The sequence below is a fragment of the Phocoena phocoena genome, chromosome 3 (assembly GCF_963924675.1).
Source record: "Phocoena phocoena chromosome 3, mPhoPho1.1, whole genome shotgun sequence".
NCBI lineage: Eukaryota > Metazoa > Chordata > Mammalia > Artiodactyla > Phocoenidae > Phocoena > Phocoena phocoena.
The window spans coordinates 168,200,814-168,256,693 of record NC_089221.1 but is presented as its reverse complement, the minus strand read 5'-3'; the positions used below and the strand labels follow the sequence as shown (position 1 = coordinate 168,256,693).

Genomic DNA, 55,880 nt, shown 5'->3' with positions numbered 1-55,880 from the left:
ACGGGACGGGTTTGAAGTGAGGGAGGGGCACGATCTGGTCTGTGGTTTAAAAACACCGTTCAGGCAAAAGTGGAAGCAGGGAGGCTTTCCGTGTTGCACAGAAAACACGCTTGGAGGAGGACGCCCAGGTACACGGACACGCGTGATACACAGCGTCCCAGTCAGGCGACCCCTTTTACGTTCGCGGACGCATGTGGAGACACCCAGATCCTCTCTGAGAGCTGGTGGCCCCACCTGGAAAAGAGAACTCCCTGCCCCAGTAATCTCCCGGTCCTGGATCTGCCTGGGGCCCCTCACTCACCTGGGCCGGGACCCGCGGAGCTCCCAAGAACCTGGGGCCTGGCGGAAGCCTGAGGCTCTGCGGCTCCCGACCCCTCCCTCCCCGTCCCAGCCAGGTCCAGCCTTCAACCACCGCGCCCGAGGGGAACCGAGCCCCAACACCTGGTCCCTCCCATTTAAACCCCGCCCCTCCAGGCCCCGCCCCTTCTCCAACCATAACCTCCGGGCTCTCGCCCCGCCCCCTTGTTCTCGCCCCGCCCCCTTAGAAACTTTCTTTTCGCTATCCACGCCCCCTTCAGATAAAAACCTTCTTCCCGTAGACCACGCCCCCTTGGGAACTCCGTTCCTACTAGTGGACCCCGCCCCCTTAAATTTGCCCCCGCCCTTCTCGGGCTGACCACGCCCACTCATCTCCTCACTCCTCTTTTAGTTCCGCCCCTTAGAGCCAGGCCCCTCGATTCCGCTTAGGGCCTCCGGCTGGTCCTAAGCATCCCTGGCCCCTTGGGAAGGGGCAAGGCGGCGTCTCCTAGTCCCTCAGTGTTCCGGGCAGGGGCGGGGCGGTCCCTACGGGCTCTCTCGCCTGGCAGGGAGTGGTGGCGGCTGTGACGTGACCGGTGAGCTTCCTCCAGACCACCCCCCTCGGTTTCCGGGAAGGAACCCCATTGGGTGTCGGGTTTTGTGGAGAGAGATGCGGGAAAACACGACAGCCTCTCCTAGTAACAGAACGTTGGAGCTGATCTAGACTCTGGCAGGACTGGGGAGTAAACTTTCAGGTGGTTTCCTACGTGGAGGGAAGGAGGGGAGGGGGGCTTCCATCCTGTCTCCCGGAGACAAGGGTGAGAAAAGTGGGGGAGGGAGGGATCTGGAACCAGACAGAAGACGCTCTGGCCAAGTTTATTGAGGGCGCATAATAATAACAACAGAATTGAAAGCAGTAGCTGCAGCTAACATTCATTAAGCGCTTACTGTATGCCAGGACTGTTCTCTTTGCTTGCCCAGCTTCAACACATTGCATTTTTACGTAGACCTCTCAATGAGATGGGTACTGTTTTCATCACCCCATTTTCTAGATGCAGAAACTGAGGCATGGGACAGCTCAGCCCAAGTTTGCCCAAGTTTGACACGGCTTGTGATTGGTCAAGGTGGGATTCAAGCCCGGAGCCCTGGAGCGCTATCCTGTCTTCCTCTGATCTTTGCAGCCCCACCATCTCTGACCCCTACCGTAATTCTAAACGGTGAAGGTTACTGTCACTCACTTTACAGATGAGAAAATTGGCGCATAGAGAGCCACGGATGGTTGGGGAAGAAAGTTTTGGTGCCTGTAGGATCGTAAATCTGGGAATTTCCAGGCTGGGCTTCCCCATTTGCCAATGTGGAAGAGACTCCGGTCTCAGGACAGGCTGAGGGGTATCCCTTCCTTGACCCACTCCCCGCCTGGTTTTGATACAGTCAGAGGGTAGGGGGTATGTCCAGTGAAAGGTGTCTAGCGCCCCTTAGTGGTTACAATAATTAAAAAGGAAAATCCGGGGGGTGGCTCCGGTGGCGGGTGGAGTGGGTGGGTGCTTGTGAGACGGAGGGGGGAGACTACTCACAATCTAGTGGGATGGAGGTGGGTAGAGAGACCTCGTCGAGCACATGATTTCAGGTAATGATAAGGGCTACAAAGATAGTAAATATTTGCTAAACCAATGAACGACACTATCGAAGTCCAAAAAAAGATGATGGTGGCCAGGGCCATGGAAATAAATGAACGGATTTGGGATAAATGTCAGAGGTAGAGCCATAGAGCTTTCAATTATTCATTCATTCTTCATTCAACAAATATTTATGGAGCATGTATATGTGCCAGGTGCTGGGGGGAGTGGTTCCAACACCAGACACAAATTTCTCAATACACGATAAAGAAATAAGTATAATAAAATAACAGGTGGGGAAGTGGGATAGGGTGTGATGGGGTGAGAAAAAAGGCTGTGATCTGAAATGGAGAGGTTTGGGAAAACTTCATGAGAAGATGATCTAGAGCCAAGATTTGCAGGAAGTGAGGGAGCTGGCCGTGAAATTGCCTAAGGCAGAGGACTAGCATGTGCAAAGGCAGGATTCTAGGGCAAGCTTCTGGGGCTACCTAGTATGTTGGAAGAACACTGAGGAGGCCCATTTGGCTGGAACAGCACAAAGTGGGGGAGAGTGGGAGAAGTAGGGCAGGGAGGTGATGAGTTCTCATGCAGGCCCTTGTGGGCTGCAGGGATGACTTTCATCCCAGACGAGGGGGGCTGTGGGGCATCCCGACTTGACTTAGGTGTTCATAGGTGCCCTCTGATGTGGGGAGTAGAGATTGGGGGGGGGGAGGTGAGGACAGGAGCCCGGCCATGGGGCGGAGGACACTGTGCTGGTCCAGGCTGCCAAGGTTGGGGGCTGGATGAGGGTGGAGGCGGAGGAGGGAGGGGTGAGAACAGGGTGGATCTTGAGTATGTTTCCGAGGTTGTACCGCTCTTGGGTTGGACACAGAGGAAGGCGGCAGGCCTCCGCCTTGTTACCTTGAACCCACTCCCAGATGCCCCAGTGCTAGTTGGTGGGGGAAGGAGAGGCCAGGTCCTGCTTGAAAGGGGCTGGGCTGGGGCTGGGCTGCAGGTGCCCCCCCCCACCAACTCCCACGGCTCCCCCTCCGCCCCGTCTCAGGGCGACAGTTACAGGCAAAGAAGAGGAAGTGGTAGCTAGCTAGCGGAGGCAAGCGGGCGGGCGGCGAAGGAGGCCGCGAGGGTGCACAGGCCAGCCCGGGAAGCTAGCAGCCATGGAGCTGTGGCGCCAGTGCACCCACTGGCTGATCCAGTGCCGGGTGCTGCCGCCCAGCCACCGCGTGACCTGGGATGGGGCCCAGGTGTGCGAACTGGCGCAGGCCCTCCGGGATGGCGTCCTTCTGTGCCAGCTGCTCAACAACCTGCTGCCCCAAGCCATCAACCTGCGGGAGGTCAACCTGCGTCCCCAGATGTCCCAGGTGAGACGGCCACTGACGGACCTGCCCCAGGGTGGGTGGTGGGAGGCATCCCAGGCTGGTACCCAGGGGCTTGTTGCTCTGCACCTCTGGGCCAGCCGTGTAGAGCGGAGGATGCGCCCCCGCCGCGGGGTCTGGCACAGGGTACGGGGGATATGGGGGTTGTAACACTTGGGGATACAGGGGTGGCCCACCCAAGGTTAACGGGAATGGGCTCATAGGCTCACAGTTAGCCCACATCTAGGCTGAGAACTGGCAAACTTGGGGTTAAAGCTCCCAAAGCCCCAGGCTGGCTCCAGTGCTGATCAAGCCCCAAAAAGGGATTCTGTGGGGGTCTTGAGGGGGGCTAGGAACCCCCTGGGTGGCCAATAGGGTGTCTGAGGCTTTCAATTCCTTTGACCCCCCCACCCCCCAAGATTCTGGCTATGGGGGAGGGGCCTCCTCCGATTCCTTCCCCCACATGTGTCTCCTCCTCCCAGGCGCTGGGCCCCTTCCTTCCCCTCACATCTTCCCCTTGGCTTCCTGCCTGGGCCTGGGGCAGCATGGGGCGGGTGGGGTGCTATGGGCCTGGGGCTCTGGTCTTCCTAACTCCATCCATCCCAGGGGGTACATTGAGGCAGGACCTGGTCCAAAACCCTGAGAGTGGGTCCTGGGGTTTTGGGAACCTAGAAATAGCTGCTTTTTCTCTGTAGGGATTTCTGCCAGGGCCCCGGGGTCCAGGCGGGGGAGGATTTGACTGTGACCGCCCCCAGCTCAGGAAATCTATTCAAATCCCTATTTGAATGCGGTGGGGTGGGGGAGGTAACTGGACTGGATTCTCTTTCTGTTGTACCTTCTCTGGTTCCCTCTGGCCTCTTGAGTTCTGGGTGGAAAGTGATGGCTGGTGGTTGGGGCTGCCCTGCCTGCCCTGCGGGCCTGACACTTGCTATCCAGCCCTCAAGCCCTACCCTGGGAGGAAAGGCTTGTCTGGACGCGCTGTGGGCTAGAGGGGGACCTCTCTGGGGACGGATGGTGGGCAGGCTGGGGCATTGCCTCCTCTCTGGCCTGAGATGCCCTGTGCGGATGGGGGGAGGGGCAGTCAGTGATCAGGGAGTGGGCCTATGGGGGTCCCTGGGGATGTTTCCTGAGGATAGGGCCACACGTGGAAGAGGCCCACCCTCCCCTAGCCCAGGCAGGCTTCCTGAAAGAATGGCGGCGGGGGAACCCTAGAGATTCCCCTGCCACCCCCAGCCACCTGCTCTGGCCACAGGCCATCCCAAATTTTCCTCCATTTCCTTGCCTCCTGGCTTCCACACAGAAGGAAGTAGCTGTCAGACCAGTCAGGCCCCAGACTTGTGAGCAGTCGAGATCCAGTGAGGCTTCAACAGCAGCTAATGGGAAAGTGGTTAGACTTAAGGATGAACTTCTATCCTTCCCTGCATCTTCCCTGTAGCTGGTTTTCTGATAAAAGGCAAGGGGTTGTGGCATTATTCTCTAGGAGGGCAGCTGCAGGGACTAATGTGTCCTGATTTTCTGTGCTGGGCAACACCGAGGACCCAGGCCTGGGTCTGGCCCTCAAGGTGCTCCCAGACTGGGAGAGACAGACATCCCCCAGCCCTGTGTTGTCAGGACCAGGGCAGAGGAAGAAATCTCTGGGCTGGGGGCCCTGGAGCAAAGGCAAGACATTGCCTGGGAGAGTTGGGCTTGATGCAAGAGGGGACATTTGTGCTGGGTTTTGAAGGGTGAGTAGGAGTTTTCTAATTGCTCTGGGTTCCAGTGCCTAGCTGTGTCAGGCCCTGCACTGGGCAGGGGTGTATCCTCGATCCTCCCCATCTGGGAGCTCTGTGCCATCCTGCCCTGTGCATTTTGTCTCCCTTTGAAGCTCAGCCCTGTGCCCCATTCACAGTGGGGCCACGAGCAGGAAGCTAAAAGGTGGTCACATTAAGTCGGAGGGAGGTATCACAAGAACAGCCTCTCTAAGTTTTCAAGTCCCTGTCCATCAACAGATTTAAGCCCGGGCCATGAACTACCAGTGGGATATGGAAGGGCAGAGAGAGAAAAGGGAGGGTTCCTGATGGGGGTGGAATGGGGTGGGGGACACACAATGGCATAAAGTTGTGGAGCCTGGAATTAGGATGCCTCCTAGTTTCTCTCATTTCTTCCTCAGAGTTCCTCGGCTTTTGCTCCACTGTTCCCTGGGTAGAGAGTGGGAAGAGCATATTAATTCATTCATTCGTTCATTCATCAACAATTATCATGTACGCTGGGCCTCTTCTTGGTGCTGAGACAGTGGGAAAAAGACACACACAAACCCTTGTTGTCGAAGAGCCCACATTCTAGTGGGAGGCACTGACAGTGGGCAAATAAGGAAACATATACATTGTCAGAGGTGGTACATGGCCTGGAGAAGGGGGCTTGGGAATGTGGGGTTGCACTTTTGCGTAGGAGGTCTGGGAGGCCTCACTGAGGAGGCAACATTTGAGCAAAGACCTGGGCAAAGTGAGGGAACGAGTCATGTGAGTCTGAGGAAGCAACACTCCTGGCAGGAGGCACTGCCAGTGCAAAGGCTCTGAGGTGGGAGCAGCTCGGTTCCCACGTAGTTGCGCTGCAGGGCAGTGAGTGGGCCGGCTGGTGGGCATGATTCATGGGTGAGGTCAGATTGAAGTGAGTCTCCAGGCTGAGATCTGTGACCCAGAAAGACGATGACACCATCATAGGTGGCCACAGTGATGACCAGACACTCTTACTCTCTCTGGGAGCCCAAATTCCGGGTGGCAGAGATGAAACTTTAAAGCTGAGGAAGTGAAGAGGTAGAGACAAATGTGACAGCCATTGTGGGAAAGATCCACCAGGACGGGGGAGCTGATTAGACTCAGGATGGGAGTGGTCACTGGAGCCAAGATGATGAATCTTTTTTCAGTTCCTCCACTGTGTGACCTTGGGCATGTTACTTAACCTCTCTGTGCTTCGGTCCCCAGCCTGTAAATGCTGGTGCTGTTGGCAGAGGTAGGGAAGGGAGAGGGTAGGAGAGTTAGAATAGGAATTGTGGGCTCGGGTGGGGGTTGATGGTGGTGGCTTGGAGGAGACAGACCTGGGAGCCAGTCCTGACAGCATCACTTGCTGGCCTCGCCTCCCTGAGCCTCAGTTTCCCCATCTGTGAACTGTGGCTAAAAACGGCACCTTTTTGGGGGAAGACTGTTGTAGTATTTCAATACTTCTCAGCACTGTGTTGACACCTGATAAACCCTCTATAAAAAGTCTTTTTAGGGAAAATGAGGGATATGGGGAAGGTTGGCAGCATAGCACAGCCTGGAGGAGTTTGGGTTAGGGCAGTGGTTCTCAACTGGGGTGGTTTCTATCCACTATGTCTAGTGGATAGAGCCCAGGGATTCTGCTCAACGTCCGACAATGTCGCACACAACAGAGAGTTATCCGGCCCCAATGTCTACAGTGCTGAGGTTGCGACACCCTGTGCTGGGGGACAGACAGCCTGGTAGAATCTTTAAAATATTTGACACTTTGGTTAAATAATACATGTGTATCATTCAAAGATCAAAACACATAAAAAGGTGCACAGGGAAAAAAATGTAACCTCTAGCCATCTTCTTCAGATACCCAGGTGCTACCTTCCTCCATAAGTGACTCCTTTTTTCTTTAAGTTGACTATATAGCCTTCTAGAATTTCCTTATGCAAATAGGAATGCAGGTTTTTATTAACTACCCTCGTCTCTTACTACAAAAGATGGCACATACCACCCACTGCTTTATATCCTGCTTTTCTCACTTTAACCATCATCTTGAGAATCTTTCCAAATCAATACATAGAGATTGTTCTCATTCTTCTTTAAAAAATGACTGCATGATATTCTAGATTGTCCATTTACTTAACAAACCACTTATACTGGGCTAACTGTGTGCCAGGCATTCATCTAAACTGGGGGCTGGCAAACTACAATTGGAGGGCCAAATCTGAACCACAAGTGTGTTTTATAAATAAAGTTTTATTGGCATACAGCCACGTCCATTTGTTTATGTATTATCTATGGCTGATTTCCAGTTACAACTCTACAGTTGAGTAATTGATGAAGAGAGTGTCTGGCCTGTTGAGGTGAAGGTATTTACTATCCAGATGTTTGTAGAAAAAGTTTGCTGATCCCTGGTCGAAACACTTTCTATACACTGACTTGTTTAATCTCCATAACAATTTACGAGGTAGATATTATCATTATCTTCATATTGCACATGGGAAAACTGAGGCACAGAGAAGTTAAGTCACTTGCCTCAGGGCACCCAGCTTGAAAGTGACAGTCAGAAATTCAAACCCAGGCAGCCTGGTACCAGGATCCCTACTCTGTTTCTTTTTTGGCCACCCCGCAGGCATGTGGCCAGGGACAGTTTCTCTAAACTGTATTCCATTGCACGGTTTGGGGATCACTTAATTTACCATCACCCCTATTGATGGGCACTTGGATTGCACCAGGCTTTTGTTCTGACAAACTAACTGTGATGAATAACCTTGTCCATGAACTGTTTTTTGGCTCCTCTACTGTGTGACCTTGGGCATGTTACTTAACCTCTCTGTGCTTCCGTTTCCTCATCTGTAAAATGGAGATAATAAATACCCATCTGGAAGCATTGTTCTGAAGGATAAATGAGTTACTATCAAGAACCTAGAAAAGTATCTAGCTACATATAAATGTTATTATTGCAGCCAGATACATGAGCAAGTATATCCATGGGATAAATTCTCAGAAGGGTTTGCTGGCTCAAAGCGGGTGAGTCTGTGTTTTCAGTAGATCCTGCCAAATTGTTCTCTGTATGGGATTGTTCCCATATGCATTGTTCCAATTACATTACCTCTAGCAATGAGAATGCTGGTTTCTCCACTGCCTTGCCAACAGTTGTTAAGCTTTTGGAGTTTTGCCAACTTGGGTGATAAATGAAGCTCATTATGACTCAATATACATTTCTCTTATTCTGAGTGAGGTAGGGCCTCTGTTCTTATGTTTAAGAACTATTTATATTTTCTCTCTGCAAAATAATATTTGTTCATATCATTTGCCCATTATTTTTTTCCTTCTAGGACTGCTGGCATTTTTTTCTTATTGATTTTTAGGAACTCTTTATATATTGGGCTGCTTTGAATTTCAAGTCAGGTACTTACTAGCCTTGTGATCTTGGAGAAAAAAAATTACTTAACCTATTTCTGCCCAGGTTGTCTTATCTACAGATTGGGGGTGTGGACAGCACCTTTATCTCAGGGTTATGTGAGGGTTCAACATGATAAGGCAAGTTAAGTTCTTATAATGGTGATTGACGTACAATTAATGTATAGCAAGTGCTAAATTAATGGGAGTCATTCTTTTTTGCTAATTTGATTTCAGTGGATCTGAGCTTGCCTGTAGGATGTGGTATAGGTCTGGGTGCAAAATGTTAGCTGCTGTAATGAAATGCATTGCTTCAGTGAATTTAAAGAGTTTACTTCTAGCTTATATCACAATCCAGTTTGGGTCAACTGGGGGATTAAGAGGATAGCCCTTCTTTACAAAGTCCCTACAGGACTTGGGCTCTTTCCGTCTCATGGCCCCATCCTCCCTGAAGCCCTTGGAGTTCTCTATTCAGCCAGAGGACAAGGAGGGAGTTATGAGGAGGGAAACCCTGAGAGGTTTTCATGGGGCCAGGCCCAGAAGTGGCACCATCACCTCCATTCTTGTTCCACTGGTCACATGGTCCCATCCAACCGCAAGACAGGAATGGGAATGTAGCTTAGCTGGGTGCCAGGGAGGACGAGGAAATGAGTTGGGTGGATATAGAGAAGGCAGTGCCAGAGGACCTCAGGGTGATGCCTAGCTGGCTTCAGAGTTGCAGGTCTGGGGGGGCTAGTTTAGAGGAAACCTCTGTGGGATGAGGAACGAGGAAGACCTGGACCAGAGCCATGGGGGAAGGATGCAGCTGGGGACTTGGGGTGGGGCTTGGTGCAAGCAAATCTCAGCCAAGTGGGTTGGGTTGAGTTGGGTGGAAGATCGCATCTAAACATGTCCACTAGGCCTGACCAGGACAGAAGCCTGGGTGGGGGTGTCAACATTTGCGCTGTGCGTTCTTTCCCATTCCATTCTGTTCTGTTCACTGACTTCGTCTCTGGGCCCAATACTGGGAAATGTCACCCTTCAGGACTCTCACAGCGGATGCTGGAAACCCCTGTCCCTCCCCTTGCTCCCAGCCCTCCCACGCATGGCTCCCCTTGGAGTAAAAGTGAAAGTTCTCATCATGACCCAGAAGAACCTATGCATTTGGCCTCTGCCCACCTCTCAGCCCTCATCTCCTCCCTCTCTCCCCCTCCCTCACTCTACTCCAGCCATGTGGGCCTGCCCTCACTGTTCCTAGAACCCACCAGGTGCAACTCAGCTCCAGGGCCTTTGCACGTGCTGTTCTTTCTCTACAAATCGCTCTTCCCCCAGATATACACCCTGGTTGTTCTCTTATCTCCTGAAGGTTTCTTATCAGAGAGATTTCCCCTGGTTTCCATATGTAAAAATCACACCCCCTGCCCCTGCCTACGCCCCCCCTCCATTCTCTTCCTTCTTTTATTTTCCTCCATGGTACTTATTTATTTATTTGTTTGTTTTTGGCTGCATTGGGTCTTCGTTGCTGTGCGTGGGCTTTCTCCAGTTGCAGCGAGCGGGAGCTACTTTTTGTTGCAGTTGCACGGGCTTCTCGATGCGGTGGCTTCTCATGTTGTGGAGCATGAGCTCTAGGCGCGTGGGCTTCAGTAGCTGTGGCTCGAAGGCTCTAAAGCGCAGGCTCAGTAGTTGTGGAGCACGGGTTTAGTTGCTACGCAGCGTGTGGGATCTTCCCGGACCAGGGCTCAAACCCGTGTCCCCTGCATCGGCAGGCGGAGGCTTAACCACTGCGCCACGAGGGAAGCCCTCCTCCACAGTACTTAGCCCTCTCTGACTTACCATAATTTTTAACTTATTTGCTTATTATCTGCTTCCCCCAGTGGAGTGTCAGGGCAAAGCTTTTTGTCTGTTTGGTTCACAACTGTGTCCCCAGAACAGCACTTGGCATATAGTAGGTGCTCAATAAATGTTGATCAAATATTCACTTCATTTTTTCAGTCATTTAATACAGGGGTCAGCACACTATAACCCATGGGATGGCTGCCTCTTTTTGTAAACAAAGTTTAATTGATTGATACAAGGTCTTGTCTACTTGCTGACACATTGTTTGTGGCTGCTTTCTCTCTGCAAAGCCAAAAAAATTAAAAAATTACTGTTTGCCTCTTTACAGAGTTTGCTGATCCCTCCCTGATTTAGGAGGTATTTGTTGAGTGCTTACTTACTACTGGTTAGTGGTAGTTGGTTAGTGATGATTGAGGATGGATTGCCTGAGATTATCCTGCCTTTACTAGTTCCCAGTTATGTGGCTTCTCACCTTTTGTTTTCTTATCTGTAAAATGAGGCAAATGAAGACGGTGATAACAGCAATAATAACAACAATAGTAATGATGATACTACCACCCACCTCAGAGACATTTCTGAGACATTCTGTTGGAGAATCCCACAATGAATGAGACGCAGACCATCATAAAACTCATGGAAACAGATGAGGAAATAGGCAGTTACAACACAGATTAACACACTCAGTGATGGGTGAGTGAAGCCCAGGGTATTGTGAGAGCAGAGAGAAGAGAACCCCCAGAAACAATCAGGGTAGGCTTCCCGGAGGAGGTGACACGCCAATTTGCGGGTGGGAGTTTGGGAAATATTTGAGGGACCGAAAGACAAAGTTCTGTTTGTCTCCCTTGCTAACATTAATGGTGCCAGGGAGTGGGCAGGACCAGAGGGTGTGTTGGATGGGCATAGCTGGGCTTTTAAAGATCTCACTACACTGTAGAGATGGACTGTCCCCTTTGATCTCAGGGATGGTGTTCTGAGACCTGGGCTTTAAGAGGAACATGAGAGTCAGGTCCCTTAGTGGAAGAAATAAGGGACGTTCAGTTGGAGAAGTTTAATGTCTGAGGAAATTCTGAACTTAGTCTGCAGAAGTTTCAAGCAAGAGTCCTAGATCTTGTGACAGAAAACCCAACCGAAACTGGCTTAGTCAAAAATAATATTACCTCATATAACTGAAAAGCTTGGGAGGAAATGCCTTCAGGTCTGGCTGGATCCAGGAGCTCAGGAGCTATCTCAGGAACCCTCTCCTCTCTCCCCGTTGCACTCCATCTCTTAACTCTGCTTTCTTTGTGGTGTTTCCCTCCATTTTCAGTCATCCTTTCCCCTCATGGAGGCAAACGAGAGTGCCCAGATATACCAAATTTTTATTCCCACAATTGTGTGTCCCATGGAAAATGGGAGGGTCGCTTTAATGGCTTCTAAACCCCAGATCTCTCTTTCATTGGACATGAACGTTTGGTGGGGGGGTGTTACATGTTCAGTTCTGAATCAATTGCTGTGCCTGGGAGAATGTATGGTCTGATTGGTTAGGCCAGGTCACATGCCTATTTCTGGAGTTGGGGGCGGGGTCGACTCTACCCAAAGGAGCTAGGCTCGGGGAGGGGCTGTTTCACCTGGGAAACTGAGGGACTGTTACCAGAAGAACGGGGAAGAGATGTTAGGAGGCAATCGATCAATCGATGTTTATATTGGCATCAAGTACTATCAATAAATTGAGTCCAGAGTTTCTCTGCATCAGCAGTGCTGAAATTGGGGCTTCATTCTCTGTCTTGGGGGCTGCCCTGTGCATTGTAGGAAGTTGGGCAGCATCCCTGACCTTCACCCACTCTCCCCACACCCCAGTAGTGACCACAAAATGTCCCCAGGCATTGCCAAATGTCCCCTGGGGAGCAGAATTGCCCCCGAGAGAACCACTGTTTTGGAGGGAGTGAGTTTCCTGTGTCCAGGGAGGTGGGGGATGGGTAGGGGAGTGGGGAGGTGGGTGGGCGGGGTTGGGGGGATGGGGTGGAATCCAAAGAGAAGTGAACAATTACTGGCTGGGGTGAAGGTGAGATTGAGAGCTTCTTCAAGTTAGGCATTCATTTATTTTATCATCGGCAACAGGCGCTGTGCAGATGGCTGGGGTGATGGGAAAGAACACCACAGATTTCCTCTTTGCTCTCCTGAGCTCATGGCCTTGTGGGAGAGAAGGCTGCCTGTGTTTTGTTTCCTGTGGCCGCTGTACCAAAGTCTCAAAAACTGGGTGGCTTGAAGCAACAGCTATATTGTCTCACTCTTCTGGAGGGCAGAGGTTTGAAAACAAGGTGTCGGCAGCATCTTGCTCCATCTCCAGGCTATAGGAGAGAATCCGATCTTTGCTTCTTCCGGCTTCTGCTGGCTCCAGGCGTTCCTTGGCTTGTGGCTGCGTTATTCCAGCTTCTGCTTCCATCTTCACGTGGCTGTTTCCTCTGTGTCTGTCTGTCTCATAATCCAGAAAGATCTCCACACCTTGACGTCCTTAATGCTGTCTTGCAAAGTCCTTTTTTTTTTTCTTCAAATAACATCACACTCACCAAGGTGCCAGGGATCAGATGTGGATGTATCTATTTGGGGTCTGCCATTTAACCCGCAACAGACAGTAAACAGGCAAATCAATGAAACACAGTAGTAAACGCTGCAGACAGAATAAGCCAGGGGTCAGGATGGAGAAGAACAAAGGGGGCAGGCTTCTGGAGGATGGTCAAGGAAAGCTGAGAGCTGAGGGATGAGGAACCAGCTCTGGGAAGCATGGGGGCAGGGAGGACAAAGGCTGTGCAAAGGCCCTGTGGCAGGAGGATGAGAATGAAGGATCTGCTGGCAGAAGGTGAGCAAGAGAAGGGAGAGCAGAGGGAAGTGATGTTTGGGAGGAAGGCACTTCACTGGAGGTGGCTGTGGGGATGTGTGTGGGATTTAAATATGATGGGAAGTCTTGGAGTGTTTTAAGCTGCTCTGTGGGTACTGGACTCTAAGGGCAATAGAGGTGACAGTAAGGGGACCTGGGAGGAGGAGGTTGATGAAGGTGTCCCAGGGAAAAGTGATGGGGGCTTGGACGAGGAGCTGGGGACAATAGATCTGACTCCCATTTTGGAGGTTGAGCTGATCAGACTTGCTAACAGATTGGATGGAGGGGGCCTGGGAGTGAATGAAAGGAGGTCAGATGATGTTGAAGTTTGTAGCTTAGGGACCCGCATGAGTGGGGGTATCATTTGCTGAGATGGGAAGCCTGGGGGAGGAACAGGTTTTGGGGAGTTCTGATTGGGCCATGTGACCCTGGAGATAGAAAGCAGCCCAGCGTGGTGGTTACTGCAGCGGCTTTTTTTTTTTTCCCTGAACGTGTGGCACGGCTTGTGGGAACTCAGTTCCCCGATCAGGGATTGAACCCGGGCCACAGCACAGTCGTTCTTAACTGGGGGTGGGGCAAGCGGCTCTGTCCTCCAAGGGGACATTTGGTAGTACCTGGAGATGTTTTTGGTTGTCACTACTGGATGGAGTGGTGTGGTCCTGGCATCGAGTGGGTAGAGACCAGGGATGCTGCTACATGTCGTCTTATGCCCAGGACAGCCGCCCAATTATCAATGGTGCTGAGACTGAGAAACCCTGTTTGAGGACCGTGGACTCCGGTTGCCTGGGGGTCCGGGTGCCAATCCTGACTTGGGGATCTTGGGTGAGTTGCTGAACCTCTCCGTGACTTGGTTTCCCCCTCTTTGAAAAGGGGGTAAGGATAGTCCCTAACTTATAGGGCTGTAGTGTCAAGTGGCCAGAAGGGCATAGTGTCAAGGGACCCAAAGAGCAAAGCGTATCCACATCCAGGTCTTGGGACTTTGAAAAGAATAGTTTTTTTTTAATTTTATTTATTTATTTATTTTAATTTTTATTGGGGTATAGTTGATTTTCAATGTTGTGTTAGTTTCGGGTGTACAGCAAAGCGAATCTGTTATACATATACATATATCCACTCTTGTTTTTTAAGATGAAAAGAACAGTTTTAATGAAGTGGATGGGAATAGGTTCAGAGAGTATAATGAATAACAACAGAAACAGTTCCCATTTACTGAGCACTTACTACGTGCAAGTGTTGTTCTACTTACTTACAACTTATGCACTCATTTGATTTTCACAGCAAACTCATGGAGAAAGTACCTCTGTGCTTCAGCTATCTGTTACTGTGAAACAAACCAACCCAAACTAAGTGATGTATGTCAATAACTATGTTATCCTTCTCACAGATTCAGTGAGTCCGGAATTCAGATGGGGCATGGTGATGATGGTTTGTCAGCTCTGTGATGAGAAACCTTGAATGTCTGGGGGCAGGAATCATCTGGAGGATTCTTCACTCCCCTGTTGAGTGCCTGGGCTGGGATGACTTGAAGCTCTGCTCAGCTGGGGCTGTTGCCTGGAAACCTGGTCTCTCCATGTGGCTTGGGCTTCCTCACAACATGGCGATTGGGGTTTTGAGAAGGAGCGTGGAGAGAGAGCAAGTGTTTCTCAAGGAACCAAGGCAGAAGCTGGAGGGTTTCTTCTAACCTACTTAGGAATCGTACGGTGCACTTGGCTGCATTCTCAGTGACGAGCAAGTCGCTAAGACCAGGCTAGATTCAACAGGAGGTGAATCAAACTCCATCTCTTGAGGGAAGTGTGACAAGTCACAGTGCAGAAGAGCACACTGGATCGGTGATATTTTTGTGGCCATCTTTGGAAAGCACAATTGGTTACCTGTTATTATCATAATTTCACAGATGAGGAAACAGAAACGTGGAAAGTTTAAGTAAGTTGCTCAGGTGAATAAGTAGCTATGCTTGGATTTGAATGCAAGTGGCCAGGTCCCCAAACCTGTGACCACAAGCACTATAAGAATACTGCCTCTTTTGGGGGGAGCATATGAGCCTTTCTAGTGGTTACGGAGATAGTCTTAGATTCAGATTTCTGGTTCTCCTGGTCAGGATTCAGCCAGGAAAGCAGAAGTCATCTCAGGTCTTTCAAACAGAGAGGATTTAATTCAGGGAATTGGCTAATGGACGATGGGATTGCTGAGAAGAGACGGGTGATACTAAGGTAACCCAGAGAGTAGCCACTAGGCTGGAGAAAAAATAGAAGGAGGTAGTGTGACCAGGAGCCAGGGGCCAGAACCATTTAACAAGAGCTAGAACTTTGGGCAAGAGCTGTCTTCAGGGAGCTGAGACCACGGAGGTGTGTATTTGCTGCTGGAGAGGCAGAATAAGAGAGGGAGAGATATCCTGGCTTCTCTCTTCGTCCCACCTTCTGGTCTGCTGCCTGGGCCTCCCATTGGCTGAAACTACCTGGAAGCCAGGGTGCAAAGGAACCTGGGAAATGTAGTTCCCTTCGATACAGAGCAAAGCAAAGGAAGGGCAGGTAGGATCTGAGAGCAAGCAGGCCTTGAGGAAGTGACTGCCTCTTTGAGCTCAGTGTATTATCTCAGTTAAAGAAAGCTGCTGTTCCTACTATTTGCCTGAGAATCAATGATAAGCAATGGTTTTACTTCCTGTGGCAGAGTCCTCCTAAGCTTTAATGGCTTTGCTTGTTCTGGAGTTTAGCTCAGTCTTAGATCAAACCCAGATCTCCTTTCTTAGGACTCTCCTGTCACAGGCCCCAAGCACACAGCTAATTGCCTTTCCTCCGGACAGCCCATCAGAGACCTGCCTCCCATGAGTCCATCCTCAGCTTCCCCCAAGTTCCCTCTGGTCCAGAAAGAACACCACAGTGACTTCATGACTCCTCAAAGGACGGGGTTTCCAGAACTACACCTTGGGGTGGCTGTCTTGTGCTTGTTTGCCTGGGGGACCCAGAATGACCCCAAGATGGGTGCAGCATCTGAGCACCCCAAGAAATGTGGGGCTGTTGCCTTCCGTCTGATCTGTGATTGAGTAGGGGAGTTGAAGAAAAAGCTTCCAAAGGCATCAATCATTTGTGCTTCCCTCTCTGGGACTCCGGGAGATATGGCAGGATGGTGGGATGCTCTCATGACAACCCTTGCCCCATTTTGATCACATGGCCCTGGTTTTGGTAAATCAGCATCTGATACCACTTTTGGTTCACTCCCTCCTACTCCCCCTTTCTCACTCTGCTCCAGCCACACTGGTCTCTAACCTTTTCCTCCAAAGCACCAGGCAGGGTCCAATCTCAGGGTCTTTGCATTGGCTGTTCCCTCTGCCTGGAATGCTTTTCCTCCAGACACCTACCCAGATCATTCCCTCCTTCAAGTCTTTACTCAAATGTCACTCTCTCCATGAGCCTTCCCTGGCCCTCTCATTTAGAATCGCGCCCCTTCCTGGCATGCCCCATCCCCTTATCTTATTTTTCTCGCTTAATATTTACCACCTTCTAACAAGCTATATATATATATATATATATATATATATATATATATATATATACATATATACATGTAACACACTTGTTGTTTGTCTCCTGCCAGAATGTCAGCCTCACACGGGCAGGGATGTGAATCTCTTTTGTTTACAGCTGTATTCCCAGCACTTAAACCAGTACCTGGAGTATAATAGATGCTCAATAAATATTTGCCAAATCAATGAAGGGGTGGCTAAATGAGCAGATACCCCTTGTATGCTGTTCTCTTCGCCTGGAACACTTTTTCCCCACCTCACACTCTAAAGTAAGATTTATTTGGACAGAAAAAGCATATATTTGTGTCTCACTTATTTTGTTTTATCAAGGGTAGGGACAAAAAATGGGACAGGAGAGTGTGTTTTGCATTATTGACCAATGGTGGCTTACAGTATTCCTTCTTCCCATCCTCTCATCCCTGAAAAGCTCCTCTAAAGCTCCTAGTTTTAGGGAAACACACACAGCAGGAATCTGGTCTCCTGCTGGCTTTTTAAAAACAGCCATATTAACATACAATCAGTGACATATTTAAAATACACAAGTTGATAAATGTTGACATACTGGACCTGTGAAACCAGCCCCACAATCAAGAGAGTGAACATATCTGTCACCTCAAAAGTTTCCTCCTGCCCTTTTGTAATCCCTCCTACCTAAGCCCCACCTGCCATTCCCAAGCAATCCCAGATCTGCTTTTGGTCACTATAGATTAGTTTGTATCTGTTACCAAGGCCAAACTCGATTGCTGCATGACAGGCCAATAAATCAAGAGATGGGTGGTTTGGGCAAGGAATAGCGGCTTTATTCAGAAAACCAGCAGAGTGAGAAGATGGACTTGTGTCCCAAAGAACCATCTTCCCTGAGCTAGATTTTTTTTTTTTTGCGGTACGCGGGCCTCTCACTGTTGTGGCCTCTCCCGTTGCGGAGCACAGGCTCCGGACGCGCAGGCTCAGCGGCCATGGCTCATGGGCCCAGCCGCTCCGCGGCATGTGGGATCTTCCCGGACCGGGGCACGAACCCATGTTCCCTGCATCGGCAGGCGGACTCTCAACCACTGCGCCACCAGGGAAGCCCTAGGCTTCTTTTATACTAAAAGGGGAGAGGGTGTGGTTGGTTGCTGCAAACTTCTTGGTGCCAGAATCCTTTGTTTTTGCAGCTGTCCACGTAGGTTAGGTCACAATGTTCCTAGAAACCTCCAACAAGATTAACATTATTCTCTGAACAACTTTTATCGCCATATGAATGGAAAAGTGTAATACCTTTAAAGGTCAGAGCCTTGAGAATGGGCTATCTTGTATATTTCAGGCTACAGACGACATTCTTAACTTGTAGCAAAGGCAATTATACAAGGGCTAGAGTAAAAGAAACAGATCCAATATGTAGTTAGTTTTGTTCTTCCTTATTACACATCTTCTAGAGTTTTATATCAAGGGGAGCATAGATATGTACTCTTTGAGGCTGATCCTTTCACTCAGCATAACTCTTTTGCCATTCACTGAACTGTTGTGTGTCTTAGTTGTTTATTCCTTATTGGCTGAGTAGTATTCCGTTGCATGGACTTACTAAGTTTGCTTATCTGTTCTCCCATCCATGGGTGTTTGGGTTGCCTCCACTTTTTGGCAAATAAAACTTCTCTGAACATTTGTATAAACACTTGCTTTCATTTCTGTCGGGTAAACGCCTGGGGACGGAATAGGTCATATAGGAGGTGCACACCTAGCTTGTTAACAGCCAAACCGCTTTTGCAAAGTGGTCGCACCATTTGACATTTCCCCACTGGCTGTGCGCAAGGCTTTCTTTCCTGGACTGCTTCTTCTCTTTGCTACGTCTCTGAGTTTTGGCTTTACCAGACTCATCTCCCCCTTAACCAGATCCCACAGGGCTCCGTGCTTTTTCACATGCAGTCTTACCACAGTGGTGATCAACCAGTGATCCATGTGCCTCTCTGCTCAGCATCTGTCTTGCCACTGGACTGTAAGCTCTGTGGGGACAGGGTTCTGTCTGGCTGCCGACAGGTCCCAGGGCTTGGTATTCAGTAGGCACTCGATACATGCTTGCTGGATGAATGTATGACCCTGAATGGTAGGCCGGGGGCTAGAGTGGAGATTCAGTGAGTATTTTTATCCCCATGGTGATGATGAGGAAACAGAGGCACCAGGAGGTACAGTGACCCATCCAAGGTCCCTCAGCTTGCAGTGGCTGGGCTCGGAGTCAAACTCTGTACGTCTGACCCCCTGGACTGGCAGTGAGATGTTGAGCGTGTGCTGGGGTGGGAGGGGAGGGGAGAGGAGAGAGACGGCGGGAGCAGGGTGGGTTTTGAAGGCCAGGAAGGGGCGTTTATACTCTGCACCTCTGTTTGCAGGCTTCGAAAAGGATGCACAGCACACCCACCCTCTCTGGTCTGCAGAACGAAGTTTTGCAACCTCGAGATTAAGGGGCTGCAAGGGCTGAACACAGAGGGCCCCTCTTTCTCGACTCCCCTGAGCAAACCCTGGTAACAGGCATTTCCTGTTTCCGGTAGGCTCCCTGGGGCTGGGGTGGGTGTGGGGAAGCTGGCTCCTGCACTCATGGGCTCAGCTCTGGGTTCCCTCTCCTGCTCCATGCCCCCCATCTCCTGTCCCCCCATCTCCACCACCCAAAGGGGCCTCTGTCCCTGCACACTGGTTCCCTGAAAGAGGGTGGTGAACTGGCCAAACTTTCCAGCTCTTTCTTTGTCTGGGGCAGGGGCTGTGATGTTGGGGGAACTGCAGGCAAAGGGGAAGTGTCTGGGTGCTGATTTGCATATGGGCAAGATGCCAGCCCGACTCTGAGGTTCTGAGCCAGCTGAGGGGGTTGCCCCCTCTCCCAACAGGGAGGAAATAGTCTCCCATGCCCCTCCTACATTTGTCCTTTGCCAACTTCACCCACACTTCAGGCTACCACTAGGCCTTCTAGTGGTCTAACCTCTGTCATTCCTGCTGTCGGAGGGAGCCCCTTGCTTTAGCTGGCCCTACTCCAGCCAGGGGGCTAATGAGTCATACCCCCTTTCCCCCTTTGAGGTGTCACATGACTGGGGGGAAGCAGTCTTAAGTCTCAGCTGATCTTCCTGAGGTCAACGGGGAACTTCCTCCCTAGGCCAGACAGGGCCATCTGTTCTGTTGTCCCTGGTGAACCTGGAGTCAGCCCATGACCTTGCAAAGGCTGCTGGACTGGAGAGTGGTACATATGGTTCCTGTTATGTGCTGAACCCCCCCCAAATGCCACCTGTGACGTGGCACCATGAGGCAGCCTGGCATGGTTTGAAGAGGTCGGGTGAGGAGTGTGACCTCTGGACGCAGAGAGCTGGTATCTGGCTCCCCATTTCTACTTGTGCATCCTTGGGAAGTGGATATCTCCTTTCTGAGCCTCAGTTGTCCCATCTGTCAAATGGGGTTTCATTCCTTCACCAACTTCTTTTGAGCACCTACTGTGTGCCAGGCATTGTACGAGGTGTTGAGGCTACAGCAGTGAACCAGCTACACAGAGAATCCTGCCCTCGTGGAGCTGATGTCCTAGTGTGTGTGGGAGGGGTGGGGTGGGGGGATACAGACAGACAATAACAAAATAAATAAGTGAAATACACGTGTGTTACAATTTTATTTTATTTTATTTTTTTGGCTGCGCCACTTGGCTTGCAGGATCTTAGTTCCCGGACCAGGGATTGAACCTGGGCCCACAGCAGTGAAAGCGCGGAGTCCTAACCACTGGACCGCCAGGGAATTCCCTACGATTTTAAATAGAGTGGTTGGGAAGTTCTCCCTGAGAAGTGACATTTCATCAAAAGCCCAAAAGAGACAAGGAAGGGAGGCACCAGGTTAATGGGGGGATGGACATTCTAAGAAGAAGAGAATAGTCCATGCAAAGGTCCTGGGGCTGAATCGTGTCTGACATGTTCTAGGCATAGTGACGATAGGGAGGAGGTGAGGGCAGGGAGGTGACAGGGAAAGGTTGTGCAGGTCTTGTGAGCTGCAGAGTAGACTTGGGTTTGTATCTGGGTGGATTGTCTTGGGAGGGTTCTGACAATATTACTCTGGCTGTTGGGTTGAAAATAAATTACAGGGGCCCAGGAACAGAAGAAAGGAGTCCTGGACTTCTCTGGTGGTCCAGTAGTTAAGACTCCGCTTCCACTGCATGGGGCGCGGGTTCGATCCCTGGTTGGGGAACTAAGATCCCGCATGCTGCGAGGCCAAAAAAAAATTTAACAAAAAGAGGAAGAAGCAAGGAGTCCACTGGGGAGGCCATCACAGTTATCCAGGGGAGTGATGATGGTGGCTTGGACCAGTAGAGGTGGACAGAAGTGGGTGGGATTCTGGGTATATTTTGAATATATACGGATAGGATTTTGGAATGGATTGGATTGGCAGTGGAGTAAGAGAGAAATAGTCAAGGCCACTCCAGTGTTTTGGGTTTGGATAACTGGAAGGGCAGACGTTATTAGAGCCTGCAACTAATAACATTATTAGTTATTAGATCTCAGTAGCAACTTTGTTGGGAGAATTAAACAAAACTGTGCATGTCGGGGACTTCCCTGGCGGTACAATGGTTAAGAATCCAGGGCTTCCCTGGTGGCACAGTGGTTGAGAGTCCGCCTGTCGATGCAGGGGACACGGGTTCGTGCCCCTGTCCGGGAGGATCCCACATGCTGTGGAGTGGCTGGGCCCGTGAGCCATGGCCGCTGAGCCTGCGCGTCCGGAGCCTGTGCTCCGCAACGGGAGAGGCCACAACGGTGAGAGGCCCGCTTACAGAAAAAAAAAAAAAAAAAGAACCCACTTCTACTGCAGGGGACGTGGGTTCAATCCCTGGTCGAGGAACTAAGATCCTGCATGCCATGCGGCCAACAAACAAACAAACAAAACTGTGCATGTCAGACTCCTAGTGTAAGATTTGGAAAAGGCTTAGTTCTCAATAAATGGTTCCTCCTACAAAGCGCTGGAGCCTCCGGAGGGCAGGGGTTGGCCCCTGCAGGCAGTTTTGATTCACCTAGCTACTCTTCAGAGACAACTTTGGGAAATGAGGCTGTAGAGAGGCAGGGAGAGGGCGGGGCAGAAAGACAAGGGGCATGGAACAGAACAGAACCACACCATATATTGTTTGTGGACACATGCATGTGTAGTAAAAGAACGCGGACACCGATGGGAACAACGCACACCCATTTCTGGATAGGAGTTACCGGTGGGGAGGGAAAGAAGGGCATGCGATTAGAGACTATTGCACATGGGTTTGAAATGTAATGATAATGTTTAATTCAAAAGAAAAGATGTTTACTCAAAGGAGTTGAAAATGTACGGCCCATACAGAACACGGACGTTTATAGCAACTTTATTCAAATTGCCAAAACTTGGGAGCCGACAAGATGCCCTTCAGTAGGTGAATGGATAGACTTTGGTACATTCAGACAATGGAATGTTATTTGGCGCTAAAAGAAATGAACTGTCAAGCCATGAAAAGACATGGAGGACCCTTAAACGTATATTACTAAGTGGAAGAAGCCAATGTGCAAGGCTAGGTACGGTACGATTCCAACTTTATGACATTCTGGAAAAGGCAAAACTATGGAGACAGTAAAAAGATCAGGGGTTGCCAGGGGTTAAAGTGAGGGAAGGTTGAATGCATAGAGCACAGAGGGTTTTTAGGGCAGTGAAAATATTCTGTATGATACTATAATGGTGGACACATGTCATTATTCGTTTGTCCAAATCCATAGAATGTACAACACCGAGAGTGAACCCTAATGTCGACTTCGGATTCTGCGTGATGATGTGTCCATGTAGGTTCATCGGTTGTAACAAATGTACCCTCTCTGGTGAGGGATGTGGGTAATGGGGGAGGCTACACATGCATTGGGGTAGAGGGGTGTATGAGAAGTCTCTACCTTCCATTCAGTTTTTCTGTGAGGCTAAAACCGCTCTAAAAAATAAAGTCTATTATAACAAAAATAAAGGAAAAGAGAGAAAGGAAGGGAGAGACCACTAGAGTCCCCCGACTGGACGGATGGAGGTGCCACGGACCCCAAAGGGAGCTGACCAGGTGTTTTCCTGCCTCCTTGCAGCCTCCGAAAGCCTGCTGGTCTCTGCTCCACCTTGCCACTCATCCTCCAGTAGTTTAGCCAGAGCTCTTTCCCTTGGCAACAGTGTTTCAAGAAAGAGAGAGCAGAGGTTGCCATGCGGTCTGGTTGCCTAAGCTCAAAACTCACACAATGTGAGTTCCGCTACTTTCTATTGGCCAAAGTCAGTCATGAGAGCAGCCCAGACACAGGAGATGGGGAAATAGACTCCACTTCTAGATGGTAGGGGCTGAAATCTACATGTAAAAGATCACAAGGGGCATTCAGGAAGAGGGAACAAGGCATAAGGCAAGAAAACATTAAATATATTGCATTTGGGGTGGGGAAACCATCTTTGCCAAGTTGGAGCTGAGGTAGGGGAGGTAGCATGAGAAAAAAGATAGTTCTTGCAGAATCCCACAGGGACCAAATCTTGCAGGCCACGGTGAAGTTGAACTTTATTTTGAGGTCGATGGGTGACCATGGCAAGGTTTCATGGTCAGATTTGCTGTGTGGAGGTGGGCTGGGAGGGGTGAAACATGAATTAGGGAGACCACTGAAGAGGCTAATACAGTCACAAAGGTGAGAGATGGTGGTGTCTGCTCTAGGATTTGACAATGGAAATGGTGAGAAGGGCTTGGATTGAGAGGTAGTTTGGATGGTGAATCTGAAGTACCTCTTGATTGACTTGAAGGGGAGGATAAAATGAATTAAAAAATTTTAAATTTTATGTTAGAGTACAGTTGATTTACAACGTTGTGCTAGTTTCAGGTGTACAGCAAAGGGATTCAGATTCTTTTCCCATATAGGTTATTACAAAGTATTGAGTAGAGTTCCCTGTGCTACACAGTAGGGTCTTGTTGATTATTTTATATATAGTAGTGTGTGTCTGTTAATCTGAAACTTCTAATTTATCCCTCTCCCCACCTTTCCCCTTTGGTAGCCATACATTTGTTTTCTAAGCCTGTGAGTCTGTTTCTGTTTTGGAAATAAGTTCATTTGTATCCTTTTCTTAGATTCCACGTATAAGCGATATCATGTGGTATTTGTCTTTCTCTGTCTGATTTACTTCACTTTGTATGACAATCTCTAGGTCCATCCATGTTGCTGCAAATGGCATTATTTCATTCTTTTTTACGGTGGAGTAATATTCCGTTGTATATATGTACCACATCTTCTTTATCCATTCATCTGTTGATGGACATTTAAGTTGCTTCCATGTCTTGGCTATTGTAAATAGTGCTGCTGTGAACATTGGGTGCATGTATCTTTTCGAACTGATTAAATGAACCGATACTTGCAAAACACTTAGATGCATTCCTGGTTTGGAGAAAATAATCCATAAACATAATCTAACTTGATTATGTTGCTTGGGGAGTGTTAAGAATCATCCTGGGGTCCACATCTGTGTGGAGATGGAGAGCCCGGGGTAGGAGTGGGTTTAAAGTAGCCACGATGTCCGCCTTGAACCTATTCAGTTTGAAGTGCCCACTGATGGATGAAGGAACCTGTTTCCGCAGCTGTAAATGAAGAAGTTGATGGTAATGAAAGGGCGGTGCGTTGTTCTGAAAACCTGACCCCGGGTGGGAAAAGAAGTCCAGACTCTCCTCTACTTATCCCCATGTTGTTTATTTATTCAATAAACACTAATTGGGCATTACTACATGCCACCACATCCAGGCTCCAGAGATGCCTCAACTCTGGGCCCTGCTTTCTTCTGGTGGAGGGAACAGAGCAGGTCACAGACCTTGTGGTCAGGCCTGGGGTGGGGAGAGACATTATACTAAGGGATCCTGGGGTAGGGGAATGAGGTTGAGGATTCCACTTGGGTGGAGAAATGGGGGAAGAGATGTTGGAGATGGGCCTCGAAGGATGAGTAGGAGTTCACCAGGCAGATATGAGAGGAGTCTTTAGCCCAGATTCCAGCCATTTGTTTATTTCCATGTGTGTAATTAGTGAAACAATTACAAGAAGAACTGGAGTGGGCAGTCATGGGGCCTCTGAGGATCCAACAGACCACAGCTGACTCTGGCCCTTAAGGCTACTGTATTAGGATAACACTAGCTGCTGTAACAAATAAGCTTTTTCAGTGACTTAATGTAATAGAAATGTATTTCTTGTTCACGTAGTAGTCCAATGTTCCTCCTGGTACCAGGTGGGAGGTTTTTCTCTCATGGGGTGATTCAGAGACTATTTTCATTTGTGACTTTACTATCCCTTAGAGTCGCAGCATCATTTCTGTCTGCCTGCAGACAACAGGGGAAAATAGGGTATGAAGAAGGCAATCTCGTATCCTTTTTTTTTTTTTGACTGCACTGCTGGGGCTTGAGGCATCTTAGCTCCCCGACCAGGGATTGAACCCAGGCCCTTGGCAGTGAGAGCGTGGAGTCCTAACCACTGGACCACCAGGGAATTCCCTTCTTGTATGCTTTGGGAATTTATTCTCCATCCTGTTCCCTACTTTACCATCCCAGGATATTCCTACTGGCTCCAGGGATTGAAGGTAGTAGGTTTGAGAGAAAGCCCTGGAGTTCAGTGATGGTCACATGAAAGATGTTCAGTGAAAAACCGTTCTGGGCTTTTAATAGAAATTGCATTGAATCTATAGCTCAATTTTGGAGAAGCCTGAAATTTTAAAAGTACTGAGTCTTTCTAGATAAGAATTAGTATATATTTCACCCTATTTAGATCTTCCTTCATATCTTTCCGTAAAATTTTATAATTTATTCCATATAGGATTTGTACTTCTTTTGTTAGATGTGTTAGATATTAATCAACTTTTTTGTTCGCTTGTTTGTTTTACATTTTTTAGGCGATGGCAAATGCTATCCATTTAAAGTTGAAGTCCAATTTTCATACACAAAAATACTCAGTTCTTCAAGTTACCATCCAATCAGTTCTAGCAAGCATGTGCCCTTGTGCAACCCATACCCTTATCAAGATACAGAACTTTTCTATCGCTTGTGGCCTTTCTGAGTCAATCTCTACCACCCTCCCCACCCCAGAAGCAACCACTGATTTGATTTCTATCACCATAGGTTTGTTTTGCTGATTCTAAAACTTTGCAAATGTAATCTTGAAAAAAAGACACATTTTCCGATTGATTGCTGCTGATGTGCCAGCATGCAATAAACCTTGTGTGTTGATTTTGTGTTCAGTGGCATTGCTATTTTATTAATTCCAGTTATTTACGTGTATATTCTTTCGGGCTTATCTATGTTGGCAATCGTAGTGTCTGCAAAACTGAGCATCGTACTGATACTTCTTTCTTTTCTGTCTTTCCTTTTATTTCTTTGTCTTGTCTTACAACGCAGGCTAAGATCTTTAGTATAGCTAATAGGAATGGTCAGCGGGCACCCTTGCCTTTGTTCTTATTTCAGAAAAAATCTCTGCAGCATTTCGCTCTGAAGTATAATGTTTTGCTTTCGACTTAAGACAAAGGTTGAAGGTTTTTTCAAGATGCTCTTTATCGGGTTACAGAAGTTCCTTTCCATTCCTACTTTGCCAAGAGTTCTTCTTCCTCTCTTTCTTTGAACATAAATGGATGTTGAATTGCTACTGTGTCTTTTATGCATCTGTCATAGCTGCTAATCTCTTTTTGACAGAACAGACCTTGGGCAAGCAACAGGATCCAGCTAATAAATGTGATGTATAACACTGTTTACATCATATTTGTTTTACACTGGCTTCTGCTTATAGCACTCAATCCTGGTTTCCTTTGAGAGTAGGATGTTCTCTCCTTGAATACGTTAATTTATGTTAAAGTTAATTTAAAGTCCATGCTCCACATAGAATGGCTTAGGTAGGCTGTGGATGTGGCAGTAATTGAGAAGAAGATACACTCTGAAGATGAAAGTGTGAGAGTCACAGATACAAAGAACAGTGTGTTTTGAATTGATTCATAAATGCAGCTGCCTGAGTTTGCACCCCAGCTGCCTGTCCCTGCCTCAGTTTCATATCTGTAAAACAAGGATAATGATCATAATTATTTTGCAGGATTGTTGCAAGGATTCCATGATACCTCTCATATAAATATGATATATGTATTTTTTTTAATTTAAAAATAAATTTCCTTTATTCACCATTTTAATCATTTCTGACCTGACTTAAATGTGGCCACATGCGTGCTAGCAAAAGCATCCACAAATATCGAGGCAGAATAGCCTCCAAAAATCTATAATTTTTAGATACAAAGGAATTAATGACACTGAGTAAAATTATAACCAGGGTCTTACACTTACATTTTAGAGCCCATAGATAACATGTGACTCATTTCTACCTTTTTCAAATGCAGAGAAAAATTTAGAGTCATTCAGAAAGAATCAAAGGTTTATGTTGGGGATTCGATTAATATAACTCACTACACTAATAGAAGCAAGAACAAAATACACATGATCGTCCTGTACAGATCTTTAAAATCACTTAAGGAAAGTCAACATCCGTTCCTGATTCAATAAAATGAGCAAATACAAAAACTTTTCAAGAAGCTAGGAACACAAAGAAACATTTAAATCGATAAAAACATTTCTATAAGTTAGGAGTTTGGGACTAACATATACACCCTGCTGTATATAAAATAGATAACTGGGACTTCCTTGGTGGCTCACTGGTTAAGGATCCACCTGCCAATGCAGGGGACGTGGGTTTGAGCCCTGGTCCGGGAAGATCCCACATGCTACGGAGCAACTAAGCCTGTGTGCCACAACTACTGAGCCTGTGCTCTAGAGCCCGTGAGCCACAACTACTGAGCCCGTGAGCCACAATTACTGAAGCCCACATGCCTAAGCCCGTGCTCCGCCACAAGAGGAGCCACTGCAATGAGAAGCCTGCGCACCGCAACGAAGAGTAGCCCCCGCTCGCCACAACTAGAGAAAGCCCGCGCAGCAACGAAGACCCATGCAGCCAAAATAAATAAATAAATAAAAATAAATAGATAACCAACAAGGACTTACTGTATAGCACAGGAAACTATATTCAATATCTTGTAATAACCTATAATGGAAAAGAATCTGAAAAAAAATATGTATCTGAATCACACACACCATAGAAGTCCTGTTTAATTTTTAAATTAATTTTGGTGAGCTGATCTCTCTATATAGAAAGAGTAAAACTCATAGAAGCAGAGAGTAGAAGGGCAGGTACCAGGGGCTGGGGTGGGGGTAGGGAAATGAATGGGCAGACGTCGGTTAAAGGGTATAAAGTTGAAGTTACATAGGATGAGTCAGTCTGGAGGTCTAGGGTACAGGCGTGGTGACTGTATTTAGTAACACCATAAATATGCTAAGAGAGTAGATTTCAACAGCATTCATCACACACAAAAACATGGCGACTATGGGAAGAGTTGATATGTTTATTAGCTTGACTGTAGTAGTAATTTCACTATAAATAAACATATCAAATCGTCCTGTTGCACACCTTAAATATATACAATTTTTATTTAAAAATACATAAATTTAAAACAATATATAGACAGTGCTGGGAAGGTAGCACGTGGCGGGAGCTCATGCTGGTTTCCACTGCATGCAAGGCAAAGCATTGAAGCTATAGTCAAGAAAACTGGCTCCAGATTCACACCATCCTGGAGTTAAATTTCAGCTCGTCTATGGACTTACTCATTTTGTTTTATTTGTTTGTTTATCTATCTATCTATTTGGATTTTTAAAAATTGAAGTACAGTTGATTTACAATGTTGTGTTAGTTTCAAGTGTACAGCAAGGTGATTCAGTTATACATACATACATACATACATATATATTGTAAATATATATTGTAAATCAACTATACTCCAGTAAAAATTAATTAAAAAATAAATAAAATGGTTAATGGTTAAACTTTTTTATTGTGGTAAACGATACATAATTTTTATCATTATATGTATATAAGTAAAATGATATAAATATATTTTATAATTATAAATAAAATTTTATATAAAGATATATGACTGATATGTTAATAAAATGATAATATTTGTCATTTTAACCATTTGTAAGTGTACAATTCAGTGGCGTTTGATACATTCACAATGTCGTGTAACTGTTACCACTACGTCCAAAACTTTTTCAGCTTCCCCAACAGAAACTCTGTCCCCATTAAACACGAACTCCCTATTCGTCTCCCTCAGCCCCTGTTACCCACCACCATACTTTCTGTCTCTATGGATGTGCCTATTCTAGGGACCTCATGTAGGTGGTATACAATATTCATCTTTCTGTGTCTGGCTTATTTCACTTAGCATAGTTTTCAAGGTTTATCTGTGTTGTAGTAGAAATCAAAATTTCATTCCTTTTTAATGGCTGAGTAACATTCCAAATGTATGTATACACCACATTTTGTTATCTGTTAATGGTTAACTTTATATCTTATGAATTTTACCTCAATAAAAAAAAGGATTCAGGGGTATAGTGGCTTCAGGTACAGCTTGATCTTTACTCGGTGGGGGGGGCTGTGCTTTCTTTTTCCTCTTCTGCGCCAGTCCCCAAGCCAGATGGCCAATGGTCAGCTTCTCCCCGGTCCCATTATGTTTTGTCCGTTCTCATTTATCTCTCCACAGTTCCTGTGTCTCAAGAATATTCGCACCTTCTTGTCTACCTGCTATGAGAAGTTTGGCCTCAAGCGGAGTGAGCTCTTTGAGGCCTTTGACCTCTTTGACGTGCAGGATTTCGGGAAGGTGAGCTGGGACTGAGCTGCCTGTGAGCTGGACACTGAGAACCCAAAGATTGGGTTTCAATTCATTTCCATGAACGTCTACACTGGGCAAGCCCAAGGCTACGGGGGAAGGACTGATGGGCCAGACCAAACTGTACACCAGGTGCAAAGAGCCTGGCTTAGGACATGTGGAACTGAGTTTGAGTCCTTGCTCCACCAATTGCTGTGTGACCTCAGACATGTGGCCACGCCTCTCTGAGCCTTAAGTCCCTTGTCTAACTTGGAAGTAATATCACTCTATCCTCTCTGAGTGATTATGAGGATTGAATAGAGCAAGGGGTTCAAGTGGTGGGTGCTCAGTTAAAGGAACGCTGACATGCTGACGTTGGGGAATGTGAAGGTGGGAAAATCCCAAATTAGGCTCCCAGGGGCATGGGGGTCTAACCTCAAGGTCAGGTGCTTGGAGGTTGTGTTCTGGCATGTGGGTGGGCAAGGGGATTGCTGAGCAGCCTTGGCCCTTGTCACAGGTCATCTACACTCTGTCCGCTCTGTCCTGGACCCCAATTGCCCAGAACAAGGGGATCATGTGAGTAACTATCTGAGCCGACAGCTCTGGACCCATTTGGCCCCAATACTCCTCCTCCCGGAAGCTCCCTCCCCACCTGGCCCTCTGGCCTCTGGCTCACACCCTCCTGGCTCCCCCAGGCCTTTCCCCACTGAGGAGGACAGTGTGGGTGATGAGGACATCTACAGTGGCCTGTCCGACCAGATCGAGTGAGTGTCTGGGACCACGACCCTGCCCCGGGGGGTCTGAGGGAACAGGACCTTGCCCTGGGGGGTCTGAGGGGACCAAGACCCTGCCCCAGGGGATCAGAAGGGTCCCTGGTCTGAGGGAAGCCCCTGGCCCTGCCTGACTCCACCTCCGCAGCGACACGGTGGAGGACGATGAGGACCTGTACGACTGCGTGGAGAACGAGGAGGCCGAGGGCGACGAGGTGTACGAGGACCTCATGCGCACAGAGCCGGTGCCCATGCCGGTGTGTGGGAGAGCAGGGCCGGGCGGGGCAGGAGCATGGGTGGGGCGCGGCCCTGGACACCCCAACACCGGCCTCCCCTCTCTGCTCTCAGCCCAAGATGACAGAGTATGACAAGCGGTGCTGCTGTCTGCGGGAGATCCAGCAGACGGAAGAGAAGTACACGGACACGCTGGGCTCCATCCAACAGGTGCGATGCTCAGTCCCCGCCCCTGCCATGCGCATGCGCGGAGCGGAGAGGCGTCATCCGTCCCTTGCGGGCCTGGGGCTCTTACCTGTCCCCACTGCTTTGTATTTCTCTGTCTCGCCTCGTCTCTGGTCCTTCTGTGTCTCTCCCTACTTCTTTCTCTGTTTACCTCTCTCTCTCTCCTTCTGTGTCTCTTTATCCCTGTCTCTATCTTTTCCCCATCTCTGTCCGTCTATCTCTGTTACTGTCTCTCACTCTGTAGTTCCTCTTTGTCCTTTGGCCATCTCTTTTTTTTAACCGTTTGATTGAGATTTAATCAATATACCATACATTTCACCCATTTAACATCTATAATTTAATGTTTTTTGGTATATTCACAAGGGTGTAAAACCGTCACCACAGTTTATTTTAACATTTTTATTGAAGTACAGTTGATTTACAATATTGTGTACCACTGCTTAATTTTAGAACATTTTTTTCTTTCTTTTTTTTTTTTGGTGGGGAGTGGGCCGGGGCCTGCCCTGCGCGGCTTGTGGGACTTTAGTTCCCAGACCAGGGATTGAACCCAGGCCCTCGGCAGTGAGAGTGCGGAGTCCTAACCACTGGACCGCCAAGGAATTCCCAACTTTAGAACATTTTCATCATCCCCCAAAGAAAACCCATATCCCTTAGCCATCACCCCTTAAATCCCCATTCTCCCCAGCCCCTGGCAACCACTAATCTACTTTCTGTCTCTATGGATTTACTTATTCTAGACATTTCATTTAAATGGACTCCTACACTATGTGGTGTTTTGTGTCTCGCTTCTCTCACTGAACAACATGTTTTCAAGGTTCATCCACATTGTAGCGTGTGTCAGTGCTTCCCTCCTTTTCATAGATGGACCACATTTTGTTATTCATTCATCCATTGACAGACATCTGGGTTGTGTCCACTTTGGGGCTATGATGACTAATTCTGCTCTGAACAATCTTGTACAGGTTTTCGTGTGGACTTTTTTCCCATCTCTGTTTTCTCTCCTTTTCTGTTTCCTTGCCTCTGTCTCTTTCTCTCTACACATTTCTCTCTCTCGCTCAGTCTCTGTGTTTCTGTTCGTCCCTTTCCGTCTCTGTCTCCTCCTCCCCGTCTCTCTGGGACTCCTTCATCCTTCATCCTTGTCTCCCCCCCACCACAGCATTTTATGAAGCCCTTGCAGCGGTTCCTTAAACCCCAAGACGTTGAGATCATCTTCATCAACATTGAGGTGAACTGACCAATTCCCGCCCTCCCGGACTTCTGTCTAGTGGAGATGGTCTACTGGCTTCGCCTGTCCCTGGAGTGTGGGGGGGTGGAAGATGAATGACATAGGGTGGGTGGATGACCCTTCTCCCACCTGGCATCCCGAGCCCCAGGCTCCCGCCGCAGCCCTTACGCCTCTCTCCGAGTAGGACCTGCTTCGCGTGCACACCCACTTCCTAAAGGAGATGAAGGAAGCCCTGGCCAACCCCAGTGCACCCACCCTCTACCAGGTCTTCATCAAATACAAGGAGAGGTGAGACCCAGCTGGCCAGCCCAGACCTCTGGAGGTCACCCTGCCCTGAGTGGGCATTTGGGAGGCCCTACCCTCATAGACCACTGGACAGAGAGGGCTTTTCCTTCTTTGCTCAGGGCAAGGGGCTGCCCATCTCTGGTTAAATTCCCAGCTCTTCCTCTTGAGAGCTGTGTGGCATTGGAAAGTCACTTAACCTCTCTGTGCTTCTACTTCCACATCTATAAAATCAGTGTGATCCAGGAACATATCTCCTGGGGTTGTGGTGAGGATTGAGTAAATTAATGCTTAAAGCGCTTAACATGGGGCTTGGCACACAGTAGGTGATCAATAAATGCTTATTAAATAAATGAACATTGAGCAGAGATGATACACCAGGTGCTCTGATAAGAGCTTCTTGTGCTTTATCTCATTTAATGCTATAATAACCCCACGTGTGTGTGTGTGTGTGTGTGTGTGTGTGTGTGTGGCGTGCCATTGTTATGACCATTTTACAGACAGGGAGACTGAGGCTCAGCGTCATGCAGCTGGGAAGAGGTGGGGCTGGGACTGACACCCAGATCGGCCTGACCTTGGTGCCAGCTGCCATTCTCCGGCCACCTGTCCTCTTCCCGCAGGTTCCTCATCTATGGCCGCTACTGCAGCCAGGTGGAGTCAGCCAGCAAGCACCTGGACCGTGTGGCTACAGCCCGGGAGGATGTGCAGATGAAGCTGGAGGTGGGGGGATGGGCTACATCTTTGTGTGTGTGTGTGTGTGTGTGTGTGTGTGTGTGTGTGTGTCTCCCACTCCTTCCCAGGCTCCAGGGGCAGTAGAGAGGAAACCGAGCTGGAGATGGCATCCCTTTCTGTTGCAGCCCAGCCAGAAGTTGGCCCGCTGAAGGTTTGGGGAGGGTGGTACTGACTAGCCAGCTGGGAGAAATGGACCAGGAGGAGATGGACCAGAATGTTGTGCCCTAACCCCAGCTAAACCCTAACTCTGGGCTGAGCCCTGATGCCAGGCTGAGGTCCTGACCCTGATCTGAACTCTGAGGGCACACTGAACCCCAGCCAGAGCTCCAACCCTGGCTGTGTCCCAAGTCTGGGCTGAACCCCAACTTCACACAGAACCCTGATCCCAGCCAAGTCCTCATCCCGGGCTGAGCACTGATCCTGGACTGAACCCCACCATGACCCGTGTGTCTAGTGGGAGCACAGATGGGGCAGGGATGCTGAGGAATGGCTTGTGTGTGCCGTCCATCAGCTTCTTTGGTCTCCACAGTGGGGACCCTCCAGACCTGTCAATCTCCCCCTCTCCAGCCCCCCTCAGCTGAGGAATCCTGGACCTCTTCCCCAGGCAGCCTTCCAGCTGGGTCTTAAACCACCCCTCACCTCGTGACATTCTTCCTTATTTCCTTGGGGGAAAGATGAAGCTTCAGGTTCTATAAAAATCCCCACCTGCCTCTACCTCTTCTCACTCACCTCTTTCTCCAATCTCCCAGGAATGTTCTCAGCGAGCGAACAACGGGAGGTTCACCTTACGGGACTTGCTAATGGTACCCATGCAGCGGGTCCTCAAATATCACCTCCTTCTCCAGGTGCCCAAGGGCGCGCCCAGGCATGGGTTTGGCACATCGACCTCGCTGCAAGGGCTCCTAGGGGCTGGGCTCCCCTCTCTGGGTGGGGTCATTGGGGCCATGCCTCTAGGGACAGCAGAAGGAGGAAGAAGGAGCTGGTGGGCCAGGCTTGTTTGGAAGGCTCCCAAACAAGCCCAGGATGAGAGGGCAGAGGCCCCGGGTGATATACGTCTCTGTGGGTCACGCAGGAGCTGGTGAAACACACACAGGACGCAACGGAGAAGGAGAACTTGCGGCTGGCCCTGGATGCCATGAGGGTGAGTGGTCACACACAGGGGTGACGGGGACACACAGACACATACGCATTCAAGTCAGTGAGTACCATCCAGGCACGGTCATACCCACGGGCCACCCCTGCCTCCACCGCACGGGGACACACCTCTCCGCCGAGTGAGTTATTCGCAGCGTCCCCCTTGGGGACAGTGACATCCTTCTGCCAGCCGCTGCTGGGGGCTGACCCCCTGTCTCCGGCCATGTGGTGGGGGGGCCCAGGCTCACCCCTCTTCCACCCCCAGGACCTGGCACAGTGCGTGAACGAGGTCAAGCGTGACAACGAGACGCTGAGGCAGATCACCAACTTCCAACTGTCCATCGAGAACCTGGTGAGGCGGGCATGGCCAGGGCCGTGGCCACGTGGGGAGGGGGTTTGGTCTCCTGCGTGGCCCCTTACCAGACACCCCGTTTGCTGTGTAGGACCAGTCTCTGGCCCACTATGGCCGACCCAAGATCGATGGCGAGCTCAAGATCACTTCTGTGGAGCGGCGCTCCAAGATGGACAGGTGGGCGGAGCCAGCACGTATCTAGGGTGGAGCCTGGACAGGGGCGGGGCCAGGCTACTAGTTAGGCAGGTGGACAGAGCCAACTCGGATCTGGAGTGAAGTCTGGGCAGGGGCTTGGCCCTATTTCTAGATAGACAGGTGGGTGAGGCCACACAGACCAGTGGGTGGAGCCTAGATGGAGAGGCGGGGCAGAGCCAGCATGGATGCGTGGGAGGAGCCAAGAACGACAGGTGGCAGGACCTGTAAGGATCACGTGGATGAGGTAGGCATGGCCAAGTTGGTCACGGAGGAGGAAAAGGGCAGGAATCCTAGATGGACAGCAGGGTGGGGGCCCAGAAGGTGGGAGGGGATCAGGCAGAGAGCTGGTGGGGACTTAAGGAGGAGCCCGACAGGGGCACCTGACCCAGCTGCTTCCAGGTACGCCTTCCTGCTCGACAAAGCTCTGCTCATCTGTAAGCGCCGAGGAGACACCTACGACCTCAAGGACTTTGTGAACCTGCACAGCTTCCAGGTTAGAGATGACTCCTCCGGAGAGCGGGACAACAAGAAGGTGAGGCTTGGAGGCTGTAACTGGGGAACCTCAGTGCTGGGGAGCCTCAATGCAGCTTGAGCTCTCCACTTGGCCTTTGGAATGCCAGTGCGTGTGTTGTGTGATTTTAGATTTGTGAATGTGTATTTGCTTCTCCTGGGCAGCCCTTTGCAATGGTAACCCATGCATGGCTCTCCTGGGAGCAGACAGGCTGTAGTTGGCTTGACCCTTTTCTCCCCACAGTGGTAGGGTCAATGGGCGTGTGGTCCCACCGTCTTCCGAGCAGGTGCCTTCATTTTCAACCCTGCTTCCCTGCAGTGGACTCACATGTTCCTCCTGATTGAGGACCAAGGTGCCCAGGGCTATGAGCTGTTCTTCAAGACACGAGAACTGAAGAAGAAGTGGTTGGAGCAGTTCGAGATGGCCATGTAAGACACCCTCCTCCTCCATCTTTCTATCCTCAGAGGACTGTAGCATTTGGGTGCAGGATCTGGGAGGCAATTCTGTGCTGTCGTCTCATCTCTGCCATGGGACCACTCTGAATCTCAGTTTCCTCATCTGGGAAACGAGAAGGACAGTCTTTGAAGGCTGTATGCATCACCAGAATGCCAAGTCTTCGTAAGCTTCAGTCACCAGCCTGAAAATCCTTCCTCCTCCTTCTTTTTCTTGAGGTGAAATTCACATAACAAAAACTTAGACTTTTTTTGGCTGTGCTGCGTGGCTTGTGGGATCTTAGTTCCCCCACAGGGATCGAACCCAGGCCCTTGGCAGTGAAAGCACGGACTCCTAACCACTGGACCAGCAGAGAGTTCCCCAAACATAGCCATTTTATTTTATTTTATTATTTTTTAGCCATTTTAAAGTGTACATTTCAATGGCATTTAGTACATTCATAATGTGCGACCATCACCTCTATCCAGTTCCAGAACATTTTCATCCACCCCAGAGGAGACCCTGCAACCATTAAGTGATCACTCCCCATTTCCCTTGCTCCCAGCCCCTGGCGACCACTAATCCGCTTTCTGTCTTCACCCATGTTCATTGCAGCACTATTCACAACAGCCAAAAGGTGGCAACAATGCAAACGTCCATCAATGGATGGATGGACAGACACAACAGGGCATATCCACGCAATGGAATAGTATTCAGCCACGAAAAAGAATGAAGTCTTCATCCATCCGCACTGCAGCGTGTGTTGGTACTCCATTCCCTTTTATGGCTGAATCCTGTTCCATCCATGTTCCGTTCCCTCACCAGCTCCAACATCTACCCCGAGAACGCCACTGCCAACGGGCATGACTTTCAGATGTTTTCCTTTGAGGACACCACGTCCTGCAAGGCTTGCCAGATGCTGCTGAGGTGGGAGTCTGGGAGGATGGACCCGGGTCCTGGGCTGGGTTGGCTCTTCCTCTTTGGCTGTCATGGCCCTGAGATGGGAGGGGGGAGGCCCTCCTTTGACCTTTAGCTTCTCCATCTCTGTCCTGCTCTAAAGAGAGCACAAAGGGGCCCTTTATGTTGTTGGTGAAAACGATTGGCTGTGTTCATTCAACATCACTGACTCTCTTCTTTACCTTCTCCCTGCATCCCAGAGGCACTTTCTATCAGGGCTACCGTTGCCAGCGGTGCCGTGTACCTGCACACAAGGAGTGTCTGGGGAGGGTCCCTCCATGTGGTCGACACGGGCAAGGTACCAGGAGACTGAAGTTGGGAGGTGGGCTTGCTTCTGCATGGAGGGTGGGGGGTTCCCATTCTAACTAGTATTTCCTTTACCCTCTCATAGATTTTGCAGGAACTATGAAGAAGGTAAGACCCCCATGCTCCTTTCTGTGCGTGGAAAATCAGGGGGGTGGGTAGGGAAGGCAGGACCCGGGAGCCCTTGGCAGTGGGCATGGCTCTTTGCTGGGTGCTCAGATAAGGGCTGAGGAGCCCTCAGGCTGGGCACAGGTAGCGATACTTGCTGTCTTGGTCTCTCCCTCCAGGATAAGCCACATCGGCGGGCTCAAGACAAAAAGAGGAATGAGCTGGGTGAGTCAGAAGGGGGCGCTGTGGGGGCAGAAATAAATCTAGTCTGCCTCAGTGATGCTGGCGCAGGGGCACATCTCAATTATATTAATGACCACATAATGCCCTGCTTATAAAGCATTTGTTCCAGTCCTAGAAACCCCAAAGGAATTTATAAATAACGAACTCAAATTCTTTACTAGCTTTGCTCAAACACTGTGAAGGGGATGCACGGAACACAGAAATCCTTGTTAAGATGCTCTTTCTCTCCCATTCACATTTTTATGTATATACGTACTTTTTAAACTGAAGTATAGTTGATTTACAATGATATAGGTGTACAGCAAAGTGATTCATTTATCTATCTATCTATCTATCTATATCTATATATATTCAGATTCTTTTCCATTATAGTTTATTACTATATTGATCCAGTAATATAAGATATTGAATATAGGTCCCTGTGCTATACAGTAGGTTCTTGTTGTTTATTTTATATATAGTAGTGTGTATCCATTAACCCCCAGTTCCCAATTTATCCCTCCACCCCCTCCCATTCACTTTTATTATTCACTGCCCCCCCCCCCTTTTTTTTTCTCACTGACAAACTCCATCTGTAGTCTTAGCTAGCTGGGCATACCTCATCCCTTCTCGTACTGATTCTGTATCACAAAATCTTATCATAATGGAGTAGTTTCAGCAAAGTGTAGTCCAACTGGATGGTTGCAGGGGATGCAGAGTTTGGCCAAGCCAGAATTCTTTTTATCCCAATGGCAGTGGGGAAAGGCTGGATTTTGGTGTATATTAATGATGTTTGTGGGATCACAGTCGTGATGGGTGATTTTTATTCAGCATCTACTGTATATATTGTCTGGGGCAAAGGGTGACTAAAAACAGTGTACTTCCTGTCCTTCCAAAGCTCCCAGGCTGGTAGCAGGAGACAGACTTTGGCTAAGTCATTGCGGTTGAGGTGGGTGAAGTAGAGGGTTTTCCAGAGCATTCAACCGGGGGACCTGATGAATCTGAGCCTTCGGGGAAGGCTTCTCAGAGGAGGTGGCATTAAAGTGGACACTTGAGGGATAAGGAGTAGTCAGACTGATGAGGAGGCAGGAGTGTTCCAGGCAGAGGGAACAGCATGTGCAAAGGCTAGGAAGCAGGACGACAAGGCATTGTTAAAGAACTTGGTGTGGCCAAGAAAAATAAACTCTTTGCTCACAGTCGTACAGAATCAGTGTAAAGATTCAGTTTCAGGTCGATCTATCTATCATCTATCTATCTATCTATCTATCTATCTATCTATCTATCTATCCTGATACATAGATATCTAGCTGTAGTTCTGTATCTACAGCTAGATATAGATACATCAGTCTTATTTGTAATAGTCAAAAATTAGAAACAACTCAAATGTCCTCAATAGGAGGAAATATATATGAGTGTATGTGAGTCTCTCTCTCTCTCTCTCTATATATATATATAGTTAAACATAGCCAATACATATATGTTCGTATATATGTACACATATATACACTTGCTCATATCCATTATATATATATATATATATAATTTTCTATTGAGATGGAAATATTTCTGTGTTTTGTTTTTTTGAAATATTTCTATTGAGATAGAAAATACATACCATAAGGTGTATAAAATGAATAAATCTTAAATGTATGGCTCACTGAATTTCCACCCATGTAACCACCATTCAGATTAATGTATAGAACATTTCCATCATCGCAGAAAGTTTTACTGGATGGTGTTGGTCATACTCACTGCTATAGTCCATCCTGCCTCCCAGAGGGAACCACTGTCTGACCTCTGTCATCATAGATTAGTTTTGCCTGCCCTTGAACTTCATCCATATGAACTTGTACAGCATGGACTCAGTTACTGCATATGAGTGCGGTTGCCTGAAGCAGTCATTTGTTCTTTTTCGTTGCTTATTGTATTTTGTGCTGTGTTTATCCATCTTCTTGAGGACATTGGGTTTGTTGCCAATTTTTCTGGCTCTTGTGAAGAGAGCTGCTGTAAACATTCTTGGCTATGACTCTCTGGGACCTATGTTTTCATTTCTCTTGGTGATATATCAGGAGTGGAATTAGCTTTAGTGGATACAGGCAAATAGTTTTCCAAAGTGGATTCCTACGGCCATGTAGGAATGGGCTATGGGGTGGTGGCCACCCTCCCTGTTTTTGCCAAAAAAAATTATTTAAAATATTTTCATATTAAAAACTTATTCAAGCAAAAAAAAAAATAGAATACAGAAATCCAGGTGACTTCCAGTTGCTCCATCCACATGCTTGCTGCTACTTGATATTGCCGTATTGTCTGTCTTTTTAATTTTCGCCATCTTGGTGAGTGGTGAGACTCAGGTTTGAAAGTCCCGGACTACCAGCCGTTCTGTATCACCACCTCCCCTCCCCTCCAGGCCTGCCCAAGATGGAGGTGTGCCAGGAGTACTATGGGCTGCCTCCACCCCCTGGAGCCATTGGACCTTTTCTACGCCTCAGCCCTGGAGACATTGTGGAACTCACCAAGGCCGAAGCCGAACAGAACTGGTGGGAGGTACAGGCTGGGGCTGTGGGAGTGATGGAGAAGGACCTGAGCTTCGGGTCAGGGTGTAGGTGACCTTGGGAATGGGATCATGGCACAACTGGACATCGCTGCTCTGGGGAGAGTGATGTCTATGGGGATTTCTGGGGCTGGCCTGGCCCTTCTGAGCTGGTGGTCTTCCCAGGAAGTTGATACTGACTGACACCTCTCTGGGCATCCAGGCCATGGAGAGATAGATGGCCAAGCAGAGTGGCCGTTGGGTGAAAGATGGACACACACACACACATGTTGGATGCCTGTAACTTCTCTGTCTGTCTTTCCCTCCCATCTTCTTAGGGCAGGAATACGTCTACCAATGAAGTTGGCTGGTTTCCCTGTAACAGGGTCAAGCCCTACGTGCATGTGAGTGTCTCAAGTCTGGTTGGAGAGAGGGCAGGGGAGTTCAGAGAGGGTCCCGCGACCCTCTGCAGCGTTGGGGAGACGCTCCTGAGATCAGGAGGGGGCCGCCCATCATGGCAGGTCACTCCCTACCTCAATGACTGAGCCCAGAGAGGGGGCCACCCTGGGAAAGATGACCAGTCCTTTTCTCTGTTTTTTCTTGTATGAAGATCCTCTCCATCATCAGGAGAAGAAGCAAGGGTCTAGAGGGTTGACCAACCCCTGCCCTCCTTCTGGGACACTGAATAGAGTCCTCTACAGGGTCACTCCCCACCCCGTGCCTCCTTGCCCAGCTTTTGGAAACAGACCTGCCCACAACCCTGCCCGGCCCCTGTCCTTCTTCACCTGTTCCCCACTCCCCTGATTCCCTCATCTTTCTTTAAAAAAATTAATTAATTTATTATTTATTTTTGGCTGCGTTGGGTGTTCATTGCTGCCCGCAGGCTTTCTCTAGTTGCAGCGAGCGGGGGCTACTCTTCGTTGCGGTGCGCGGGCTTCTCATTGTGGTGGCTTCTCTTGTTGCGGAGCACGGTCTCTAGGCGCACAGGCTTCAGTAGTTGTGGCACGAGGGCTTCAGTAGTTGTGGCTCACGGGCTCTAGAAGCGCAGGCTCAGTAGTTGTGGCTCACAGGCTTAGTTGCTCCGCGGCATGTGGGATCTTCCCAGATCAGGGCTCGAACCCGTGTCCCTGCATTGGCAGGAAGGTTCTTAACCACTGTGCCACCAGGGAAGCCCCTGATTCCCTCTTCCTGATGATGACTTAAGATCTTCCCCACTCTTCCCAAATCTTATCCTCCCTCATGACCCTGCTTCACAGACCTCATAGGAGCCTGCAGAGGGAAAGTCCTGTTTTTGTCCCTTTCATTTTATGTAATTTCAGACTTCCAGAAAAGTCCTGAGAATAATGCAAAGAACTGCCATACATCCTTTACTCAGATTCACTACCTGTTAACATTTTGTCCCATTTGCTCTATCATCTTTCTCTGCACAATTTATTTTAAAATGTCTATTATTTATTTTTCCTGAGATACTTCAAAGTAAGTTTACAGACGTATTTCTCCTTCATCTCTGAATATCTCCCAAGAACAGGAACCTTCTCTTGTATAATCATAGCATGATTTTTAAAGACATGAAATTCAACAAGGACATTATACTATTATATAAATTATTATATTTAATATAAATCATTATATATTATGTAATCCAGAGTATATGTTTATACTTTTCCCAAAAATATCTTTGACTTTTTTTTTTTTTGGCTTGGGGTCATTTCTCCACTGTGGAGTTACATTATGAATTTCCAACTCCATCCTTTCCTGCGAAGTTATTAGCAGATATTCTATTGTAAAGAAGAACTGTCTCTTCTAATCTATATATCTAGGTATTATATATGTATGCATCTATGTATCTATCAATCATCTTTGTATCTATGTATCTGTCAATCATCTGTGTACCTATGTATCTGTGTATCTATCAGTCATCTATCTATGTATCTATCTGTGTATCCATCTGTATCTGTGTATCTAGCAATCATCTATGTATCTATCTAATAATCATTTATGTATTTATCTGTGTATCTGTGTATCAGTCAATCATCTTTGTATCTATCAATCATCTGTGTATCTATGTATCTGTGTATCTATCAATCATCTGTCTATGTTATGTATCCATCTGTGTATCTATCAATCATCTATGTATCTATCTAATAATCATCTTTGTATTTATCTGTGTATCTATGTATCTATCAATCAATCTTCTATGTGTCTATCTATGTATCTGCGTGTTATCTATCTCAGGAAATGTTCCTGGATTTTTATTTTTAAATTGTCCCACCCTTGACCAATGGGAGCCCCTTCAGGCTGGCTCTTCCGTCCTTTCGACATGCCCCCATCATTCTTTGAGCCCTTCCTTGCTTTCTAGCACAATAGCAGACTTCTCTTGTACTTTTTCTGCCCCAATCTTGGAATCAACCATTTCCCCAAGGAGCCTGGGTCCTTTCATGGGAACGTGGCATTCGGAAGCCAAGATCTGAACGTCTCTCCAATTTCTGCCTACAAACGTAGCTGCCTCTTTAAAGCTGATTCCTTTGAGGGTGGACCGATTTCTCCCCCTGGATTCTGGGACTGTATTTCCACTGAAGCGCACAGTGCCTGGCACATAACAGGCCCCCAATAAATGATAGTGGAAAAAATGAATGAATGTAGTGCCCTGAAGCCTGTTGCGTGCTGGACTCTTTGCCCTGAGTCTTGGTCTTTGTGTCCCCAGGGTCCCCCTCAGGACCTGTCTCTTCATCTCTGGTAAGTAGAACCACTTTTTAAATTTTCAACTTGGGGTGCTTTGGGGTGGATGCCTGGGCTGGGCATTGGGGTGGGGATGGGGGCTACCAACCAATCAGTTATTCATTCTTCAAACCCTGGGCATTAACTGCTGGCTCCAGCCCTATGCTGGGGGCTGCTGAGGAGAGAACAAACAAAAGAAGGTCCCTGACTTTGGGACATTATGTTTTCACCGGAAGGAAAATGATGGTGATGATATGGTGGCAGTTCCCTCTCCCCACCCCCACCCCCAACCCTTTTTTTTAAGCACCTACTACTGATAGAGCAGTGAGGGATGGAGGTTTTCAGTGTTGCTTTGGAGCCCACTGACCTGGGTTCAAATCCTGACTACAATATTATCCAGTTCTGTGACCTTTGGCCAATAACTCAACTTCTCTGTGCTTCAGCTTTCCTCTCTGGAAAACAGATTAATAATATCTGCTTCATAAGGCTGTTAGGCGGTTTCCATGAGCCTATAAAGTGCTCAGCTCTGTCCCTGGCACACAAAAAGTACTTTATTATCTGTTATTATTAGCACTCGTTGTTACGACTGCATTTCATGCATTCTAAAATACACATTTTTCTCCCCCACGTTTTAACATCTCTGGCATTGGAACGGCTCTTACAATGAGTGGTGTCTGAGTCTTCTGCTTAATTTTATGGGTAGTTAATCTTTATTTCGTAATTGCCCACGAAACCACAGTGAAGTTTACAATCATTGGCATCTTAGATTCGGACATGCTATTGTATTGTTTTTATGACCGTGTGTCAGCACTTCAAGGACACATTCAATTCCGGTAGTAACGCTTTGAAGTACGTGTTATTCTTACTCTCTTTCTGCAAAGGAGGAAACCGAGGCTCAGAGAGGACAAGTGATTTGTTCAGTATCACAAAGTGAGGAGGTGAAGGAGGTCGGATTCGAACCCAAGCTTGGCTGACTCCAAAGCCTGACCTTATTACACAAAGGGCATAATAACACACCCGTGTCGTGAATGCCTACCATGTATGAGGTGCCCCAACTGCATTATTGCCGTTTGTCAAAAATGTCCCTCTGTGATGGGCAGTTTTATCTCCTCTTTTCAGAAAAGGAAATTGGGGCTCAAAGTAGCAAACTCAGTTCCCGAGGTCACAGAGCAACTAGGTGGCAGAGCCAGGGTTTAAACCGTGGTCACCTGAGGCTGTGCTCACTCTGCCCCTGCCCTGCCAGATGTTGTCACCAGGCCACCAGGGCCAGAACTGGATTGAGGAGAGTGAGACCCTGACTTTGGGTGCAACATTTAAGGGGGTGCCAAAAAACTAAGGCATCGAGATCCATACTATTTTAATGCAATATTTTAAAAAATCGAAAGCAAGGCAAAAAAATCTGCGATGAGCAAAATACCAAAACTGTAAATAGAGACACAGGATATGATAGGGCTGGGAGTGGGGAAAGGTGAATTGTGGTGAATCAGGCAACTGTGGGGTCAGATCTTGTCCTCATTTAAAATTTTGACATTTTGCTCATCACAGATTTTTTTTGAACTTATTTTTCAAATTGAGGTGAAATTTACATGACATAAAATTAACCAAAGTGGCATTTATGTTAATATTTAAGTTTATATCACATATTCACATTTATAGATCATATAATTATGTATTATATAAAATTAATGCATATTACGCTGTATATTTATATTTATAGCACATATTTGTATTCATATTTATATATTATCCATATTATATATTGTGTATAATTAACATACATTATTTATGTTATATTCACACTTATATAGTCCTATTCACATTTACATGTTATCTGTAATTATATAGTATATAATTAATATATATTGTTACATATTTACATTTATAGCATAAACATATTTGTATTTATATATAATAAATAATTCATATTTTATATGATAAATGTATTGTCTATAGTTCATATATATTATTTATGTTATATATTTAAATTTATGGCACAAATGCATGCATAGTCCCACATATATTATCTATAATTATATAGTATATGATTAATATATATATGTTATGTATTTACACTTATAGCATAAACACATTCATATTTCTATATTATTTATAATTGTGTTATCTATAGTTATATTTTTTATGTTTATATTTAAATTTATGCCATAAATATATTCATGTCCACACTGATATATCACATATAATTATATATTATCTATAATTAATATATGTATGTTATATATTTACATTTACAGCATAAAATATTCATAGTCACACCTTTATTTATTTTTCACATCTCTTGGGCTGGCCAAAAAATTCGTTCAGGTTTTCCCGTACGGAAAGGCCCGAAGGAACTTTTTGGCCAGCCCAATATATTTAACGGCATTGAGTACATCCACAATGGTGTGCAAGCAGCACCTCTATCTAGCTCCAAAACACTCTCATCACCCCCCAAAAAGAAACCCCGTCACCTTAACAATCACCCCCATCCCCTTCCCCCAGCCCTTGACCATCACTAATGTACGTTCTGTCTCTATGGGTTTGCCTGTTCTCGATGTTTCATATACATGGAATCATACAGTACGTGCCCTTATGTGACTGGCTTCTCTCAGCATCCTGGTTCCAAGATTCATCCTCGTTGTAGAATATTTCAGTACTTCATTCCTTTTACGGATGTTTTTGCACTTTAAAAATACTGCATTAAAATACTACTTATTTTACTTGTTATTATTTATCTTGATGTCTGAGTTTTGGGGCTTGCCCTTTAAATTTTGTACCTAAGGCTATCTTTCACTCTCCTCACCCTATTTCCGTCCTGGTGACCACAGAGATGGACAGACAGTGGACACTCAGTAAATTCCTGTCCAGGCATGCCAAATTCCAAGTAAAAGAAAGAAAACCCAACAACTGTTTTTCTATACTCACAGTCTCAGCAATTCTAAAACCAAATGTGCGGGATTTTCTTCCTACATCAAACGATTCTCCAGTTCTCCAGACACCAGCTTGGGTGTCCTACAATTCAATTCAATTCTGACACTGTTTGTCTGGAGTTAGCATCAGAGCCCACAGATTAAGGGCTCAGTCCCACGAGACAATCCCCCACTTCAGATGCCAATCACAAGCTCAGGCCACCCCTACTTCTGACCCATCGGCTATAAATGGGGGGTTCCCACAACCCCCTCCTTGGGTTTGGTAATTTGCTAACACAAACTCACAGAACTCGGAGAAAGAGTTTCTATACTAGATTACCAGTTTATTATAAAAGGATCCAACTCAGGAACAGTCAGATTAAAGAGATGCACAGGGCAAGGTATGGGGAAAGGGGACGGAGCTTCCACGCCCTCTCTGGGCTTGCACCCTCCCCGTACCTCCCTGTGTTCACCAACCTGGAGTCTCTCCAAAACCATTTGGTTGGGTTTTGGTTGAGGCATCATTACGTAGGCAAGATTGGTTAAATCACTGGCCATTAGTGAACTCAACCTCCAGCCCCTCTTCTCTCCCCATATGTAGGGGTGGGGTTGTTTCTTCCGGCCACCAGCCCCCATCCCGAGGCTATCAAAGAGCCCCCAGTCATCTCATTAGCATACAAAAAGACACTTAATCACTTCGGAGATTCCGAAGCTTTTAGGAGTTACGTGCCAGGAAAGGTTGGGGGGCACAGAAACCAAATATATATTTCTTATTGTGTCACACTGAGACACAGTCACACCCAAAGGACCGAGGTGTCTCCTGCAATCCAGGGGTGAAACCTTGGGTGTGACTTACAGATATCTAATGGCCACTGCCACTTCGCGACTCCGGCCAATGCCTCCCCCAAGGTTTATAGTGTCTAAGGGCGCTGCTAGACCCAGGCTGTCATTCACTTAAAACGAAATCACAGGGGTTGGGGGGAAAAACAGCCTCAATAGGGCAACATAGGGGCTGTGTGGACCTTTCTCCTTGGTGTATCTCGACAGGTACGCGGGCCCCATGGAGCGAGCCGCGGCAGAAAGCATCCTCACCAACCGCTCGGACGGGACATTTTTGGTGCGACAGAGGGTGAAAGATGCTGCAGAATTTGCCATCAGCATTAAGTAATTCCTCCTTTCCTGACCTATCTCCCCTCGTGACCTGGGCACTGCAGGTGCTTGGGAAGAAGAAAGATGTACAGTCATGACAGTTATCTTTTATTGAGCTCCTGCAGGGTCCTAGGTGTTTTTAATCTTTCTGATTTCTTTTACTCGACTGGCAACCCACAGGAAAGAGATACGCTTCTTAAGCGAGGCTCCAGGAGGTATTTAGCATACTCTAGGAAGAGGCTGGCTTTCCTGCCTTGCTGTTTGTTGGGTGCAGCTTCTTGCTTGTGGTGACTTGTTTCCTTGTTGGTTTTGTCATTGGGTCTTGTGATTTTTTTTTTTTTAACATCTTTATTGGGGTATAATTGCTTTACAATGGTGTGTTAGTTTCTGCTTTATAACAAAGTGAATCAGCTATACATATACATATGTTCCCATATGTCTTCCCTCTTGCGTCTCCCTCCCTCCCACTCTCCCGGGTCTTGTGATTTTAAGTGAGGCTTTCCCTGTGGGTATCTTTGCTGCCTGGGTCCCCAGAGATTTTGCATTTGCTTCTGTTGGGAATCACCAACAAGTTCATTTCTTTTTCAGGTTAAAATATTTTTGGTTAATTCCTTAGTTTCCCAGACTACACAGGTGGTTTCAGAATAAATACTAAACCCATAAGAGGGTAGGACTGAGGTTATGAATTCTCAAGGGTGACTTTTCTGTTTTGGGTCTGAGACAAGCTTTCACATGGTCCTTGCTGTGCTCATGGGTGGGCTTTTCTAGACCACCTCTTTTCCTGAGGATGTAGCTTTTTGACAGTCCACCCTTATGGGTGTGGGTGGGTCTCAGTGCCAACTCTCTACCCAACAGGGATCCAGTAACTCATCTCATGTTTCTATGTGATTAAGACATATGCTCCTCGGGAATTTCTTGGCTGTCCAGTGGTTAGGACTCTGTGCTTCTCTTGCTGGGGGCCGGGGTTCGATCCCTGGTTGGGGAACTAAGATTCCCCAAGCTGCATAGCGTGGCCAAAAAGAAAAAAAAAAAAGAGTAAAAAGACATATACTTTTAAGTTTCATCCTCATTTTTGGCCTCTGGTGATTTCCCTTACTTTTTTGAGAGCTCAGCATTTTTTTCACGGCATTTCTAGGGGTTTTTTGAGCAGGAAATTTTTTTGGTTATCTAGTTCTTCCTATTGGCAGAACCACTTCTGCCAATTCATGCCTCTTCCTTACTAGTCTGTGGTCCTCCATATTGGTGGAAATGGATCCCTTCCCGCACATCCTTTAGATTCTATGGTCATTCATATTAGTGGAAGTGGAGATTTCATCCTATCTACTCTACAACAGTGCTTTCTTTATAAGGTATTTTTGACTTCTCAACAACCCCGTGGGTCAAGGAAGATGATTCCTGTTATATGGAGCAAGAAATTAAGGTCTAGAGCAGCAAAGGCTCCAGGGAAGGGATCCTGCTGGGCTCCGGTGGTCACCCCCTCCCTGAAGTAGCCAAGAACGCTTCTTCCATGGTTGGGGGTGTGTAGCGCGGGGCTGAGACTCGACAGGAGATGGGCCTGAATTCCCAGACTCAGGACCCAGTGACCGTCTCGCTCTCTTTCCCTGCTTCCAGGTATAACGTTGAGGTCAAGCATATTAAAATCATGACAGCAGAAGGACTGTACCGGATTACAGAGAAGAAGGCTTTCCGGGGGCTTATGGTAAGGGCCAATGCATCCCTAAACCCAGCCTTCCAGAATCTAGGTAGGACCCTCTCTGAAGCTCCACCTTGGGACCCCCTTTCCTACATTCAGAACAGCCCCTCCAAGAGGCACTATGGAGCAACTGGCTTTAAACTCATTTTCCTAATCATCAACACGGAGAAGAATAATAACAGAAAGAACAGTAGCATCAGTGAACATTTACAAAGCACTTACCGAGTGCCAAACCTATTACAGACAGGACTGCACTTCATCCGCTCAGCTCACTCTCTGAGTTCCCGTTTCACACATGCGGGAAACTGAGATTTAGTCCTCATCTGGTATCACCGAATAGCAGAGCCCCTATTTTTGTCAGATGTCAAGACTTAGCTCTGCTTAATCTGATTAATGACCATTCCATGGAGAATCTAAATGCCTTTCCAGTGTTTTTGCTTCTGTTTGGTGCCCTATAACTTTGGGCTGTCTTTTAGACATCTTAAGCCCATTGGTTTAAGGCACATGGATCCTACCCACGGTCTGTGGATGCTTGAGGATCCTCTGAATCCTCTGAAAGAAAATCCAGAAATTTGCATATATTTGCAATTTTTTGGGGGGAGGAAGGTATCTCAGATTTCACTTGAGCCTCGAATGGATCTTTGACTGCCCAAAAGGTTAGGGACTGTTCACTCACTCCACAAATCTATTTTGCCCCCAAACTTTTTACTCTGAAAATTTTGCCTGCCCCCATTTTTTATTTCTGAAAAATTACTGAAATGTTGCTGGAATAGTGTCATGAATATTTGTGGACGTTTCACCTGGATTTACTGACGGTTAATATCCTTCCTCTTTTGCTTTCTCTGTCTCCCTCTCTCTCTCTGCGCACACACTCACACATTTATTCTGCACTATTTAGGAGTAATTTGCGGGCATCACGATCCTTCCTATAAGTATTTTAGCATGACTATCAAAGACATCCTCTTGCCTCACTACTGTATCATTATCACAGTCAGGAAGTTGAACATTGATACAAAATTATTATAATAATACACAGCCCATTTTTGATGATGTGTGGTTGCACACTGACCAGCACACAGTAGGTACTTAGTAAACAGCATTTATTATTATTACAATTATTTGTAAAAATAGTGCTCTTGACACCCAGGGAGGGTTGGTTTTGGTGAGCTGGTCATCAGGCAAGTTGATTATTTGGTAAATTTATCATGAAATGAACTGGCTGTTAGGAGAACTGTCTTGAGACAATGTGATTTCTTCACCATAAAATGGTCCTGGCCGACCAGGAAGAGAGTGAGCTCCCCATCGTGGGGAGCATTCAAGGTGTCTTTTGCCAGGGAGGCCAGAAGGAGGACCTGTTTCACATGAGGAGTTGGATGTGGCTCCTTCCAGCTGTGTCCCCATTGTGGGCTGGCCCTCTGAGAGAGCATCTGTCCTGCTGTTTTCTTTGCAGGAGCTTGTAGAATTCTACCAACAGAATTCTCTGAAGGACTGCTTCAAGTCACTGGACACCACCCTGCAGTTCCCATTCAAGGAGCCTGAGAGGAGAGCCATCAGCAAACCACCAGGTAGGCTGTCTCCAGCTGGGGACCTGCTGTGCCAGCTCCTTCCCATTGTGGAGGGAAAGTTTGGGGATGCTGTGGACATTCCTTCCTGTGGGCATAGAAAAGTCCTATCTGTGAAACAGCTTGAGCTAATTCCCACCTCCAGTTTGTCCCTTTGCTCTTGAGAGATTTGCATATCTATTTACTTGGACGAAAGAGTTTACTTTCATATTTGGGAAGATGAGGACACTAGGAACCAGAAGGCTTCTCACCTACACATTTTAAGCCTTTATTTTTGTATCAATATCAGGCATGAATTAGTATCAATAACCTTCTCCCACAGAAAGGCAAGACCTTTAGTACGCTCTTTCTTTCCTTTTCCTTTGTATCTCTTACTCACCTGGTTTGTTGAAGTTATTTGGAATGTAGGCTACGGTTTGCTATGAAGGAAAACAATCATACCTTATATTTTAGGAATTTTTTCTTCACCATTGCATTTCACTTTGCAAATTCAGTATCAAGAATTATTTAGACTGTCTATATTTCTTGTTTTCTGTGTTTTCCTTTATTTTTAAAATTTCTTATTCTGATTCAAATTTTATTTTTCTGGAGTGCATTTTGGAGTACGTTTTTAAGAAAAGTTGCCTGGGTGGTGGAGTTTCTGAATTCTTACATACATGTCCAAAAAATTTTTAAGAGGGATTTTAAAATTAATTATTGTTAAAATGTTTACCAATAAAATAACAATTCACCACTTAAAAAGTTATATTTTTGAAAAAGCAACACCAGCATAACATTAGGACACTGAGACCAAAATTATCCCTATTCTCATCACGCAATCAAATAAATGTTTCTATCTGTCTGCAAGTTACTTATTCATCCTGGTGAATATTTGGATGTTCAATCTTAGCATATTTGCAGAAATACTACAAATTAATTTTATAGTCTACAATATCACTTAACATTGTACTTTGGAAAGTTTTCCCCTTTCTTATCTTTCTCCCTCTCTTTTTCAACCCTTGGACTTCTTTAGTATAATTAATATTATCTAGAATGAGAACTTCCACATCTTTCTTCTGTTTCTTTCACTATGAATATATACGTAACATTAAAAAGATCATAACTGGTATTACTTTCTAAGTTGGGATGCTGGTTGGGCTAGAAGGATGATTCTGGGAAGACAGCTGTGTACACTCAGAACACAGGCCACCCAACACTCAGTGGAAGGAAGCATTGAGGAGCCCTTCTTCATCCTGGTCTATTGGAGCATTGTCCTCCCACTGCCCCCAGACGGTAGGTGTGTGTCTGCTCCAGGGCCCTTTCCCACTTCTGCTCTCTCCCACACAGCAGGGAGCACCAAGTATTTTGGCACAGCCAAAGCCCGCTATGACTTCTGCGCCCGGGACCGATCAGAGCTGTCCCTCAAAGAGGGTGACATCATCAAGATCCTTAACAAGAAGGGGCAGCAGGGCTGGTGGCGAGGGGAGATCTATGGCCGGGTGAGTTGGGGCGGAGTTTGGCAGCCCCAGGGAAAGGGTGTGGGGTGAGCTGGCTCTAGTGAAGCTCTACGGGATGATGGAGTGGAGTGAGTGGGCAGGGGCTCGTGTGAAGGGCTTCCCTGGTAGGAAGGGACAGATTTCATTTATGCACCTTGCATTTATTTATCGAGCACCTACTATGTGTCGGGCATTTAGCTGGGTGCCGAGGAGACAAAAATGAGCACAGTAAAATCACTGCCCTCCTGAAACTCATAGTTTGGTGAGAAGCACAGACCTGTAACCATGCAGTTACAACAGTGGGTGGTTGAGATTGAGATGGGGAATCATAAGGCACCCTGGGAGCCCCCAAGGAACCCCCAGCTCATCCTGGGAGCAGGTCAGGGCGCCTTCTGAGAGACGAAGCTGATCACTGAGGGATGAGTTAAGTCAGCCAGGTCATGGGTGGTGGGAGGTGTGGGAAAGTATTCCTGAGGAACCAGCTCGTGCAAAGGCCCTGGGGTGAGAGAGTGATTGGCATGTTTGGGGAACACGAGGGGAGGGATTTTTCTATCTTGTTCACTGCAGTATCACCAGTGCCTGCAACACTGATTGTCACATAGTATGTCTATCAATACTTATTGAATGCATGAAAAGGCAGAACTGAGACCAACCGCTTTTGCCTTTTGTCTGCCTGAATTTGGACTTTCAGGAGGGAACTTAAATTTTCTCAAAAAAGTTTCTGTCTGGTTCTTATTTTTGTCTCACAAGGCAGAAAGTATTCTTTGTTTCATCTGCTGATGAATTCCTAGCCTCTAGAATACTGCCTTGCTTGTATTGGTTTCTCAAAAAATATTTGTTGAATGAAGATAAAGACACGGGTTAGAAGCTTCAATTCTGCCAGAGGGAAACATGTGGAAAGTGACCTAGATAATTGCTTAGGTGAACAGTTTTAGGAACTTTGGAGGGTAAATTTAGTGTGTGGTAGAGAACAGTTAGGGCTTGAGGAGGGATTTTGGGATGTTTAGGAAGGTTTGGGCTGTAAAGAATTCATCCATCCATCCATCCATCCATTCATCCTTTATTTCATCCATCCATCCTTTATTCCATCCATCCACCCATCCATCATCCATCATTTCATCCATCCATCCATCCATCATTCCATCCATCCCTCCATCCATCCATCATTCCATCCATCTTTTTTTTAACATCTTTATTGGAGTATAATTGCTTTACAATGGTGTATTAGTTTCTGCTTTATAACAAAGTGAATCAGTTATACATATACATATATCCCCATATCTCCGCCCTCTTGCATCATCCATCCATATTTTCAACAAATATTTATTAAGTGTCTACTGTGTGCCAGGAACTATTCTAGGCTTTTGGAACTCAGTGATGAATAAGACAGACAAAAATCCCTGGCCTGTTGTAGTGAAGGGAGGGGAAACAGACAAGAAGCCCATAAATAAGTAACATATATAATCAATTAGATGGTGAAAAGTGTTATGGAAAAGCAGGAAGTGGGGATAAGGACCGTTGGGGTGGATGGGGTTTGCAATTTTAAATAGGATGGTTAGGAAGCCCTTACTGATAGGGTGACATGTAAGTAAAGGACTGTAGGAGGTGGGAGTGGTCAGCCGAGGGTGTATCTAGGGGAGGTACTTTCTGGGGTAGAAGGTATGGCAGGTGCAAAGGCCCTGAGGTAGGAGGGAACCTTCCTGGTGTGTCGAGGAACAGTGGGAGAACGTGCAGAGGCTGCCCTGACCACTTCCCTGTCTCTTTCCAGGTTGGCTGGTTCCCCTCCAACTATGTGGAAGAGGATTATTCTGAGTACTGCTGAGCTTTGGCACATTGCCAGAGCGATGAGAAACTCTAGGCTCTGAGCCTGGGATGGGCAGGCAGTGGGCCTTGGGGCTGTGAAAGGTCCTGGCGGGCTGAGAGTCCGGGATGGACTGTGGAGGGCTAGCGTCCAGCTGGCAGGCCTCCTGGGATGATGCCCTGCCATGGTTAATTTATAATACACTGATTTCCTCTTGGGTCCCCTTGAGAAGGCAGGGCTCAAGTCAACCGCTTTTAATAAAATGATGAATGGATGGACTTGTGTCAGACCTGGGAAGCGAAAGATGGGAAAGGGCATTGGGACACGGACAAAAGCCCCCTCACTAATTCCTGCTTTCCGGCTCCATCACCTTTCTCTGCCATTTAAAAGAAAACCTGAAATAGGAAATGGGACCCCCACGTGGCAGGAAAGAATTTTATGCTCACAGATTCCAGATCACAAAAATGGAACTCTCATTTTTTTTTTCTGTAATAGGACATAATTACTATTTGGAGCCTCTCCAGTTCTGCTAAGTGGTAAAAACCTTCATCTCAGTTGAATCTGGGTCTCCTGAGTCAATTCTCTCCAAGGTCATGTTTCAACTCCAGGGGCTTTGGCACTGGAGTGTTGCAAAGACTGCTGGTTCTTGGTGGTTATCTTCCATCACTGCCTCCTGCTGAGACGTAATTGCTTCTGTTTCGTCTTTGGTGCCTCTGCATTTTCCACATCCCTCTTGGCCCATGCAGCGCATCTGGCTGTTTCCCCTTAAATGCTGAGGGGAATGACTCTACATCCTGGTTTCCCCGGGACAGTCCTGGCTATTGCCCTAGTGTAGTTATTAGCCACGATCCTTTTCATTCTCCAAAGTGTCCTGGTTTGGATGATAAATTATACAGTCACTATCTTAGGTTGAGCTGCTCCAGAAGCAGAGCCTGAGACAAGGATTTGGGGGTGCAAAATCTATCTGGGAGGTGATCCAAGGAAGCAGCTGGGATGGAGCAAGGCAAGAGAGATGGGAAGGGGAGGGAGACACAGGGAGCATGGATGAGGTGACAGCTTTGGGCAGTGGGGGCTCCTCTTTATTCAGGACCTCTGGAAGTCAGTATAGAACAAGCCTTGGAGTTGACAGGCAAGGGAGCTGGGGTATTTATCCACCAACTTCCATTCGTCATGGCTTGAGAGCTGCTCTTATATAGGCAGTACATTCTCTGGTGGCCAGAGAACCACAGGCATATTTGGAGCCACTGACCTGTAGGGACCTTGTCAGTACTGGGGCGCTACGGGTGGGATGCCGATAGGGTCTGCACAGTCCTTGGCAGCCATCCCTACTCAATGGATGCTGCCATATGCAGGGTGTGGGGAAACTCCGTAGAGCCTGCTCTATCCTGGGGTCCAGGGGGCTCCAGGGAGACTTTAGTCTTCGTCTGGTATCACAGAATGGCAGAGCCCCTATTTTTGTCAGACTTCAAGACTTAGCTCTGCTTAATCTGATTAATGACCATTCCATGGAGAATCCAAATGCCTTTCCAGTGTTTTTGCTTCTGTTCCGTGCCCTGTAATTTGGGGCTATCTTTTAGACATCTTGAACCCATTGATCAAAGGCACATGGATCCTACCAGTGGTCTGTGGATCCCTGAGGAGCTTTGAATCCTCTGAAAGAAAATCCAGGATTTGCATATATCTGCATTTTTGGGGGAGGACGATGTCTCAGATTTCACTTGATCCTGAAGCTGTTTAGACTGGGGTTGGGCTAATGAGATATAGGGATGCATCTCTGGACCTGTCTCTGAGTTTAACTGTCCTTCCCACCCAACTCCTCCCGTCCACGCTGGGAAACCATGATCTATTTTGTTGCAGAAAAAATTGACTCAGCCTGAATGCTTTTCTGCATCTATAGCCAGACTTTCTTTTTACTAAATAGAATTTATTATTTTAAAAAATGGTGGCAGAACACACATAACATCAAATTTACCATCCTAACCTGTTTTACCTGTACAGTTCAGTAATGGGATGAATGTTATACTGTCGTGCAATCAATCTCCAGAAATTGTCATCTTGCAAAAGGGAAACCGTCCCCATTGAGCGATGAGTTCCCGTTTCCCTCTCCCACTGTCCCCTGGCAACCACTTTGGCCAGACTTTTATCTAGACCCCTTGAGGGCTTAGATGGTGGGGGCTCAAAACCCAAGAATAAGCATCTTTAATTAGGCTTTTGAAGTTCAAAAGCCAGGAAGGTGCTTCTTTGGTAAATCTCCTGCAGGAATAACTCTTAGGAGGAAAAAAAATAATGGTGGCCAAGGCTGAGGAGAGCCCATGGGCAATATATTAATTTGATGGAAAATAGTTAATACTTGTGAATATTACTCCACCCCCCTGATGATGGAGGCAGCCCCCATGTTGAACATTCAACGTTGCCTGGTACCACGATAGTAAGCTCTTCACAGACGTTATCTAATATAATCTCACAACCAGCTTCGTGGGCAGTTGAGCATCTTGGCCAAGGTTCCAGGAGGATTCTAAGGTCAGCTCTGCCCTTACAAAGTTAGCTGTCACATGTTGGAAAAGTGACTTCACCTTTCTGAACCAGAGAAAGATAAATCACCTGTTTGAGAGCATAGTTAGTTTATGTCTAAGTGTAAAGCCGCCTTCTTCACCTTCTTAACCATTGTTCCAGTAGCTGGTGGGGACCTAATCATTTCCTTGGTTCTCTCCGCAACCCCAGGTAAGCCAGTGCTCAGACAGCACCTGTGCACACCAGGCCAGGTGCAGGATCCAGACTCCAGAGTGTGCTGGTGTGACGTGTGCTCCGTGTTTGAAGGGCTGTGAAACTGGAAACAGGGTATTGGAGAGGGAACGGAGTTCCAAGGGTCAGGAATTATGGGGAGGGGCTTCTGCCCTCCCCCACAACTTCCTCCTGAGCCACGCCATGAATTTACCTAAGGTGGTTACCTGGGTTGTCTAATTCAGTGGTGTCAATGAGGTTGAGGTCATGGACTTTTTCTTGGAGGTCTTGAATCACTGTCCTCCAGCCCCAGGCTGAACTTGAGTTCTAACCCTGGTCTTGGGGG

General features: G+C 47.3%; 1 protein-coding gene across 4 annotated transcripts; it reads left to right on the top strand.

Moving 5' to 3' along the window:
- The first annotated feature begins 2,989 nt into the window (after positions 1-2,989).
- On the top strand, positions 2,990-53,087 carry VAV1 (vav guanine nucleotide exchange factor 1). Of its 4 annotated transcripts, XM_065874810.1 has the most exons (27): positions 3,010-3,271; positions 29,193-29,309; positions 29,815-29,873; positions 29,993-30,061; positions 30,216-30,324; positions 30,416-30,511; positions 31,683-31,751; positions 31,936-32,039; positions 32,654-32,753; positions 33,515-33,610; positions 33,838-33,906; positions 34,165-34,251; positions 34,343-34,428; positions 34,846-34,978; positions 35,276-35,385; positions 36,215-36,316; positions 36,547-36,644; positions 36,738-36,760; positions 36,937-36,982; positions 39,387-39,523; positions 39,848-39,913; positions 42,214-42,245; positions 46,181-46,297; positions 47,894-47,981; positions 49,426-49,540; positions 50,864-51,015; positions 52,781-53,087. In XM_065874810.1, the coding sequence occupies exons 1-27, from the start codon at positions 3,068-3,070 to the stop codon at positions 52,832-52,834; spliced, it is 2,538 nt and encodes an 845-aa protein (XP_065730882.1). In that variant the 5' UTR covers positions 3,010-3,067; the 3' UTR covers positions 52,835-53,087. The 4 variants fall into 4 exon arrangements, with proteins under 4 accessions (XP_065730885.1, XP_065730882.1, XP_065730884.1 ...); XM_065874813.1 differs by lacking the exon at positions 29,193-29,309 and having other exon boundaries at positions 2,990-3,271; XM_065874812.1 differs by lacking the exon at positions 30,416-30,511 and having other exon boundaries at positions 3,068-3,271; positions 52,781-52,834.
- Positions 53,088-55,880: the final 2,793 nt, after the last annotated feature.

Coding starts and splice junctions, on each gene's coding strand:
- VAV1 (XM_065874810.1), top strand. CDS start 3,068: ATGGAGCTGTGGCGCCAGTGCACCCACTGGCTGATCCAGTGCCGGGTG. Junction 29,874..29,992: donor GCCCAGAACAAGGGGATCAT/GTGAGTAACTAT, acceptor TGGCTCCCCCAG/GCCTTTCCCCACTGAGGAGG. Junction 49,541..50,863: donor AGCCATCAGCAAACCACCAG/GTAGGCTGTCTC, acceptor TCTCCCACACAG/CAGGGAGCACCAAGTATTTT.